Raw genomic sequence first — 71,134 nt, 5'->3', positions numbered from 1 at the left:
GTTTATACCGCGTGCGGGTCTAATAAATTAACGACATAAGTCTAACGAAATAAATTTAACTTTTGTATTCAATACTTTATAATTGTAACCAGTAGTGTAAAATAAAATTTAAGATTATATTTTAATTGTTTTAATTCTCGTGGTAACTTCAATGACATCTTAAATCTTTTGCTTTATTCCAATTGCAATTGTTTCACAATTTTAATTATTAACAATATCTCAAAGACCCTGTGTGATTGACAATTAATTTCGGTGCAGCCGCACTGCACGTTTTTAAAAATCAATTTAACAGACATTTTAGTGTTGGAAGTGGTGCAGTTACACTGCACGCTTTTATCCTAAGATTTTTATTAATTTTATTTAATATTATAATATTTTTGTAAAACTTTATGACAAATTCTAAAATCCGCTGCGGCGGTCGAAAATATCAGATTTAAAAGATAACCGCGTATAATCACGCTTTAAACCGACATTCGAACGACGTACGCCCGCACTACCACTTGACGCCAATCACCTTTATCGTGAGGAAGCCAAGCCCAGCAGACATTCCAAAAGACGTTTCACACAGGAGGGTTTACGAGAATCCACCCCAGGAGAAGAACGTGCATTGCGACGCCGAGTTTACGAAACGCAGCGAAGACAATCAAAAGCAACGCAGTTTAAATATCTGGAATGAAGTACAAATAACTCTCGCTCTTAATTCTGATAAACGCGTTTACGCTATCCCAAATTTATTTGTATTCACTTAAACCTAACAAATACTTCACTTTACTTTTTTACCTTACTTTCTGCTGTGAGGGTCGTGCTTGATCTTTTATTTACCGCATTACTTGCACTTAAACCCAAAATACCAAAATCTATCTTTTTACCCTAACTTCTGCTGTGAAAATTGCGTGTTTGATTCTTTTAGCGAGCACTTAACTTAAAAACTTACTTTTACCTTTTTATCCTGACTCTTGCTGTGAATGTCGTGATGTCAACTCTACCTTTACCGCATTGCATGCATTTTTATAAATAGCGTCTAGACTCTTATTTTGAATACGTGTGTTTATTTTATACTATCCTAAGATGTATAATGTGCTCTTTCAGTCAACGTACCCCACAACGCGTTAATAATATTTGTGACACTGCTTTATTAAATCTAACGCAAATCGAGTGATTGGAAACCGGTCTTTGCGTACATGAATTGTACAGGCGTTACCGCGAAACTCGTAATATTTATTGCCTATTTTGTGCAGTTAACGTCAATAGACTCAAAAATAGTTTTACTCTTGTTACTAATTATTACCTTTGTCTTGGAACGTTCCGCGTTTTACAAAAATGTTACGGTTGCAGATTAACTTTAAAGTGTTTTGAACCTTATTTAAATTGCGATCATTGCCGGTTAGTCCATCGTAATTTTTCTTGGTATTTAAATCTCAGCAATAATCAAGTCTCTCTACAGAATAATCCCGTCAAAAAATTTATAGAAAGTTTGACTACCATTCAATTCATTTCAATAAATGTGTTCACGACATTTTCGTGTACGGATATCTGCTCGCGTTTATTCCAAAGATTCAATTAAATTAATTCTTAATTGGTTAGCTTACGCTTGATGTAAGACCAGATATTGTTACTTCGAGCAAAAAATTACACGTCTCCTTTTTTGTGAACGGTGTATGCGTAGAACCGGACACTCTATTACTGACTTCGTCCGCGGACGCTCGCGTATTACCTCAAGCAAAATCCAATTAAACAGCCGTACTTAGATAACGAACCTACCATAATCGTTATAGATTATCAAAAAATTCCCACGGAACAAATTCAGTTTTTACTCGGTCAAAATATCGCGATCTTATTATTGCCTAGGCCCGTGGTCCGAAATCGTTATAAACGCCCGCGACCACCGGGACGTAACAACTGTTAGTTTTTAATTATTTCCATAAATTCAAAAATTTTTTTAGTTTTTGGTGTCAAAGATCTTGGGGTGTTTAAGATAGTAAAAGTTTTTGCAGTGTCTGGAATAGAAGATGCGTCTAAAGTTAAATATGTTGTGTCTATTACTGGCGGAGTCGGTGGTCTCAAAGATCGTTAAAATTGTCGTATTTGCAAAGGTGTTAGAAATGTTTCGCTTTCAATAAATAATATTTTTGGTTTTGCCTTTTCTGCCGCTGCTTTTCTTTTCAAGAATTCTATCCGGGCGCGTTTACGTTTGCCGGCTCTGTGTTTTAAATTTCAGATTATCTAAGGTAAAAAATAAAAAAATATGATAAGCGATTTTAGCAATTAAAATGCTCACGCTTGAGAATAATGTTGTGGAGTGTTGTGAAGGCGGCGGTGTAGCAGACGAATGCTAACGATTTAGTCTAAGAGCGGAATAGCTATTGCTAGCTTTTGCTGGTGTAAGTGTAGTGTAAAGTTAATAAAATTTGTGTTTATGTAACGCGGTATGGCCGCTTGTGTCAGTGTAATAAAATAAAAAAGAATAATAGAAATTATAGAAAAGACTTGGTCATCGGAGCAATCGCTTGTGGCGCAGTCCTTGATTCTAGCGCTATCGTGTTACGGCACGAAGCGGAGTAGCTCTTCAGAAATAGATGAATTCGTAAAATAAAGATTTGAATTATTCGCCGAGCTAGAGAGACGCTCGTCGATGCTATTGCTTGTCTTGCTGATAGTACATGGACGCTTTTGCCTCTCAAGCAATGTAGCAATTCAAACGTTAACGCTTATGGGGCGGTCCAGCGCTTCAATATCGTCGCTAATAAAGCGGAGTAGCACTTTGGAACACTCTTTCGTTTGGCGGGTCTCACACGTTTGCTTTACTTTACAAACCCGGATTAAAAAAAGAAAATAGAAATAAAATAAATCAGCAGAGTAGCAATTATATGAATGCGCCTATAAAGCAAATAGAATCAAAATGTATTTATCTTTTAAAATGAGATCACATCCACGCTGTCGCCTGTTAACAAAATTTATAGACGTTGAGTCATATGGAGCGAATTTGCATACACTCAAACTGACTAGTAGCGCATCAACGTTAAGTGTCAATGGGGCAAGTGTTAGCGCATCAATGTCACAAATTTGAAAAGAATAAATTACTCAGAGTTTGTGCTAATGGAGCTAAGTCACACCGACATGCTAACGCTAAATTTAGGATTAAAATTAAACGACGTAAAGACCAAAAAGTGTAACCGTTGACTCGATCATTGATTATAATATTTAATGCAATAAAAAACAATACAATATAATTGGTAATCGATTCGCGTTTAAAGTAAGTTGTCATAGATTTATACTATTAGTTTCAATTAAATTATTAATTTAAATTGCAATAGCTTACAAAAATAAATTAAATTTAAAATAGAATTGACCACGGTAGCTAATTTAAGTGTAATTTCTTAGGTTTAAAAAGTGAATAAAACTTACGTTGTTAATGTTAAAAAAAATTAATATTTTGAGGCGTTAATTGCTCTTAAATGTAACCACCGGCCTGTGAATGTAGTTTCAGGCGTTGGATGTTTTACAAAAATAATCCTTGAAGTAAAACAATAGAACTAAGCGGAGTTGCAAGTGTATTGCTAACGCTCTCACAAAACTAAGTTTTAATGACAAATATAGAAAATAGACTGGCACAAACGATGTGCACTGTATGACTGATTAAATCCGACTGGCACCGGAGCGGGGCACCGCTTGAGCTTATTACGATTGTCTCGAGGTTTGCGCATGGTGTCGGCATTGTTCATTTTCAAAACGAAAAATGTTGAGAGTTGGTCGATAAAATATTTTTTCTATCGGCAACCTAAAATGTATTTTGCAAAATTCTTGCGGATGTTGGGATTTAGCTTTTAGACAACGAGATAAACACAAATTCCAAATTCGCAAAATTACGGCTTATTACCACGCGTTGAATCGACGATCGCGCGGCAACCCCAAAATCATTAATCACCTACAATACCGCCTGACACCAATCAGTGTGGTCCTGAAAAAGCCGAACTTAGACAACATCCTAAAAACGATTCTTGCAGGCAGGCGTACGGAAACCATTTACAAAAGAACGCCATATCCTGCAACTTCATCAAGGAACAAAAAAAAAACACCGCAAAGTACAGTCAAAATGCCAGCAGTGGGTGAACCAAACTAATAGTTACATTTAATTCTATGTGCATCTGCTCCGCAAGTCACATCCGACTAGACTAGCTTATTCTTGTTCAGACTTGCTCAACTTTTTTTAACTTTCACTTTACCCTATTGTTCTGTGATATTTCCTAACTTTCATTTTTTTATTTTTTGGTCCTATTGTCATTCGGCACTCTGCAGTGAGGGTTGTTTTTACTTTTTTTCTTGGCTTGTAGAAGTTTGGTAAAATTTTGTGCATGATTATTTTAAATTTTATTTGCATCAATAAAACTTGATTTTTGTCATTATGTATAATGTGCCTGTCCTGTCGATCCGTGCCACAGCTCACTAGTAATACTCGCGACACGGCTCTATTAAACTCGACTCATACGCTAACTGAATAGTTAGACACAGGCCGCTGTGTCCATAAAGTATATAGACGGCATCGCAAAACTCGCGATAATTATTGTTTGGGACTTTCCTATAATTCTTCAAGGTGCCATCACTGTAAAATAATTTTAAAAATTTTTGAGTCGTATTAAGATTGTGATTATTGCCGATTAGTACGTCGCGATTTTTCCCGTTGTTTAACCCTGAGTGGAGATAGAATATTTTTTTAAAACAATTCCGTTGAGATTTTTATAAAAACTTTACCTACGGTTTAGTTTACATTAATAAATGTGTCCAAGGCAACCTTGCGCGCGTGCACTCACCTGTAAAATCTCGTTGGATTTAACTAGAGTAATTATAACTGGCTAGCTCATGCCACTTGCGAAACCAGGTATTGATTGTATGAGCAAAAGGTAACGCGTCTTTTTTTTTGCCGAAAGTGTATGCTTAGATCTGGGCAACTTTCTTCGGACTTTTATTACGTACCATTACATAAAATCAACATCGGCTTAAGTCAAAGGAAATACGAATGCAGTAACTGCGGTGTGCTTGTCGCGATTCGCGAAATATCAGACATTGCCCACTGTGTTAAAAAGCAATATTGTTATTTTTAAATTACTTTAAGCAAAACCCGCAGGATCAACCTTACTTAAATAGCAAAGCGACTATTATTTGTATTAAATATCAAAGAGTTGCCTTAACGTAAATTAATTTTATTTCGTTAAATTATTGTTACTTCCGTAATTGCTTAAACCCGTAGTTTAATTCCGCCTTAGGCGTCCGCGACTGCCGAGACGTAACATTTGCGATACAGTGAATAATTTTTTAGGTAAAATTAATAATTATTATATTTATTTATATACGGTACTAGACGCGCTTGTCCAATAGTAGGCTCATTAATTTTTGGTAAAATTAAGTTTTGTTTTAACATTTTAGCCTTTAGCATTAATCGCATGGTTGTCCGGTTTTCTAGATAAATATTACCAATGTTACGTCCCGGTGGTCGCGGGCGTTTTATAACGGTTTTGGACCACGGGCCTAGGCAATAATGAGATCGCGATATTTTGACCGAGTAAAACTAAATTTATTCTGCAGGAATTCTTTGATAATCTATAACGATTATCGTAGGTTCGTTATCCAAATACGGTTGTTCGATTGAATTTCGCTCGAGGTAATGCAAAAATAACTGAATGGTCTCTCGACGCTTTAAGCACTGCCGTATATTGCGAGAGTCAACAATCAAAACACCACAATTACTGCACTCGCGTTCGCCACAATTTAATCCAATAAGTAGTTGATGCGAGTGTACGCGGACAAAATCAGAAATAGGATGTCCGGTCCTACGCATGCACCGTTCACAGAATGGGAGACGCGTAATCTTCTGCTCGAAATAACGATATCTATACTCACATCGAGCGTGAGACAACCAATTAAGCACTAATCTAATTAGATCTCCGGAGTAGACGCGAGCAGGTATCCGTACACGAAGGTGTCGTGGACACATTTATTAAATGGTAGTCAGGGTCTCTATGAATATCTCGACGGGATTATTTTGTAGGAAGACTTGATTGCCACTGAGATCTAAATACCGAGAAAAATCACGATGTACTAGCCGGCAATAATCGCAATTTAAATAAGGTTCGGGAATTTCTAAAATTAATCTGCAATCGTGACACCTTAGTAAAACGCGAAACGTTCCAAGACAGAGGTAATGACCAGTAACAAAAGTAAAATTACCTCTGAGTCTATCGACGTTAACTGCACAAGGTAGGCAGTAAATATTACGAGTTTCGCGGTGACGTCTGTACAATCTGTGTACACAAAGACCGGTTTCTAACCACTCGGTTCGCGCTAAATTTATTAAAGCAATGTCACGAATGTTATTAGCGCGTCGTGGGGTACGTTGATTGGGAGGACACATTATACATCTTAGGATAATATAAAATAAACATGCGCATTCAAAATAAAAGTCTAGACGCTATTTAGGAAAGTGCATGCAATGCGGTAGGTGTAGGGTCGACAGCACGACCCTCACAGCAGGGGTCGGGGTAAAAAGGTAAAAGTAGGCTTTTAAGTTAAGTGCTCGCTAAAAGGGTCGAACACGCAACCCTCACAGCAGGGGTTAGAGTGAAAAGGTAGATTTTGGATTTTTGGGTTAAGTGCTAGCGATGCGGTAGGTAAAAGGGTCGGGACGCGACTCTCACAGCAGGGGTTAGGGTAAAAAGGTAAAGTGAAGTATTTGTTAAGTTTAAGTAGATACCAATAAATTTGGAATAGCGTAGACGCGTGTAACAGATTTAAAAGCAAAAGTTATTCGTACTTATCCATTCTAGACATCTAAACTGCTTGGCTTTTGATTGTCTTCGCTGCGTCTCGATAAACTCGGCGTCGCAGTGCACGTTCTTTTCCTGGGGTGAACTCTCGTAGGCCCTCCTGCGTAGATCGTCCTTCGGAATGTCTGCTAGGCTTGGCTTCCTCACGACGAAGGTGATCGGCGTCAAGTGGTATTGCAGGCGTACGTTGTTCAAATGTCGATTCAAAGCGTGATAATGCGCGGTTATCTTTCGAATCTGATATTTCCGACCGCCGCGTCGTGATTTAGAATTTGTTATGGGTAGTTTCACAAAATTCAAATAAATTAAGTAAAGATTCCAGGCAGAAAGCGTGCAGTGCGTCTGCACCACTTCCAACACAGGAATACCTGCTAGACTGAATCTCAAAGACGTGCAGTGCGGCTGCACCGAAATCAATCTTCAATCACACAGGTTAACAAATATAGCAAATAGTGAAACTGTTGAATTATGATAAGGTAAAATATCACTGAATCTAGGCACACGATATAGAATTAACAATAAGTATATATTCTAAAGTTACGTTACAATAATGTTAGTTATACAAGAATAAAGTTTAAGATATAAGTACAAACTAAGTTTCGATAGAGACAAGTTAAGAAAATAGTAAAGGACCCGCACGCGGGATGGACTTTCTTGAGGAGAGAGATGCTTAAGGTTTTAAGTTGGGAATAGAACTGACGCTTTGGTGAGACTGAGCTCCGGGCTTCACCGGCGCTGCCTCCCACCTAGCGCTTAGGCAATAGTAGGTAGTGGGAGTAGCGGCGTTCGGCGCTGCCGGCCGCATGAAAGTGGAAGCCTCTGTAGGCGGGAATAAAGTTAGACTACTGGTTTCTAGCGTCGGCGTGAATAATGCTAAGCTACTGAATATAATGTCACCGCAACTAATGCTATACTACGCATGAGTAAAGTGATATAAATCTATATATGTCTTACTTTCTACGCATTACGTACATGATTATTAAATTATACTTAAATGTATTCGCAAAAATATTCCTATGAAATACATGTTATTTGGCGGGACGTAACACCAAACTATTTTTTCGATATAAAATATTGTTTTGCGTGTTTCTTATTATGGTCATGTAATGATTTGGAAACTGGTACGGTATATTAACATTATTAAATATTTTGTTGTTGGACTGTTCGCTTGAAATAGAGTTGCTATCTGATTATCTGATACGCCGCTATCCGCATATTTGTTATTATAATCGTCACTCAAGAGAGCATCTAAATCTAAGCGAGCATCGTTTTAATTTATGTTACTTGATTCGGGTAGGATATTTATGTCTGATGTATTGCGCGCTTGAATGTCGGTTATCGTTTCACATATTTTTTTATCACCTTTTTTACTTATATTACCGGTGTTGGAAAAGATGTTTATGTCTGGCGCGTAACGTGTTCGCATTTTCTTATTACCTCTTTGGTTTACGTTACCGGAATCGGAAAGGATTGATATTGTTACGTCCCGGTAGTCGCGGGCGCCCAAAGCGGATTCGGACTACGGGCCTAGGCAATTGTGGGAGTTACGATAACTTAACAAAATAGGATTGATCTACGTTAAAGCAATTCTCTGATATTTGATGCAGATGATAGTTGCTTCGCTATTTAAGTAGGGTTGATCTTGCGGGTTTCGTTCGAGGTAGATTAGAAATAACCGTATAGCTTCTTGGCACTGTAGGCAATGTCTGATATTTCGCGAGTCGGCGACTAATACTCCGCAGTTACTACATTCATATTCTCCTTGACTCAAGCCGATATTAATTCTATGTGACGGCACGTAGTAAAAGTCCGAAGAGGGTTGCCCAGATCTAAGCATACACCTCCGGCAAAAAGGGAGACGCGTCACTTTTTGCTCGTATAGCCAATATCTGGTCTTGCAAGTCGCGTGAGCTAGCCAATTAATAATTATTCTAGTTATATCCAACGGGATTCTACAAGTGGGTACACGCGCGCGAGGTCGCCTTAGACACATTTATTAATTCAAACTAAACCGTTGTTAACGTTTCTATGAAAATCTCAAGGGGGTTGTTCTGTAAATATACTCTATCTCCGCTCAGAGTTAAGTAGCGAGAAAAGTCGCGACGTACTAACCGACAATAATCGCAGTCTCGGTACGACTCAAAAATCTCTAAAACAATTCTACAGCTATGGCACTTGGGAGGATCGTGAAAAAGTCCCAAACAAAGGTAACGCCGGGTGACAAGAACAAAATTGATTTTAAATCTATCGGCGTCGAGTGCGCAGGTTAAACAATAATTTGTTACGTCCCGGCGATTGCGGATGTTTCAAAACAATTTCGAACCGCGGGTCTTAGGCATTTATGGGATCAAGAAAGTTCAGCGTGTTACGGCTTCCGATCAAGGGATTCTTTTACTCGCTCGGACCACGAAATATTTATTTTACAATTTATGAGGCATCTGGCACTGGTAATCTCCGGTATACAATAGTAATTATAGTCGGTTCACTATCTAAATATGGTTGATCTTCCGGATTTTCGTCAAGGTAATCTAGAAAACGATCTATCGTTTCTATACACAAGGGGCAATGTCGGATATTATGTGAATCTGCTATTAAAACACCACAATTGCTACATTCGTATTCTCCACTACGTATTCCGATAAGGATGCGATGAGACGGTACGTAGTCAAATTCTGAAGTCGGGTATCCGGAATTAAGCATGCATCTACGGCAAAAGGGAAGACGCGTAACCTTTTGTTCGAAGTGACGGTATCTGATCTCGCACCTAGCTTGGAGCAACCAATTGATAACTGCTCTGGTTAATCCCAAAGGAGCTGTGCTAACGGGCATTCGAGGACGGGGTCGATTTGGGCACATTTACGTTCTTTTACTGAGATTCACTCCCTATATGATCGATGAATATTTCTACTGGTTCTCCTAGCAAATATACTGTATCTCCGCTTAATTCAAGATAACGTATAAAATCGCGATGAACTAAGGGGCAAACGCCACAATTCCTGTAAGCTTCCGACAGCTCTAATTTTATTCTACACTCGCGACACTTTAATGTATTAGGAGCGTTCCCGAAATACAGGTAATGATCGACGACGTGTACAAAGTTGGATTTGAAAGAGTCTATTAAGGGTGCACAACCGAGACAATATAGCTCACGAGTTTCGCGATGTCGTCGGTATATTTTATGGACACAGCAAGCGTTTGCTATCCACTCTGATCTAGTAGCAGTTAGATTTAATAACGCGTAGTTTCTTTCGTTGACTCTACAGTAATTAGCCTGACTCGGCGGGCACATTTCCGTTTAAAACGAACATTACAAATGAGGTTGGCAGGTACTTACCCAATCTCGGCATCTCATCTGCGCTGCTTTGGATTGCTTCCTCTGCGTTTCTATGAATTCAGCGTCGCAGTCTTTGACTTCCTTCTGAGGTGGATTTTCGTAGGCTCTCCTGCGTGGGTCGTCCTTCGGGATGTCGTTCAAGGAAGGCCTCTTTATGACGTAGGTAATCGGCTTCAGATGATAGATCGAAGTTCCACAAGAGTGTCGATTTAGCGCGTGATAATACGCGGTGATTTTACGTATTTGATATTTACGGCCGCCGCGTCGTGATTTAGAGTTTGTCATGGGTAGTTTCACAGAATATGAATAAGTTAACTAAAGATTCCAGGCAGAAAGCGTGCAGTGCGGCTGCACCACTTCCAACGCAGGAATACCTGTTAGACTGAATCTCAAAGACGTGCAGTGCGGCTGCACCGAAATCAATCTTCAATCACACAGGTTAATAAATATAGCAAATAGTGAAACTGTTGGATTATGGTAAGGTAAGGTATCACTGAATCTAGCACACGATGTAGAATTAACAATAAGTATATATTCTAAAGTTACGTTACAATAATGTTGGTTATACAAGAATAAAGTTTAAGATATAAGTACGAACTAGAAGAAAATAGTAAAGGACCCGCACGCGGGATGGACTCTCCTTAGAGAGATGTGACTCGACTTAGAACTGGGTACGAAGTGAGCTCTCTAGCTCGGGCATGGACCTCCTTCGGTTTGATCCCCTCCATCGTCGTTGGCTGACGGTGGGGGTGATGCGCGCGCCGCCGCTGGCCGTTGATGGGGCGATGACGCAGGTGAGGATAATGCGCGCGCCGCCGCTGACTGTTGGTGGGGCGATGACGCGTCTGCTCTGCTGGCTGTTGCGTGGGGGTGATGACGTAGGCGATGACGCAGGTCCATGTGGTACGCAATACGATTACGCAATACTATCTTATGCTTAATGCTATTCTTATATAATGTGTTTACGAAGTGGTATATTGACGCACATGCGTCTAAGTAGATTAATTCTTATAGGTCTAAAATAGATTAAAAGTGTCATACAAGTAAAAAGGCGAAAAATTTCTTAGGCGTAGTGTTTCTTATTAACTATGTGTTGTGGGGTCGTAACATTTCTTAGGCGTAGTGTTTCTTATTAACTATGTGTTGTGGGGTCGTAACAAATTATCGCGAGTTTCGCGATGCCGTCTATACACTTTATGAACACAGCGGCCTGTATCTAACCATTTGGTCAACGTATGGGTCGAGTTCAATAAAGCAATGTCGCGAGAATTATTAGTAGGTTGCGGCACAAATCGACAGGGCACGCACATTATACATAATGATGCCAAGTAAAATATAGAATATTCATGCACAAGATTTTAACTAAATTCCTTCAAACCAAAAGAGAAAGTTAGAGACGACCCTCGCTGCAAGGTGCCGTATCCGAGTATAGACAATGGGACGAAAGAGTGGAAAAGTGAAAGTTAGGAAATTCCACAGGACAATAGGGTAAAGAGAAAGTTAGAAAATTCCACAGGACAATAGGGTAAAGTGAAAGTTGCACAAGTCTGGACAGGAATGCGCTGGTCTAGTCGGATGTGGCTTGTAAAATGAATGCAAAAGAAATATGACTGTTAATTTGACTCACCCACTGCTGGCATCTCGATTGTACCTCGCGGTGTTGCCTCTTTTGCTCCTTGATGAAATCGGCGTCGCAGGATACGGCGTTCTCTCGTGGACGGTTTCCGTACGCTTGTCTGCGGGAATCGTTTTTAGAGATGTCGTCTAAACTCGGCTTTCTCAGGACCACGGTGATCGGTGTCAGGCGGTATCGTCGGTGGCTGGTGATTCTGGGGTTGCCGCGCGATCGTCGATTTAGCGCGTGGTAATAGGCCGTAATTTTGCGAATCTGATATTTCCGACCGCCACGACGTGATTTGGAATTCGTCATGTAGGAATTTCACAAAAGTATTATACTATTAAATAAAGTCAATAAAAATTTTAGGGTAAAAGTGTGCAGTGCGTCTGCACCACTTCCAACATTAGAATGCCTGTTAGATCGATTCTTAAAAACGTGCAGTGCGGCTGCACCGGAATTAATCGTCGATCACACAGGGTTTTGGGATATTGTTAATAAATTGAAATTGTGAAACAATTGAAATTGGAATAAAATAGGAGATTTAGGATGTCACTGAATTTAACACGAGAAATTATTTTTCACAATTAAAATAAATTTTTAAATTTACGTTACACTACTGGTTACAATTATAGAGTATAAAAGTTAAACTTATTTCGTTAGGCTTATGTCGTAAAACCCGCACGCGGGATAAACTCTCTAGGAAGAGAGATGCTTAAAGATTGAAGTTGGAAATAGAATTGACGCTTCGGTGCAACCGAGCTTCGGGCTCTACCGGCGCTGCCTCCCACCTAGCGCTTAGGTGGTAGTGGGGTGGGAGTAGGTAGTGGAAATAGCGGCGTTCGGCGCTGCCGGCCGACTGGAGGTAAAACGGTGATGGTGGGAATAGCGGCGTTTGGCGCTGCGGGCCGCATGGAAGTGGAAGCCTTTGTAGGCGGGAATAAAGTTAAATTACTGATTTCTAGCGTCGGCGTGAATAATGCAAAACTACTTAATATAACGTTGGCGCAACTAATGCTATACTACGCATGAGTAAAGTGATAAAAATTTATATATGTCTTACTTTTTACGCATTACATACATAATTATTAAATTGTACTTAAATGTATTCGCAAAAATATTCCTATTAAATACATGTTTTTTAGCGGGACGTAACAGGATCACAAAAGTTCAGCGTGTTGCGGCTTCCGATCAAAGGATTCTTTCATTCGCTCGGACCACGAAATATTAACTTTACAATTTATAAGGCATCTGGCACTGGCATTCTCCGGTATAAAATAGTGATTATAGTCGGTTCACTATTTAAATATGGTTGATCTTCCGGATTTTTTTCGAGATAAGTTAGAAAACAATTTATCGTTTCTGTACACAAGGGGCAGTGTCGGATACTACTCGAATTTGCTATCAAAACACTACAATTGCTACATTCATATTTTCCGCTACGTATTCCGATAAGAATGCGATGAGATAGTACGTAGTTAAATTCTGAAATCGGATATCCAGAATTAAGCATGCATTTACGGCAAAAAAAAAGGCGCGTAATTTTTTGTTCAAAGTGACGGTACCTAATTTCGCACGTAGCTTGGAGCAACCAATTGATAATTGCTCTGGTTAATTTCAAGGGAGCTGTGTTATGGGCGATTGAGGACGGTGTCGATTTGGACACATTTATGTTTTTTTACTAAGATTCGCTTCCCATATAATTGATAAATATTTCTACTCGTTCTCCTAACAAATATACTGTATCTCCGCTCAATTTAAAATAACGTACAAAATCGCGATGAACTAAGGAGCAAATGCCACAATTTCTGTAAGCTTCCGACAGCTCTAATTTTAATCCGCACTCGCGACACTTTAATGTACTAAGAGCGTTCCCGAAATATAGGTAAAGATCAACAACGTGCACAAAGTTGGATTTAAAAGTCTATTAATGGTGCACAACCGAGACAATATAATTCACGAGATTTGCGATGTTGATAGTATATTTTATAGACACAGCAAGCGTTTGCTATTTACTTCAATCTAGTAGCAGTTAGATTTAATAACGCGTAGTTTTTTTCGTTGATTCTACAGTAATTATTCTGACTCGGCGGGCACATTTCCGTTTAAGATACACATTACAAATGAGATTGGCAGGTACTTACCCGATCTCGGCATTTTATTTGCGCTGCTTTTGATTGCTTCCTCTGCGTTTCTATGAATTCAGCATTACAGTTTTTGACTTTTTTCTATGATAGATTTTTGTAAGCTCTTCTGCGTGGGTCGTCCTTCGGGATGTCGTTCAAGGAAGGCCTCTTTACGACGTAGGTAATTAACTTCAGATTATAGTGCAAAGTTCCGCGAGAGTATCGATTTAACGCGTGATAATATGCGGTGATTTTACGTATTTATATATAGTTATATTTGTATTAAGAGTAAATAAATATTTAAATAAACTTTTATAAAAATTATTATTTATTAATTAATTATTAAATTTGTTATAAACATATTAAACAAGTACAATATTTTTAAATTCTGTTCCGTACATCCTTTGGCATTTGCAAAATTACCCCAAATCCATATATTATACTTTCTTTTACTTCTCATAGATTCCGAGATATAGGAATTTTACAAACTCCGATAGTTTGAAGAACCGAAATATCTTTTACTGAAAAACAAAAGATACAAAAGTTAATAAAAAACTTTTTAAATTATAAAATATTAATAAACTTTTAATTTATTTATATATTGAATAAAAGAATTAAAATGGTTCTATAAATAAACTTTCTTAATTAGTTAATTATCCAAATTGTTATAAACAAATAAAGCATTATCCAATTATTCAAAATTCTGTTACGTGTATTTTGTCACATTTGAGCTCTCATTTAAAAAACTATTAAACATTTTTTTTCTAACTCTGTTAGTTCTCGATTTATGAGCACTGTTTAAAATCAGAGACCGACACAAATGACACAAAATAGTAACACCAACATTTTTTAACTAATGCTCCTAATAACCAATTACGAACAGAACAAAGACTTGTCGCTATAACGCACAACTGTGTAATTAAAAATCTTATATTAATAAACAAATTAAAAAATTGTTTTAAACAATTTCAAGTTAATAATTGTCTCTCTTTAAATTTTATAGTAAAAATTAGACTATAATGAATCATTAATCCTTGCAAAATAACTTTTCTTAATTTATATTAATTTACTTTTTATGAATTTTTAAAACTTTTATTCTATATATATACAAATATACTAAAGCATGCAATTCTTACCATCCTATTATTAGTTGATAAATAGCAACTCTGGTCTTATCCCTGCTATCCTGTAATAGAAACAACAACAATAGAGAACAATTAACAAACTTAACAACTTCTAACAATTATAATAATTACTATTATTATATAAAATCTATGTTATATATATATAATAAGAAATGCTCTAATTAAATACTTGAAAAATATGTAGAATGTAAGGAAACAACTCTTTTATATATAAAAATTAATATATAAATATTTTTTAATTAATTAATTATTAAAATAGAAGAATTGTTTCTATCTAAACCAAGTATTAAAACTTAGTGCGGTAAAAAGTAAATTTTAACCAGCACTCTCACTGTCTTTAATACAGAAATAGACTCAAGGATATATTTTTGAGTCCCATAAAGAAAATAATTTTTACATTCAATAATTTAAACTATAAAATATATATATATATACATATTATTATGTTAGTATTAGGAAAAAAAAAAGAGATTTAAGACTGAATTTATTAATACTTTAAACATACTCTAAGACATTTCTTAGACAATTTATGTAAAGTTTGTTTAAAGGCCATCAGATAAAATAATAAAAAAACAAAGCTTACTTGTGAGTCATAGTTCTGAGTTATGACAAAACACTTTCTTGAACCAAAGCCAGCCTTTCAAGCCAATAGCGAAATTCGTTATTATATAAAAAACCAAAATTGAACCTACGTGGACCAATCTGAAACTCTGTAACCAAATAAGGATTGTAAAGGTCAGAACTACTCCTTTCCTTTGTTTTAAAATAGTATACAGGGTGTCCCAGTTGATGTAAAAAAGTTCTTAGTTGTAGGTTGGGCTTCCGAAAATAAGTAGAAAAGTTCTATACGGTTTTGTAAGTTAGGCGTTAATAACCGAGAAAATAACATTTAAAGATTTGACGCCCCCCGTGCGAGTAAGAACGCGCCGCTGAAAGCTACCGAGATGTTAGTGGACCTAGAGGTGTGGCTTATCTTACTCTATTCACAAAGAAATGAGTAATCTATGAATCTCTGTAAATAGAGTGGTGGTGTGGCCCATCCCTCTATTTACAAAGATTCATAGATTACTCATTTCTTTGTGAGCGTAAGCCACACCTCTCCATTATCTGATAACTCAAACGGCGCGTTTTTGCTGCGCGAGCTCAAATCTTTAATGTTTTCTCGTTATCGCCTAACTACAAACCGTATAGGACGCTTATTTTCAGCCTCAAACTAAGAACTTTTTTACATCAACTGGGACACCCTGTATAAGCAGTTCAGAAAACCACAAGCCAACCTTTTATCGCGCTCATTACTTTAGATACTTCTACTACTATTTCTACGATTTTTTCGCGCCCAGAAGATATAAATAAAATACGCATATTATAAATTCGTTAAACTATAAGACCAACTTTACTAATTATATTAAAACGTAAAAATTTGTGTTCAACAATATATCTACTCTGGGAACAAATTATCAACTCTTCAACAGTGAATCATTAAGTGACTTTTATCTTAGAGTTTTAGCCTCCTTAATTGCAGAAAAACCCTTTAATTATTATTATTCATCATTACATGGTTGAACCAAGTCTCGAGACCATTTCGGACTTCAAGACGTCACAGCGGTGACGTCAACAGATGTCCACGTGACCATTTTTACCGGCCAACTTTCTCCAGGGGCAAAAATATTGACAAAAAACAAAAAAAAATTTTGTTCCGTAAAATAAAAAATTTAAAAATCTGTTTTACCGACCAATCATAAATTAAAAAATTTGCTTTTTTGACCGATATTAAATCGGTAAAACAGAAATCTGCAATACAAACAGTCAATAAAAAAATTTTGCGCCAGATTTTGGCCGGCGGCAAAAACGAAAATTTTTAGCCTTTTGGCGCAAAAAATTTTGATCCGCCAAAAAAAAAAAAAAAAATTTTTTTTTAAATCTGTTTTACCGACCGATATAAAATTGAAAAATTTGTTTTACCGACCAATACTATGTCGGTAAAAAAGAAATCTACATTACCGACAGTCAGTAAAAAATTTTTGCGCCGGCCTTTGGCCGGCGGCAAAAACGAAAATTTTTGAGCTTTTGGCGCAAAAAATTTTGATTTGTCAAAAAAAAAAAAAAAAAAAAAAATTAACCTAACCTAACCTAACCTAACCTAACCTAACCTAACCTTACCTAACCTAACCTAATCTAACCTAACCTGTACAGGTTAAATTAGGTTAGGTTGGAAAGAATAGAATAGAACAGAACAAGACAAATTAAAGAAGTTAAATTAGAACCAGGTTAGGTTAGGTTAGGTTAGGTTAGGTTAGGTTAGGTTAGGTTAGGTTGGGTTAGGTTAGGTTGGGTTAGGTTAGGTTAGGTTAGGTTAGGTTAGGTTAGGTTAGGTTAGGTTAGGTTAGGTTAGGTTAGGTTAGGTTAGGTTAGGTTAGGTTAGGTTAGGTTAGGTTAGGTTAGGTTAGGTTAGGTTAGGTTAGGTTAGGTTAGGTTAGGTTAGGTTAGGTTAGGTTAGGTTAGGTTAGGTTAGGTTAGGTTGGGTTAGGTTAGGTTAGGTTAGGTTAGGTTAGGTTAGGTTAGGTTAGGTTAGGTTAGGTTAGGTTAGGTTAGGTTAGGTTAGGTTAGGTTAGGTTAGGTTAGGTTAGGTTAGGTTAGGTTAGGTTAGGTTAGGTTAGGTTAGGTTAGGTTAGGTTAGGTTAGGTTAGGTTAGGTTAGGTTAGGTTAGGTTAGGTTAGGTTAGGTTAGGTTAGGTTGGGTTGGGTTAGGTTAGGTTAGGTTAGGTTAGGTTAGGTTAGGTTAGGTTAGGTTAGGTTAGGTTAGGTTTGGTTAGGTTAGGTTAGGTTAGGTTAGGTTAGGTTAGGTTAGGTTAGGTTAGGTTAGGTTAGGTTAGGTTAGGTTAGGTTAGGTTGGGTTAGGTTAGGTTAGGTTAGGTTAGGTTAGGTTAGGTTAGGTTAGGTTAGGTTAGGTTAGGTTAGGTTAGGTTAGGTTAGGTTAGGTTAGGTTAGGTTAGGTTAGGTTGGGTTAGGTTAGGTTAGGTTAGGTTAGGTTAGGTTAGGTTAGGTTAGGTTAGGTTAGGTTAGGTTAGGTTAGGTTAGGTTAGGTTAGGTTAGGTTAGGTTAGGTTAGGTTAGGTTAGGTTAGGTTGGGTTAGGTTAGGTTAGGTTAGGTTAGGTTAGGTTAGGTTAGGTTAGGTTAGGTTAGGTTAGGTTAGGTTAGGTTAGGTTAGGTTAGGTTAGGTTAGGTTAGGTTGGGTTAGGTTAGGTTAGGTTAGGTTAGGTTAGGTTAGGTTAGGTTAGGTTGGTTAGGTTAGGTTAGGTTAGGTTAGGTTAGGTTAGGTTAGGTTAGGTTAGGTTAGGTTAGGTTAGGTTAGGTTAGGTTAGGTTGGGTTAGGTTAGGTTAGGTTAGGTTAGGTTAGGTTAGGTTAGGTTAGGTTAGGTTAGGTTAGGTTAGGTTAGGTTAGGTTAGGTTAGGTTAGGTTAGGTTAGGTTAGGTTAGGTTAGGTTAGGTTAGGTTAGGTTAGGTTAGGTTAGGTTAGGTTAGGTTAGGTTAGGTTAGGTTAGGTTAGGTTAGGTTAGGTTAGGTTAGGTTAGGTTAGGTTAGGTTAGGTTAGGTTAGGTTAGGTTAGGTTAGGTTAGGTTAGGTTAGGTTAGGTTAGGTTAGGTTAGGTTAGGTTAGGTTCCCCCTCGAGGTGCGCCACCTTGTCGTGGTGAGGGGGCACAGAAAGCATGTTGCTTTCTGCTAAGAGCGCACAGAAGAGGACCCCGCAAGGAAGGACAGGATAACATCGCTGGACACAGGAGGACATCACCTGAAGAAATTAAGAAGAGGCCACTGGAAAATATTTGCAGCTCGGGCTCTTCTTCTGCAGGCTACAGGTAGACTGGACTCGAAAGGATTGGGCTCCAACCAGTCTAGGGAAGGACACCTTACACAAACCAATTCAACAACTATGAATATGGACAATGAGAAAGAAGAAAACTTACAGCTACAGGGTGTTCGGACACCCAGTAGTCGGCAGGAGGAGGTAGCGTCCCGGCTCCCCCTTGTCGTTATCCAACGACGGGCAATCTACCTCCTGCAGCGCAGGGGGGGTAGATGATAATGTGTCTGCGAAGACCAGTTCGTCAAAGAAGACAGCTAAGAGCAAAGATACGGGCAGGAGCCTGTTATCTCGTAGCATGGGAGAGAACTTATCAGAGAGGGGAACACCCTCACAAAGAACAACCTCGCCAGCTTCCAGCTATCTCTCAGGAGGTACTGGAGACCTCGGCTCGGATTACGGAGGGTCCATCGAAGGAGATGACGAACGCATGAATATGCCACTCGGCAAAAGGAAGAGAGTTATCATCGGCAGAAAGAGAACTGCGGAACAAAGAAATGATGCAACCTCAGCACTTGAAAGAGCAGCTGCTATGGAAGAGGAGGAGAGTCGCATACTCAATGCAAATCACCCCATCTCAGCACGTTCGCAACAAAGAGCAGATAAGCTCGAAGAAGATTTCCTGGACGATAATCGGAATGCACCATCTCGGGACCTTGCCAGCACAGTCCTACGGGACATGGCAGTGGTACTTCGAGTTTCCGGGGTTTCCAAAGGTCTTAAGGGCGAATACTCTAAGGCCCTGAGAGAAATCGCATGCAGAACACGAGCAAATGTCACCACTATGCTGACAAGACTTAACACGGACGGTTCGACAGGACAAGAGACCATGAGTCTCCTTAATGAATTGCACAAGGCACAAGAAGAAATAAAAAACCTTAAACAAGAAGTAAATACTTTGCGGGAGACAATCGCACAGATCTCACCTACGCAGCCTCCTCAATCCAAAAAGAGGCGGGAAGACCCTATACCATATAAGACTACCACAGGTCCAATTTCCGGTACCTCTAAAGTGGTAACCAGCGAGGTAGTTTCTACTAAAACAACTTTTAAAAAACCAACGAACAAAGCAGGTGGCACTTTACGATACAATGAAGACAGGGAAGCTAGTGAGATTTCCACCAACGCAATCTCATCTGTTCATTTTAAATATTTAGATGAACTCTTCCATTCGTGGTGCACAGGAAAATCCAGCGGGGAGCCACGAACCAGGAATCAGCCTAGATCAAGCCAGGCAACTACAGGTACGGACAAAGAAAGCTCTAAGAGCAAACCGGTGACAGCATCAGAACACCCTAGATCGGCAACTGCTATAGCAGGCACAAGCAAGGAAAGCCCTGGCGTGGAGACATGGGCAACAGTAGCTGGAAGAAAAACAAAAAACAGTAATAAGACAGTCGGACAAGGAAGTAGGACAACGAGTGGCAAGAAAGCACCGGAGCAGCCTAAACCCAAGACGACCAAGCGCAAAACACCTAATTCGGCGGCCGTATCGATCACTTGCGAAAATGGTCAATACCAGGAGATCCTGAAAATGGCCAAAGACAGGATAGACTTAAAGAAACTTGGAATCGATAGCCTGCGACCCAAGAGAGGTATTACAGGCTCCATCATTTATGAGATCAAGGGAGACAATCATAACGAGAAGGCAAAAGTTCTTGCAAAAGAACTTTCTACGGCACTTGCAAGTGTGCAACAGGTTAGGATAGCGTGTCCACAGAAAACCGCGGATATACGAATCAGGGATCTGGATGATTATACACGTAAGGATGATGTCATTAATGCAGTACTTACAAGTTTTGAAACTTGCAGGCAGGAGGACCTTAAATTAGGTGAAATTAGGAGATCATACAACGGACTTTACACGACAGTACTTAAGTGCCCGGTAGCCGTTGCTAACCAACTAATCGAGAAGAAGAGAATACAAATAGGATGGGTCTCCGCAAGAATAGAAGCTCTACCTGCAAGACCATTACAATGTTTCCGGTGTCTACAAAAGGGACATGTCCGTGAAAACTGTAACAGTCCTATAGACCGTTCAAACAGTTGCTTCAGATGTGGGGAAACTAACCACACTGCAGTAACCTGTAAGAACCTACCTAAATGTCTGATTTGTGAAGAACTGAAGAAACCATTCAGGCACAAAATGGGAGGACCAGCATGTAATGCCAAGACAAATAGAAGACAACCTCGAACACAACCAGCTTCGAATACTAATAGACAAGACGATGGAAATCCACCACAGCTCTCCAAGGAAGTGATGGAAGTAGAAACACAGGAGGTACCGGAAGCACCAAAACTTGCACCAGAGATTAGTGGCCAGGAGGAGGCCATGCACACGGAATAGGAACTTAATGGCTAGTACAACTTTAATTCAAATTAACACTAACCATGCGAGGAGAGCGCAAGACCTACTGCTCCACACACTCGCTGAGTGTGGCGGGGGATTGCGCTCATTTCAGAACCTTTCAATATACCGGATAAGCATCCAAACTGGATGAGTGACCCAGCGGGGAGCGTGGCTATTTTCTGGCTGGGCAATGATAATGCATGTAACCCTATCACAAGCGGAACAGGATGGACTGCAGCTAAATGGAGAAATATAATCGTGATGGCCACATATTTGCCACCATCAATAAACCTTGAGGACATGGAGACATCTCTGGAAGAAATAAGCGACTTTATTAAGCGTACACCGGCTACCCCCATTCTCCTTGGAGGGGACTTTAACGCCAAGTCCCCGGAATGGGGATGTAAGTTTTGGGACCAAAAGGGTCGTCTCCTCGCGGACTGGGCCTCTGGCTTAGGACTCCTTCTGGTAAACCGGGGAGATGTTAACACCTGTGTGGCCTGGAGAGGAGAATCCACTGTGGACATCACATGGGCCAATTACAGTGCTGTCAAGCATGTTTGTAACTGGAGAGTCTGGGAGGAATTAGAAACCCTGTCGGACCACAGATATGTGGGAATGATCATCTCGACAAGCGGAAATCGTACTACGGACGCAAGGAAAAACAGTGACCAAAAGAAGTGGGCACTACGGAAATTAAATATGGATTTACTCATGACGGCCCTGGAGTCTGCAACATGGCCCGAAGATATCCCTGCGGATGAACCTGAGGACGAAGCTAAAAAACTAACTCGTATATTAACGGATGCGTGTAATATGGCAATGCCATTATGTTCAAACACAAGGGTGAAAGGAGCATATTGGTGGAACGAGAGCATTGCCTCGCTTAGGAAACAGGCAGTGATCAAGCAACGTGCCTTTACAAGGTGCCGTAGAAGGCGCAGAAGTACACAAGAGGAAGTGGACCAAGCATATGAAGACTATCGGGAGGCCAGAAGAAACCTTAGAATTGCAATCACAGCAGCTAAGACAGCAGCGTGGGCTGAGTTAATGGAAACCATTGACTCAGACCCGTGGGGCCGTCCCTATAAAATAATTAGCGGACAATATAGAAGAAGAGGACCACCGGCTACGGAAATGCTGGAATCACAGCAGATCACGGAAATTGTAACCACACTTTTCCCAAGGGACACCTCGCAAGCAGTAATACCTACACCCCTGGAGGATATTGACTCGGGAGAGGAAGAAGAACAAGAGGACCCTACTGTCACGGAAGAGGAAATCACGAGGGCAATCAAAGGAATCAAGGCCAACAAGGCCCCAGGTCCGGACAATGTTCCAGGGAAAATAATTACCCTGGCGGCAGACATACTCCTCCCTAGGCTTTGTCGGGTATTCACCAGGTTACTAAGGGAAGGAGTGTTTCCCAGAGAGTGGAAAAGAGCCTCACTGGTGCTAATACCAAAACCAGGGAAGCCACTGGACAACGCCTCGTCTTTTAGACCTATCTGTCTTATTGATGAATTGGGAAAACTCATGGAGAGAATTATCAACTGTAGACTCACGGAGTGGGTCGAATCAACTGGAAGAGGACTGAGTGTTAACCAATTCGGATTTAGAAAAGGACACTCAACGATAGATGCAATTCAGGCGGTCAAGAAATACGTGCATAAAAGCAATGAGAAGGGAGAAACTGTATTGGCCACATCTCTGGACATTGCCAATGCGTTCAACACCATTCCCTGGCCGGTGATTATGGGTGCTTTGCGAAAATTACGATTACCAAGATACCTAGTTAATATCTTACAGGACTACTTACAGCTAAGAACACTTACTTACAATAACAGAGACGGATTTCTCGTCACGGAAACGGTCGAGCGCGGTGTTCCCCAGGGATCGGTACTTGGACCAACCCTGTGGATTCTGACATACGACGCGGTATTACAGGCACCTATACCTAGTGGCTGTAACACTATATGCTATGCGGACGACACGCTGGTGCTCTCCACGGGACTCTCCTGGAGAGAGGCAGTAGTCAAATCTGAACTAGCAGTACATATTGTCGTTGAGACAATTAAAAGCCTCGGTTTAACCGTTGCAACGTCTAAAACGGAGGCTGTCTTCTTCCACAATTACACGTGCAAGGCTCCTCAACACATGTTACTAGTCGGCAACACACCTGTGCAAACTTCCCCCTATATAAAATATTTGGGGTTGACTTTAGATGAAAACTGGACCTTTGGCACGCACTTCCAGTCAGTTGTGCCAAAGGCGGTTAAAGCTGCAATTTCTCTCGGACATCTCATGCCAAACATAGGTGGTCCGGTGTGGAAGGCAAGAAAGTTGTACGCCACTGCAGTTCGCAGTATAATTCTATACGGGGCTCCTGTGTGGGCTGACGAGCTTCAACACAATCGGCTGGCATTAGCAGAAATACGACGCTTCGAACGAAGACTGGCGGTTAGAGTAGCACGACTTTATCGAACTACAGCAACAGATGCGGCGTGTATACTTGCTGGTTTACCTCCCCTACACTTAGAGGCGGTGTCCCTGGCACGTAGATATAACTTCAAGAAGCGGATTGAAAATCAACATCGAGTTCTCACTAACGAAATTAGTGTACAACTTCGAAAAGAAGAGAATCAAAGGATACTGGCGGACTGGAAAAAGGAATTATACAAATTAACTAACATAAGTTCAGGACATAGAGTAATTATGGCATTACGAGACCTACTACCAGAATGGCAAGCAGAACTGGAGGAACACGGTGCATTGGATTACCGCACGGCACAAATTATTACCGGCCATGGTGTATTTGGGGACTTCCTACACCGAATAGGAAAGGAAGGAAGTGCTAAGTGCTGGGAGTGCGGTGCATCAAAGGATGGTGCTGACCACACTCTTTACGAATGCTCTGCGTTTACAACACAGCGAGACTTATTAATACAACTTATAGGTCCACATGTAAACTTGCACTCTATCATGTCTGCAATACTAACAGACCCCTCGGTCAAAAGTACCTTTTGCACGTTCTGTCAAGAAGTTATCTCTATCAAAGAGAAAAACGAGACAGAACGAAGACGAGAAATCCTCACAAGACGGACAAGGCGTAGAAGACGACCACCAGCGCATCTACGACGGGATTAGATTTCTAATCACAAGCAGAAATCATCATTATGATACTATGACAAACAGTTCTTTTAAGAACTTAGAGGACTTTGTTTCCTGATGAGGGTCTCACGGGGATCTCCAATAGCTCCCCTTGTGGGTGAGGAGATCTCTGCCGGGCTTTTCATTGGGATTCATTTACCTCACGGTGTTCTATTACGCCTGACGAGCTTGGGCAGAACAATGAAACGTGAGAAATGCGGAATAATAACTCTTGTTACCAAGAAGGGAGACAATAAACCCAGAGGTGAAAATGATATGCGAAAGTCACGGCGCGGCACTGTAATGATATGTCGCCTCCCGTGCCGTGACTTATCTCTCGCAGAGAAGAATAGCGTGTGGTTTTTTTTTTTTAGTCGGTATTAGGCAGCTCAATTACATCTGTAGCATAAGACCGGAGTCCGACATATCCCCCAACTCAAGGGGGAATCCGTAAAAGGATTTTTCCACACGTAAATCAAAAAAAAAAAAAAAAAAAAAAAAGGTTAGGTTAGGTTAGGTTAGGTTAGGTTAGGTTAGGTTAGGTTAGGTTAGGTTAGGTTAGGTTAGGTTAGGTTAGGTTAGGTTAGGTTAGGTTGGCCCAAATGTCCCGGCGACCACTTCGCCGAGAGGGTGGGTATTATTCCCCCCAAGGTGGTAAGGGATGGCGACCCGGAATACAAACGCCCGGCTTGTCAGGGTCGTGAGGGGAGGTCTTCTGACTTCCTCCTGGCAACCTCAGGGGCCACAGAGGCCGTCCCTTTATTAGGACGGTGTAGATCTGTGGTACGGGACTTGGCGGTCCCGAGGTGCCTGAGCCCGGCGACCACTTCGCCGAGAGGGTGGGTTTTATTCCCCCCAAGGTGGTAAGGGAAGGTAACCCGGAATGCAAATCCCGGCCGGCTGGGGCCGCAGGGGAATGGTTTCCCCGCCATGCCACCCGGGGGTTGGGTAGGGCCTCCCGTTCAAGGGAGAAGATCCCTTTCTGAGGCATTGCACGCGGGTGCTCCCGCAGCCGAGGTTAGGGATTACCTCTACCCGTTTCCGGGGCGTACGTGGTGCGTTCCTGGGGCGGGTACGAGTATACGCACCGGAGCTGCACACCGGGGGTGTGACCCCACGGTCTCCGGGGGCGTAGGGTGTTCCGGCCTTCAGGCTGGGCACCCCAGGGAAGACGTAGGGGGTGTTCCGGGCCGCTCGGACGTATTCCGAGGCGGGGCCGGTCACCCCGAGGAGGTTCGACCGCCACAGGGCTCGTGGCGCGTCGCTGGAAAGAAGAAGGAGGCGGCTAGGTCGGAGTCGACAGGGCGGGCACCCAATCGGCCTAAGGGAGAAAACCCCAACCAAATCAACACAAGGAAATTCATGGGTTATGACGACAAAAGAGCAGCAAGGTCTACCGTCTCAGAGGATTCGGACCCTCAGAGACCGGCGTGGTGGGAGTGCCGTCCCGGCTCCTGCCATGTCGTCATCGTACTACGGGCAATCCAGTGTCTGCTCCGCAGGGGCGCTGGTGGATAATGCGTCTGCGAAGACAAAGAAGAAGGCGCACGGAGGAAAAGGATCTGAAGCAGAAGACCACGGAAGCAGATCCGGTTTTGAAGATGGCGGCGAAATTTCTCCTTCCTCCGAAGGGGACACAAGAAGACCCGCTGCACTCACTGATACGGACGGTGAATTTTTGACACTTCCGCGTCTAGTGAGCATGAAGGTGGTGAAACAGGCCAACGCTAAGAAAGCGGGGCCCAGAAGCAGGACCAAGAGCGGGCCCGTGGTGGAATTAGATAGGCTTTCCGGTGTGACGGATTCTTTCCACACTGTTAGACCAATTGCGGGCTCACCTCCACCAAGGCCAGCTAACACAGGATTGACCACCGCCACAGAAGAAGATGAAGGCCGACTTACTGCAAACACCGCAGACCCAGATGAAGATGCTGTAACAGACGTTATCAGCATTAACTCCGACGACGCCTCAGACGCCTCTGTGCGTACAACAGCTTCGGGCGCGTCTAAAAGATCCAGAAAGAGACGAAGTAATCAGAGGGACATCAAAATACGCCGTGTCATAGCACGTGCAGATCATTCATCCTCTGACGACGACCCGTTTAAGAAGAAAGAAGAGAAGCGTGGGCGCCCGATCGTAACAGGCAAAGGGGTCCACATCCTTGCAATAAAGGAAAAGGAGAGAGAGTTGGAATCTCTTAAAGAAGAGATTCGAACGATGAGACAAATTGCGGAAGGAGGCTATGACCCCTCCGATTTCAAGGGAAAGCGCCGTTCGCAGATGGCAGAAAGACTCGAGCAGGAGTCAATTGGCTTGCCAATTCAAGCCATCGCAGCGGAGATACTCCAGACTACGAAGAAGATAGAGGAGGTTGCGGTAAAATCAAACAACCTGAAAGGCGGGTTTGTTCGAATTTTAAGAGAAGCCGCGCTTAAAATAGAGGTGAATGCGGATGCCCTGACAAAGAAGACGCTGCCGCAACGGGACGAAGAAAATCAGGAGGTGGAGCAACTTAGACTGGAGGTTCGTCAACTTCGTGAAGAACTACAGCGAGTGCGCGAATCATCTAAGATGTCTTCTCCCCACTTCCCACATCAGCCGGGGAGAAACCAGCGGATGAAGAAGTAATGGAGGTGGAAATGTCAAATCCATCCGACATTCTGCCGCCTAGAGAAGAATGGCCGCCGGCAATTAGGCCGGCAATCCAGGGTAAACGCCTTACCCTTCCTGAAGACGAACCGAGAGCCGTAACCAAATCTGTTGGCTCTGCTCCCGGCAAAAAAGCAATTCCGAGGACAATAGAGAGTCTCATAGACACGAAACTCTCTGCTTTTGCTACAACAGTACAAAAGCAGATGGAGGAAATGGGGGCTGCGCTAATAAAGCAGCTCGCCCCTCGGGTCTCCTCTTCCGGGGCCCAGGAAAACACTTCAAGAACACCGACCCAAGTGGATGGCACCAAGAAGCGCCCGGTTCCCGGAGAGGGGACTCGGGGAGAAAGTCTAACGCGGAGGGGTAAGACCAAAAGCCAGAAGCCTGTGGCTTCTACCTCGTCCGCACCACCGACTGTCGTTAAACAGTCAATAACTGCGGAGAAAAGGCCGACGCGTAATGAAGCCTCTTCTTCTCGGAAGGAAAACATTCCTTCTGAGACGACCACCGCGCGCCCCCCTGAGAAATGGACTCAGGTGGTGGGGCGCAAAGCAGCTAAGAAGAAGACCGCAGAAGCGCCGAGACTTATGGCCCCATCTTCTTCTGCGTCCACTGACGCGAAGAAAAAAGGAGAAAAGGAGAAACGCGCAAGTGCTCTCAACACGCGCGCAACGAGATCCAGATCCAAGGGACAGAACAAGAAGAAAACAAGAAGGAGAGTCCCGCGTACTTCGGCAATCGTTCTTTCGTGTCCCAATGAAGGCTACGACAAGTTAATGGCCGAAGTGAGATCCAAAGTCAAACTCTCTGAGGTGGGGATCAAAGACAAAGTGACCATGCGCACCACGGCAACGGGCGCCTTACTTATTCAGATTCCCGGGTCTGAAAGTAGCAGTAAAGCCGACGCTTTAGCCGGCCTCATGAAAGAGGCTTTAATCAACAAGGAAGGCGTCAAGGTATCGCGCCCTGTTACAACAGCGGAGATAAGAGTATGGCCCCTCGAGCCTTCAATTACAAAGGACGAGGTTATCGAGGCCGTTATTAGTAAGGGCAATTGTCAGCCCAAAGAAATACAGGTTGGAGAAATTAAAAAACTGTCCAACAACATGGGCAGTTTATGGTTTAAACTACCATTAGCTGCAGCCAAGCTGGTAGTTAGGGAAGGTTCCCTGTGCGTCGGATGGATCAAGGCTAAGGTGGCCTTACTTGACGCCCGCCCGCTCAGATGCTTCAGATGTCTTGAGCAAGGACATACGAGAGAGAAGTGTCCAAGCGCGAAAGACAGATCCGGGCTATGCTACCGCTGTGGCAGTCCGGAACATATCGCGCGAGTATGTTCGGCTGCGCCCAAGTGTCCGATCTGTGCGGACATAGGTCGAAAAGCTGACCACGTTCTGGGAAGTAAATCTTGTACTACCCGGAAGAAAAGAGGTATCCCAGTGAATCAAAGGAATCGACCTTCAAACACTGAAGAATCACCAATGGAGATAGAGATACAGTCCACCTCCAACAGTAAGACTCAGAGTAGGAATCTCCCGGAGGAAGGGGATAAGAAGAAGACGACTTAATGGCCTTGAAGTGCATACAGGCCAATTTATGCCACTCCCGCGCAGCTCAGGATCTTTTCCTACACACGCTTGCGGAGAGTGGCAGTACTTTAGGGGTGATTTCCGAACCCTACCGTGTTCCCGCCAACCACCCGCTGTGGGCGGGGTGTCGCCTAGGATCGGTAGCCATCACGTGGAGATGGTGGAAAGGCGCGCCACCTTGTGCGCCAACAGAATATGGCGACCGATTTGTCGCCGTGAGATGGGGACCTGTGGCGGTGATTGGAGTGTACTTACCGCCACCAGGCTCTATAGAGGAGTATGAAGAGTGGTTAGAAGACATTACTGCTTGTATTGGCAGACTTCGGCCACTTCCCATTTTGGTGGCCGGGGACTTCAATGCGTGGTCTGTCGCATGGGGTTCCCGGCAAACTAACAGCAGAGGCAGACTCCTCGAATTATGGGCCGCCGCACAAAATTTGGTGCTTGTAAATAGAGGAAGTGTAGCAACATGTGTACGACCACAGGGCGAGTCAGTCATAGATCTGACTTGGGCTACCCCTGCGGCCGCCGGTATGGTAGTGCGATGGGAGGTGGCTTCGGACTTGGAACACCTGTCTGACCACAGGTACATCATGATGGAGCTTGGGCCTCGGGCCGTTTTATCTTCGCGAGTTAGGAAGCGCCCCGTAGAAAAAAGATGGGCTATTCGAAAATTAAAAGAAGACGCTTTTAAAGCCTCTTTAGAAGTCTCCTGCTGGAGCAGAGATAGCTGGACTCAGGCAGCTGCATTGGACGTTCAGGGAGAGTCTGACTGGCTGGAAGAAACAGTGGAAATGGCATGTAATGCATCTATGCCGAAGGTACAACGCAACCCACGCCGATCTGCATATTGGTGGAGTGAAAACATTGCGGAGCTGCGTCGGGAAGCCAATCGACACCGGAGAAGAGTCACGCGAAGCCGAAACAACACGGCAAGAAGAACCTCTGCATTAGAGGACTACAAAGCGGCGAGAACTGCTCTTCGTGTGGCCATTAGAAAGGCCAAAGCGGAGGCATGGGAGGGCCTCGTAAACGATTTGAACGAGGACCCGTGGGGCCTGGCGTATAAAATCGTCACTAAGAAGTTAAGACCGCCAGCCCCATCGGTCACAGAAACGCTTGACCCGGGCCTTATCCGAGAAATAGTTGGAGTATTGTTTCCTGAGGCTCCCTCGGAAAGAAGAATTGAAGACTTGTGGTTTACACAAATGCTGGACTTAGACGATCCGGAAATTCCAGCAATAGACGAGGATGAATTTCTTCTCGCAGTTAAGAGAGGCCTGAAAGGCAATACTGCGCCAGGACCAGATGGGCTGCATAAAAAAGTATGGGCCCTGGCTATTCAAACAGTTGGAGAGAGGCTAAGAAGCCTATTTAATAAATGTTTGCAGGAAGGCGTTTTCCCAAGACAGTGGAAAAACGCTAACCTGGTTCTACTGCGGAAGAAAGGTAAGGAGGGCGATTCCCCCTCGTCGTTTCGCCCAATATGTTTGCTGGATGAGGCGGGGAAACTCTTAGAGAGAATCATCGCTAATCGCCTCATCCAGCATCTGTCAAGCGTGGGCCCGAATTTAAGTCCAGTGCAATTTGGTTTCCGAGAGGGGCTTTCAACCATTGACGCGATCTTACGCTTAAGATCCCTCTCGGAGGAGGTGATCTCTCAGGGAGGGGTGGCTCTGGCTGTATTTATAGACATATCTAATGCCTTTAACACCCTTCCCTGGGAGACTATTAAAGAGTCACTCCGACGACACAAAGTGCCAAGTTATCTACAGGCAATGACGGATGACTATTTTAAAGAGAGATATATTACATATATAGATCGAGATGGACGGTCATGTAAAAGACCACTTTATCGTGGAGTACCTCAAGGGTCCGTTCTAGGACCTTTGTTTTGGAACCTGGGGTACAACGCAGTATTAAATACGGCACTACCCCCCGGCTGCCATTTGATTTGTTACGCGGATGATACCCTGGTGTTAGCCGGGGGAAGTAACTGGAGTGAGGCACGCATTAGGGCTGAGATTGCCGTACAAGCAATCTTTGCAGCCATTAAGAAGGCTGGCTTACAAGCGGCACCTCAAAAAACTGAGGCCCTGTGGATGTATGGCAAGGGCAAAGATCCGCCAAAAGACGGTATATATATAAACACCGTCATGATTACTCCTAAGCCCACCGTCAAGTACCTTGGGCTATTTCTAGATGGACGATGGGCTTTCCGCGAGCACTTCGCGGCAACGGCAGGAAGAGTGGCAACGTGCGCAACATCACTTCGAGGCATCCTTCCAAACTTGGGAGGACCCAACGCAGCAGCAAGACGACTGTACGCCAACACAGTGCGCGCCGTAGCCATGTACGGCGCGCCTGTGTGGGCGAGTAACCTTGCGACTAATAGAGGAAGTCGTACTCTACTTGAAAGGGCTTTCCACTCTGTCATGGTGAGGACAGCGCGGGTATACCGCACAGTATCACGTGCGGCGGCGGCGGTGCTTGCAAGTATTCCACCCTTGGATCTCACCGCAGCGGAGCATCTTCGAGTCTTTGAAGGGCTCCGAAAGTTCGAGCGGGAGCACAATGTGCGACCAACACTTGCGGTTAAAAACCGCATGAGGCGCTATTCACACGCCCATACAGTTAGAGAGTGGAGGACGCGTCTACGTCAACAATGGGTCAAAGAGGGCGGACGAGTCCTCGAAGCATTTGAGCCAATTCTAGAAGATTGGCTTGCCAGTAGGAGAGCGCCTTCATTCCATGCGGCGCAAGTGTTGTCGGGACACGGCTGTTTTTCTGTATACCTGCGCCGTATCGGTAGAGAGGAAACAGAAGTTTGTTTCCACTGTGGGGTGTCACGAGATGACGCTCAACACACTCTGGAGCGATGCTCGGCATGGGAGCAAGAGCGTGAAGTACTCGTCGGAAAGGTAGGCCAAGATCTATCTCTTCCGGCATTAGTCCAAGTCCTTGTGGACAACGAGGAAGCCTGGAAGACCTTCCTTACGTTTTGCAGTCAGGTGATGCAGCAGAAAGAAGACGCGGAGAGACAGAGAAGAGGACAGCCAACAGTAACAAGGCCGACTGTGTCTCCAATTGTAAATAGTAGCAGAATGGCCTCTGCATCAAGCAACGCTGCTACCAGCAGAGTGCCAGTAGTACTTCAGGGCAATCAGCCCACCACAGGCGCTCGCCGTGCGCGCCGGGTTGGAGGTAGGGGACGGGCGCAAGCCTCCCCCCTCCTTCCTGGCCCAAGCGGTGACGCCAATCAATCAGTGCGTCGGAGTTCACGTCTGAACTCCGACACACAGAGATGACAGTAGGGCGGGGGATGAGTCTACCCCCCCGCCGAGTCAAAGTACTTAACGGGAGGAAGTCTCACCCTCGCCTTAAGAAGTGCGAGCTGGGAAACATTAAGAGGCTGGGGAGCCTCTCCCTGTCTCGCCCTCCAGAGTAGTGATAGTCGCGAGCCAGAAGCGACTACTCAGAGAAGCCGGCCCGCCACACAAATGCGGGCCCTGCCGCTCTAAGTCCAAAAGAGCGGCAGCGCGGGGGACCCACCCAAGCCATCGGGTGGGTCGGTGCCGGGGAGGTTGAGAAGTATACGCACGTGATTCCTCAATCTCCCCATCAGTCAACGGCACCATATGCGGGCAAAAGTGGGGGTTTAGTCGGTAGTGGGCAGCCTCGCGGCATAAGACCTGAGCCCGACATACCCCTCTCCCTTCCCCAGGGGAGAGGGTATGTGTAAAGAGTGCATTCCCCACTATAAAAAAAAAAAAAAAAAAGGTTGGCCCAAATGTAAGACGTCAGCTGGACAGACGAGTAGAACGCGAAAGAAAATGGATCTATCCGCTCCTTTCAGCAATGTCAGACCGCACGAGTTTTCCCCTCCGCCAGCTGAGACTGGCTTAACTACAGCGACAGAGGACGAAACTCGACTAACATCCAGACAGGTCTCTGCAAATTCGGCTGATCCACAAGAAGAAGATGCCGACACAGACATCATCTGCGTGAACTCATCTGATGCTTCTGATGCTTCCGTGAGAACCACGGCGTCAGGGGCATTCAAGAGAACTAGGAAGAGAAAAGACGACGACACGATTAAGAAGACTCGTCGTACGGCGGATCGCTCTTCCTCTTCCTCCGAGAGATCATTCTTCGGAAATGACGGGAAAAAACGAGGCCGACCACTCGTGACTGGAAAAGGTGCGCAGATTCTCAACATCAGAGCGAAGAATCAAGAGTTGCAATCCTTGAAGGATGAAATAAAGACAATGAGGGAAATAGCCGAAGGAGGATACGATCCCTCAGATTTCAAAGGGAAACGCCGTACAGTAATGGCCGAAAGATTAGAACAGGAAGCCATTGGCTTGCCTGTGAACGCCATGGCGGCCGAAATACTTCAGACGGCGAAGAAAATTGAAGAGGTTGCGGTGAAGTCCAACAACCTGAAAGGCGGCTTTGTTCGGATTCTCAGAGAGGCCGCTTTAAAAATAGAAGTTAACACGGATGCTATGTTTAAGAAGATAGCTCCGCAAGAGAGTGCGACTTCTCAAGAAGTTGAGCAGTTGAAGGAGGAAGTCAACCGGCTGCGGGAAGAGCTACGACAAGCCCGTAGCACTTTAACGCAACCTTCTTCTGTTTCCCAGGCTCCCGGAAATACATCAGAAGACATCGCAATGGAGGTGGAAACAGGAGTTGAGCTGAACAACATCTCCCAGCCCGTCGTGTTGCCTCCCCGAGAAGAGTGGCCTCCAATTATAAGGCCGGCCATCCAGGGGAAGAGCAAAGTTCTTACCGATGACGAGGAGAGGACGATAAAGAGTGTCGTTCTCCCCCCTCGTCGGAAATCAACTAACAGGGACGTAGAGAGCTTGATAGACGGTAAACTGGCAACATTTGCCAAAATATTTCAAGCTCAAATAAAAGACACAATGACCACCTTGATGGAACAGCTCATTCCCCGAGCTTCCGTCGATGGGGCCCGGAAAAACGCCCCCGTGGCACCAACCCCGAAGGATGACACCAAGGGACGCCCGGTTCCCAGGGAGGGAATCAAGGGAAAAGAGCCCGTAAAGACGGGAAAAGTCGAGGGCCAAAGGCTTAAAGCCTCTACCTCCACTACCCAGCCGTCTATATCCAAACAGACAGTTGAAGATAAGAGGCCGGCAAAAGATGGCCTTCAACCCAAAGAGAACAAGGCTCTTGGGAAATCTGCCCCGCGTGACGCTGAGGCTGAGACATGGTCTCAAGTCGCTAAACGCGGAACAAATAAGAAGACCAAGCAGTTGCCGAAACCCACGGCTTCTGCTGCACCTACCAAACAAGGAAAGCAGAAGACACAGAAAGGCGGAAGGCTTGCCGCCAATACTGCTACAGCTGGCACTTCCATAGCCCAGCCCAAAGGACCAAGAAAAAGAAGAACGAAGAGAAGAAGAGTTCCCAGGACGTCAGCCGTCGTTCTTTCGGCCCCAGGAGAAGAGTACAACAAGCTGATGGCCGAAGTACGTTCCAAGATCAAGCTGGCAGATCTTGGGATCCAGGAAAAGGTTACAATGAGAACAACAGCCACAGGAGCACTTCTCATTCAGATCCCAGGATCTGAAAATGAGTGTAAGGCCGATGCTTTAGCCAGTGAAATGAAACAGGTACTGGCGCATAAGGAGAACGTTAAAGTCTCCCGCCCCGTCATCACTGCGGACATCCGCGTCTGGCCTCTCGAGCCTTCCATTTCAACAGAGGAAGTAATTGAGGCCATCGTCGACAAAGGAGCCTGCCAGCCCAGGGAAATTCATCCCGGAAACAAGAGAGAGTTAACCAATGGCATGAGTAGCCTTTGGCTAAAACTCCCGCTCGCTGCAGCGAAGAAAGCAGCAGCGGGAAATACGCTCGGAGTTGGGTGGACAAAGGTTAAAATAGCTTTGCTCGAACCTCGTCCACTCCGATGTTTTAGGTGCCTCGAGCGGGGCCATACGAAGGAAACTTGCCCGAACCCGATCGACAGGTCGGGCAAATGCTACAGATGTGCTGAACCAGGGCACACTGCCAGAGAGTGCACATCCGCACCCCGATGTCCAATATGTATGGACATTGGCAGGAAAGCGGACCATGTCTTGGGTAGCAAATCGTGCACTACCCAAAAAGAAATCCGGTGAGCAGAAAGGATAAGTCTGCTCCCACCGGACAGGCAGCAATGGAGATTGACGTACAACCTCCATCAGACGCGCTGCCTCAAAGAATTCGCTCTCAGGAGGAGGGAGCCCGGCCTTCAGTCTCTTAATGGCCCTCTCTCTACTCCAAGCAAACGTGTGCCACTCCCGCGCAGCACAGGACTTATTCCTACAAGTGCTTGCGGAGAGTGGCTGTACTCTAGGTGTTGTCTCGGAGCCTCATCGCATCCCGGAAAACCACCCATCGTGGATGCAAGACGACACAGGAACCGTGGCGCTTACGTGGCGATGGTGGCGAGGTGCACCTCCTTGTGCACCAATTGGACGAGGCCGTCGGTTCGCGGCGGTACACTGGGGCCCTGTGGCAGTGGTGGGTACATATTTACCACCATCGGGCTCTATCCAAGATTACGAAGGATGGCTGGAGGAAATTGGTGTCTTTATTGATGGACTTCAACCACTCCCTGTGGTGCTCGCGGGAGACTTTAACGCCTGGTCCACAACATGGGGTTCCCGACAAACCAACAGAAGAGGAAGAACATTAGAAGAATGGGCAGCTACGAGGAACCTGGTACTGCTAAACCAGGGGAATGTGCCCACGTGTGTGCGGCCGCAGGGTGAGTCTATTATAGACTTAACATGGGCCACCCCTGCGGCCGCCAACATGGTCCGAAAATGGAAAGTGGCCGACGATCTCGAACACCTGTCAGACCACAGGTACATCCTGTTAGAGCTCGGGGTCCGGGCCACACCCTCCCTGACAAAGAAATACTTCTCTTCAGAGAAAAGATGGGCTCTCAAAAAGTTAAGAGAGGACACGTTTGGAGCCTCTCTTGAGGTATCGTGCTGGAGTAGAGAGAGCCAGTTTCAAGACTCTAGACCCAGCATTGCGAAAGAAGTTGACTGGATGGAGGAGGCTGTTACAAGTGCCTGCGACGTCTCTATGCCGAGGGTCCGACGAACGCCACGTCGTTCTACCTACTGGTGGAATGACGACATCGCGGAGTTGCGTCAAAAGGCCAATATACAACGACGGATTCTTACGCGCTGCCGAAGAAACTCCGAAAGAAGAGCTGCTGCGTTAGAAGACTATAAGACGGCAAGGATGGCTCTACGTGTGGCAATCAGAGAGTCCAAAGCAAGATCTTGGGAAGAACTTATTTCTGATCTAGACGAAGACCCGTGGGGACTGGCATATAAGGTGGTAACAAAAAAGTTAAGACCACCAGCTCCGTCGGTCACGGAGACATTGAGTCCGGTCTTTGTCAAAGAAGTGGTGGATACTTTGTTCCCCAAGGCATGTGTAAGGAATAGAGTCGGCGGCCTGTTTTCAGTCCAAGCTCTCGAGACAGAAGACCCAGAGTTCCCGGAAATAGAAGAGGAAGAGTTTTCTATAGCAGCAAAAAGGAGTTTTAGCGGCAACACCGCACCTGGTCCAGATGGACTACACAAGAAGGTGTGGGCTCTCGCTCTTCCAAAAATCGGGGAGAGCCTTCGAAATCTGCTAAGCAGATGTCTTCAGGAGGGCGTTTTTCCAAGTCAATGGAAAAGCGCGAAACTTGTTCTCCTGAAAAAGAAAGGGAAGGAAGAAGGCTTGCCGTCATCTTTTCGACCAATATGTTTATTGGACGAGGCCGGAAAGCTTCTGGAAAGGATCATTGTAAATCGCCTCGTCCAGCATTTGAATAAAGTAGGCCCAAATCTGAGTAAGGCCCAATACGGTTTTCGGGAGGGACACTCAACGATAGACGCAATTCTGCATTTGAGGTCTCTTACAGAAGAGATAGTATCCCAGGGGGGAGTAGCATTGGCTGTGTTAATAGACATATCAAATGCCTTCAACTCCATCCCCTGGGAAGTTATTAAGGCATCGCTGCGGCGTCATAATGTGCCAATATATTTACAGGCGGCGATAGATAATTACTTCAGAGATAGGAATATTACTTATTTTAATAGAGATAAGCGGTTATGTAAAAGACCGCTGTACCGCGGGGTACCCCAAGGGTCCGTCCTAGGGCCTTTGCTGTGGAATTTGGGGTATAACGCGGTACTTTGTACGGCGCTACCCCCCCGCTGTCACACCATCTGCTACGCAGACGATACCTTGGTGCTGGCCGGGGGAGACAACTACCAAGAAGCACTTTGGAGAGCTGAAATCGCCGCAAAAATCATCTTTGCGGCAATTGAGAGACTGGGACTTAAAGCGGCCCCTGATAAAACCGAAGCCTTATGGTTTTTCGACAAGGCTCAAAGTCCGCCGCCAACGAATTGCGCCATACACATTGACGCTGCTCGCATTGTTCCCAAGCCTACTGTGAAATACTTGGGACTGTACTTGGACGGAAGATGGGCATTCCGCGAGCACTTCACAAGAATTGCGGAGAGGGTAACAACCTGTGCCACCGCCCTCAGGGGCATCTTACCTAATCTAGGAGGACCTAACGGGGCGGCAAGAAGATTGTACGCCAATACAGTGCGCGCCATAGCGATGTATGGTGCGCCTGTATGGGCAGAAGACTTAACAGCTGGCAGGGGAAGCCGTACTCTTTTAGAAAAAGCCTTCCACCCTGTCGCTGTTAGAACAATACGCGCATACCGCACGGTCTCACGTGCGGCGGCTGGAGTCTTGGCAGGCATTCCACCGCCTGATCTTACTGCGACAGAGTACTCCCGCATATTCAGTGCATCACGGAAGTTTGAGCGACGATACGGCGTGCGTCCTAGCACTAGCATCAAAGCGCGTATAAGGCGCTACTACCGCGAGAAGACAATAAAAGAGTGGAAAACACGCTTACGAGCCACTCTAGCATCAGAAGGTGGACGCGTACTTGAGGCCTTTGAGCCGGTACTTGAAGACTGGATCCAACGACACAAGAGGATGGGACTCTCTTTCCATGCGACGCAGCTCTTAACCGGACACGGTTGTTTTGCAAAATACCTACGTCGAATTGGCAAAGAAGAATCGGAGAAGTGCCATCACTGTGAGGCATTCCGGGACGACGCGCAGCACACATTAGAAGAGTGCCCTGCGTGGCGAGACGAAAGGATGGATCTTATCCGGAAGACGGGGCGCGACTTGTCCCTTCCGGCGCTTACAAAGAAGATGGTGGACAACGAGGAGGCACACAACGCCTTCATCATATTCACAGGGCGTGTCATGAGCGCCAAAGAAAACGCCGAACGCCAAAGAAGAGGACAACCGGTAAATATCACCTCCGGCGTAGGACTTACATCGACTTCGGGCAATCAGCCCGCCACAGGCGCCCATCGTGCGCGCCGGGTTGGAGGTAGGGGACGGGCGCAAGCCTCCCCCCTCCTTCCTGGCCCAAACGGTGGCGCCTCTCAACTCGTGCGTCGGAGTTCACGACTGAATTCTAACGCACAAAGATGACAGCAAGATAAGGGACGAGTCTTCCTTCCCGCCAAGTTATAAAAACTCAGCGGGAGGGCGTCTCTCCCTCACTTCAAGAAGAGCGAGGCCAGGAAATATTAAGAGGCTGGGGAGCCTCTCCCAGTCTCGCCCTCCAAAGAAGTAAGTCGCAAGCCAAACGCGACTGTTTTAGAGAAGCCGGCCCGCCACACAATTGCGGGCCCTGCCGCTCTAAGTCCAAAGAGCGGCAGCGCGGGGACCCACCCAAGCCATCGGGTGGGTCGGTGCCGGGGAGGTTTGAGATGTATACGCAAGTGTTTCCTCAACCTCCCCATCAGTCAACGGCACCACATGCGGGTAAAAGTGGGGGTTTAGTCGGTAGTGGGCAGCCTCGCGGCATAAGACCTGAGCCCGACATACCCCTCTCCCTCCCAAAGGGAGAGGGTATGCGTAAAGGCATTCCCCCACTATAAAAAAAAAAAAAAAAAAAAAAAGGTTAGGTTAGGTTCCCTCTCGTGCCCTCAGGGGCCACAGATGCCGACCCTTTATTAGGTCGGTGTAGGTCTGTGGTACGGGACTTGGCGGTCCCGAGGTACCCGAGCCCGGCAACCACTTTGCCGAGAGGGAGGTTCATTCCTCCCAAGGTGGTAGGGATGGCGACCCGGAATACAAACGCCCGGCTTGTCGAGGTCGTTAGGGGAAGTCTTCTGACTTCCTTTCGGCAACCTCAGGGGCCACAGATGCCGACCCTTTATTAGGTCGGTGTAGGTCTGTGGTACGGGAATCGGCGGTCCCGAACCTGCCCGGCAACCACTTTGCCGGGGGTCGATAGGGAGGATTAGTTCCTCTTCCGGCGGTTGGTTGGGGGGTTGGGGGGTTTGGGGGTTGGGGGTGTTTTCCTTTTTCCTTTCCTTTCCCTTCCCTTCCCTGTCCCGCTCAGTCAGAGCGGTGAGTACGGGCGTGGGGCCGCTCGGACATATTCCGAGGCGGGGCTCACGCGCCGTGAGGTCGAGGAGTCGGCCAGGCCGGGGTCGTTAGGGTTGGTACCCCACCGGCCTAGGGGAGTAAACCCTACACAAATCAACAACACTGATTTTTTCATGATGAGCCAGTCGTCCAAGAAAAATACGGGTGTATCGCCTCAGGGGATCGGATCCCCAGGGGCCGGCGTGAGGAGTACTGTCCCAGCTCCTCTCGTCGTCATCGCACGATGGGCCATCTGCCGCTCGCTCCGCAGGGGCGGCCGAGGAAAATGCATCTGCGAAGAATGATGCTGCGTTTATAAAGCCTGCAATCATTAGCATGGCTCGCATAGATCGACCGGGTCCATTATCATCCAAGGTCACCGTGTCTAAGAAAGGAGGAGAGGCTTCTCCTGGTCAATCGCCTCTTTCGTCTAGGAAGAGTGCGTCTACATCCAGGGCTGTATCGCCTGCGCCTTCCGTCACTTCCACTGCTTCAGCCATGGATTTGTCGGATGTTGTAATGGAGAGCGATTACGATTCGACAACGTCGCTTGGCCGAAAAAGGAAACGCGAACGTGGACGTCCCCCTACGACCGGGGAGTACATTGGGCTGTTGCAAGTCAAGCAGCGGCTACGTGAAGAGGAGGATTTGGAGGAGCAGAGAAGGCAGGAAAAAGATATACTTAATCCTGCTGTTCCTTTAACTGGTGGCTTACAAGCTAAGGCCACCGATTTGACGGCGCGCTTTATGGAAGAGCTTCGTTATGATCCGGCGGCTAGCCTAGCAGCCGTGGCTCTCGAAGAAATGCAACGTGTGTTGAAGGTTGCATCAACATCAAAAGGTCTCAAGGGCACTTTTATTAAGACCCTTAAGGAATCTGCCTGTAAGACAAGCGCATGCCTTACAAACTTGATGACCCGTGTGGACACAGCTATTATGGACTCTCCAGCGGCTGAAACAGAAGTCCTTCGTCGCAAATTAGAAGCGGCTGAAAAGGAAATCGCACTACTCCGGGACGACATTGCTACGTTAAAAAATAAAACAGCAAAAACAGGCTCTCCCAAGAATGACTCACCAAAAGGGCAAGGTCAAAATAAAACTAAAAACTTGGAAAATGCCCGACGACATGTAGAACCTGAAGAAGTTCCAGCGGCCTATAGGCCAGTACTTAGAGGTAGGAGGAAGATGCTCAGTCCTCCTAGATTGCAGTATAGGTCAGAAGAAGAAGAGGACCCTCTTCTCTCGAGACTCGACCATCTCTTTGAGAGATGGTGTGAAAGAAAATGGGGTAGAGGCGGAATTCCTCCTCCAACTCGTCTGTCTCCTAAAAGTCAACAGGTAGACAAACCTAAAAAAGATAAAAAGGTGAATGAAGGACAAAAGGTCTCTTCTAAACAAACATCCAAGCCCACTCCCTTGAAATTAGCTCCTTTAGCAACATCAAGGCCAATGTCGGCCACTAAGGCTCAGGCAACAAGTAGTTGGGCCACTGTTGTAGGAAGAAAGGCAAGTAAAAAGCCTGGTACTGCGCGTAACATGCAAGAAAAACCTCCTGGCAAACAAAATATTGGTGGCAACAAACCAAACCAGGATGGCAAAATAAAACAATCTTCTAAGAGAAAGATTAAGCTGCCTAAAACAGCAGCAGTTACGGTTTCTTGTCCTTCAGGACAATACAACAGAATACTGGGGAAGGCCAAAGACCTGATTGACCTTACCAGCCTTGGCATTGACTCAGTCCGACCAAGGCGTGCGCTTACTGGCGCTATCATATACGAGGTGGCAGGAACTGATAATGCCGTTAAAGCAAAGGCTCTTGCGGATAAACTAGGTGAAGTCCTTGCGGACGAAGAGAACGTGCGAATAGCGCACCCTATAAAGATGGCGGAAATGCGGGTCCGAAATTTAGACGACACCGCAACTTCTAATGAAATTGCCGACGCCATAGTCGCTGCAACCTCCTGCGATCCTCTTAGCATAAAAATAGGTACTCCCAGACAAGGCATTAATGGCCTATTTACGGTTTGGTGCCGCTGTCCTTTAGTCGCGGCTAAAAAACTTGCCCTTATTGGCAAGATAAAAATCGGGTGGACTTTAGCCCGTATTGAGTTACTTCCTAGTCGTCCCCTGCAATGCTATAAATGCTTGCAGGGGGACATGTTAGGAACGCTGTCCTAACAGCGAGGATAGGAGCAGATGTTGCTTTCGTTGCGGCGCTCCTGACCACCTGGCGGCTGATTGTGGTGAGGCCCCTTTTTGTCCTGCCTGCAACAAAGCAGGCAAACCGGCTGCCCATAAGATGGGTGGTTCATCTTGTTCCGCCCGATCTAGACAAACTAGGGCGGGTGGCATTGTTAAGCCCAAAAGCCGTATGAAAACGGCTGCCACTCAACCTGTTCTCGAGAAGACACCTATTCCCTCCAATCCACCTCAGGAGGTAGAAACTATGGAAGTCGAGGTCATAAATCCTCCACCTTTAGAGCAAAGGCCTCCTAAGGTCTTTACGGCTAAATCAGCCAGTGTTGGTAGCGGTCTGGAGGAGACCGATACGGCCGAGCCTTCGCCGCCCTAAATCTTCTCCAGACCAATTTAAACCACGCTTCCCAGGCACAGGATCTTTTCCTTCATTCCCTGGTGGAGCGTGGTTGTGGAGTTGGTATTGCGGCGGAGCCTTACCGCGTTCCCCCCGACAATCCTTGTTGGGCGAGCGATGAGCGGGACTCCGTTGCAATTACCTGGAATCAGCTTACCCGGCCCTGTATCCCTGTGGAGCGAGGAACTGGGTGGGTCTGTGTCAAGTGGGGCCCATTATTTATCTTGGGAGTTTACGCGTCTCCTGCGCTGAGCCTTCTCGAATTTGAGGAGCGACTCGATACAATGAGCGCCTTTATTCGTGCCAGATATCCTCAACCTTTCCTTATAGCCGGCGATTTTAATGCCAAGTCGTCGGATTGGGGCTGCCTCAGAGCCGATAGACGAGGTGGAGTGTTGGCGGCATGGGCTGCCGAGTTGGATCTTCTCATAGTCAACGAGGGGTCCACCAGTACTTGCTCTGCGTGGAGAGGAGACTCCATTGTCGATCTCACATGGATCTCCTCTTCTGCGCGAGCTTTTGTTAGGAGTTGGCGGGTGGCGGAAGAGTTGGAAACCCTATCCGACCATAGGTACATCCTTATGTCCCTCTCCGCCTCCCGAGGCACGTATAATTCCGTTCCTCCTAATAGGAATGTGAGATGGTCCTATCGATTGTTCGATAAGGACAAATTCCTTGCCGCTCTAGGCATATACACGTGGCTGGATGAGCCTATTTGGGACAGTGCCTTGGATGGAGCAGCTTGGCTCTGTGAGGTAATTAGTGGAGCATGTGAGGTGGCTATGCCTCGTTCTGGTCCCCGTATTAACACACGGGCTTATTGGTGGTCGGAAGAAATCGCCACACTTCGGCGGTTCTCCGTCCAAACTCAGAGGCGGTACACGCGCGCCAAAAGGCGTCGCCATGGGACTGTGGAGGATACAACGGCGGCCTACGAGGCCTACCGTGACGCGCGACGGGCCCTACGCTTGGCTATCAAGCAGGCCAAGACCCAAGCCTGGGATGAGTTGCTTCAATCCATCGATGAGGACCCTTGGGGGCGTCCCTACCGGATAGTTACCGGTCGCCTGCGTCCCAGAGCTCCTCCTGCAACCGAGAGTTTGGAGCCGCATACGGCTGCGTTTGTAGTAGATAGATTATTCCCACCCGATACTGGTGGCGCGACATACTTACCTCCTCTCCCTTCCGGACCTTCTCCTGATTGGATTCATGGGGTGTGTGACGTGACTGAGGAAGAGTTAACCGCCGTGGTTAGAAGAATACGCCCAAATAAGGCCCCTGGGCCTGATGGGGTACCAGGAGGAGCCCTTGCACTAGCTCTCGTTAGTTTGGCGCCGCGGGCAGGCAGGATCTTTACTTCCCTGCTGCGCGACGGAGTATTTCCACCTGAATGGCGCCGTGCCAACCTGGTTCTAATTCCTAAACCAGGTAGGGCAGCCGGAGAACCCTCCGCGTATAGGCCTATCTGTCTGCTGGATGAGGTTGGCAAGGTTTACGAGAGGATTATCTCGTGCCGCCTCATCCAGCATATCAACAAAGGTGACCCGCCGCTCCAGTCGGAGCAGTTCGGCTTCCGAGAGGGCAAGTCAACCATCGACGCTATTGCGTCGGTTAGGGCCCTCGCGGAAAGTACAGTAGAGGAGGGGAGCGTGTTACTGGCCGTCTCGTTGGATATATCCAACGCCTTCAACACGCTCCCCTGGAAAGTCATCAGGGACTCCCTCGAATACTTCAGGGTCCCTGATTATCTTCGACGGGTCATAGGTCAGTACCTTGACAACAGGGTACTTTCCTATAATAATAGGGATGGTCGCCGCGTCAACAAGAGAATAGAGCGAGGGGTTCCACAGGGCTCTGTTCTTGGGCCACTCCTGTGGAACCTCGCCTTTGACAGGGTGCTACGATTGCCCCTTCCCCCGGGTTGCAGCCTGCGTTGCTACGCAGATGATACGTTAGTTCTGGCCCGGGGGCAGAACTGGGAAGAAGCGCGCGCGCTGGCCGAGGTTGCCACTAGTATGGTGTGCAACACTCTGGCCGAGATGGGCCTGGAAGTGGCCGCTAATAAGACGGAGGCCTTATGGTTTATGGGTCATTCTGTCGGTCCTCCTCCACCTTCCTCCATCCTCATCGGGGGGGTTCCTATCCAGGTGGGTCACACTCTCAAGTATCTCGGACTCCACCTGGACAGTCATTGGCGTTTTTCCGAGCATTTTGCTCGCGTTATACCTAAAGTGGGACGAGTCGCAGCCTCGTTAGGGCGCATTATGCCAAATCTTGGTGGGCCGGGGGTGAAGGCCCGTCGTTTATATGCGGCAGTAGTGAGATCGGTGGCCCTTTATGGCGCCCCGATATGGGCAAAAGATCTCGCCAACAACAGGCGGGCGCTCAGCGGCCTGCGGCAAGTTGATCGCAGGCTTGCCGTTCGAGTGGCCCGTCTGTATAGGACGACTGCGGCGGATGCCGCGTTTGTGATGGCGGGCCTTCCCCCCGTCGATATAGTTGCGAGGGCTTACGCCGAAAGATATCGGCGTAAGTCCCTCATGTTAAGACGCGGGGTTCCCTTAACCCCGGCTGTTCTGGCGAGACTCCGTGTTATTGGGGATCGCCAGATTATGGAAGAATGGGGTTCCAAGTTGGCACAGTTGCCGTTAGACGCACCAGGTCATCGGGTGGTTCACGCCGTTCGCCCATTTCTGTCAGAATGGACGAACGGTGTTAGGGAGAGGAAAATTCCCTTTAGGGCGGCACAGGTGATCACCGGACATGGTGTCTTCGGTGATTACCTGTGCCGCATAGGACGAGAGCCAACTCCTAAGTGTTGGGAGTGTGGCGGGGGTCGGGACTCGGCGGATCACACACTTGCCGAGTGCCCGGCCTTCGCGAATGAGAGAAGGACGCTAATTGGCGCCTTAGGTCCGGACCTCTCCCTCCCGGCGGTCATATCAGCCGTGGTGGGGGGAGAGGCCGAGAAAGATATGTTTATCTCCTTCTGTGAAAACGTTATTTCACAGAAGGAGGATAATGAGAGAATCCGTCGGGGGGAGATAGCCCCATCGGTCTCTCAAGGGGCGCCAATCAGGCGCAGACATAGAGCACCCCGGCGCATTTGCGCCGCTGGTGAGAAACGGGGGCGGGTTCGGTCTAAGGATCAACCCTACCCCCTAGTAGGTGTTGGAAAATGGCCCTTTTAGGGCCAAGTAGTCAGGTGTTGGTAAATGGCCCTTTTTAGGGTCAATTAGTCAGGCGGAGAAAAAATGGTCCTTTTCAGGGCCACTCGGAGTTAGCCCCCCTGTAGGGGGCCCTCCACTTAACAGCCCTTTTCAGGGCTGAGGAAGGAGAAAGTATGTGCTGGTGCCCCGGGGGACGGACGACCCAATAGCTCCCGCAAGGGTGAGGGTCGTCCCGTCTTTCTGGTGGTCAGCCGTGCTTCTTGGTGCGGAGGGCGGTATCATAGGTGGTTGGGAACCACCTACCCCCCTGCCCACTGGGCGTTGGCGAGAGGGTAGTGGTCCCCTCTCGTCAAGTTATTAGGATGGTGGCCCGGTCAAGCTCAATGACCGGGCGCCGGTGGGCCCTCCTTAGTCTTCAAGGAGGTGCCCCCGGCCAGGCAGAGACCCCCTAACACCTGGGGGTCCCGGTAGTGGGCGAGCGGCGCGGTGCTTGGAATGTGTTTACGATTCCCGTGCCGCTCGCCAATGACTGCCTGCGCTAGGCCACTCGTGAGGTTTTAGTGGGTATTAGGCAGCACGTTTGCATAAGACCTGAGTCCCACATAACCCCCGGATTTCCCAAACCGGGGTATCCGTAAAAGGATTTCCTCACGTTAAAAAAAAAAAAAAAAAAAAAAAAAAAGGTTCCCTCTCGTCCCCCTCGTAGTGCGCCACCTTGTCGTGGTGAGGGGGCTTAAGGGATCGAATCAACGATCCGCTGGGGCAGTACCTGGGACTTAGTCCCGGGGAGGGCCCGGCGGGGAGGTTCGATCCTACTAAGAGCGCACAGTACCTTCCTGGCATTGCACTCCGAGTACATCACGTACTCGAGCCGGGGGAGGTACACCCTCAGGGGCCACAGAGGCCGTCCCTTTATTAGGACGGTGTAGATCTGTGGTTCGGGACTTGGCGTTCCCGAGGGTTCCTGAGCCCGGCGACCACTTCGCCGAGAGGGTGGGTATTATTCCCCCCAAGGTGGTAAGGGATGGCGACCCGGAATACAAACGCCCGGCTTGTCAGGGTCGTGAGGGGAGGTCTTCTGACTTCCTCCTGGCAACCTCAGGGGCCACAGAGGCCGTCCCTTTATTAGGACGGTGTAGATCTGTGGTACGGGACTTGGCGGTCCCGAGGTGCCTGAGCCCGGCGACCACTTCGCCGAGAGGGTGGGTTTTATTCCCCCCAAGGTGGTAAGGGAAGGTAACCCGGAATGCAAATCCCGGCCGGCTGGGGCCGCAGGGGAATTGGTTTCCCGCCATGCCACCCGGGGGTTGGGTAGGGGGCCTCCCGTTCAAGGGGAGAAGATCCCTTTCTGAGGCATTGCACGCGGGTGCTCCCGCAGCCGAGGTTAGGGATTACCTCTACCCGTTTCCGGGGCGTACGTGGTGCGTTCCTGGGGCGGGTACGAGTATACGCACCGGAGTTGCACACCGGGGGTGTGACCCCACGGTCTCCGGGGGCGTAGGGTGTTCCGGCCTGCGGGCTGGGCACCCCAGGATGACGTAGGGGTGTTTCGGGCCGCTCGGAAGTCTCCGAGGTGGGCCTGGTCACCCCGGGGAGGAGGTTGCGACCGCCACGAGGCCGCTCGGACGTATTCCGAGGCGGGGCTCGTGGCGCGTCTCTGGAAAGAAGAAGGAAGCGGCTAGGTCGGAGTCGGCAGGGCGGGCACCCAATCGGCCTAAGGGAGAAAACCCCAACCAAATCATCATGATACAACATGGGAATGACGTCCAATCAGAAGCAGGTTTTACCGTCTCAGGGGGGTCGGATCCTCAGAGACCGGCGTGGTGGGAGTACCGTCCCGGCTCCCGCCATGTCGTCATCCAACGACGGGCAATCCAGCGCTTGCTCCGCAGGGGCGCTGGTGGCTACAGCGTCTGCGATGTTTTCGCATGAAGATCGGTCCGACGGAGAGGATCATCAATCCAGGCTATCTTCAGGAGAAGATACGCGAAGAGTGGCCGCCCCTTTTACGGATACAGACGGGGAATATATGAAACTTCCCCGGATAGTCGACATGAAGGTGGTAAAGAAGGCCAGAGCTAATAAACTTGGCCCGAAGAGTAAGGCGCGCGCCAAAGTTAATCGCAAGACGAACCAACCGTCTGACGAAGAGGTGTTGTTCAGCGCTGTGAGACCAAATGCTGGCTCGCCTCCGCCGGCGACAGCGCTTACGGAAACCGGCGCAACCACGGCCACGGAAGAGGACGACAAACGGCTATCCCGCCCAATGGAAGCAGATGACATAGAGGAGAACGCGGACACCGACGTGATAAACATCGAGTCGTCGGACGCATCAGATGCTTCCATACGAACTACCGCATCAGGAGCAGCCAAGAGAACTCGGAGAAGAAACAACCGCGACATCAAGACGAAGACTCGTCGTATGGCATCGAATTCTTCTTCATCGGAAGATAATCCCTTCGAGGAGGACCAGAGAGAGAAACGAGGAAGACCCGTCGTTACCGGCAAAGGCGTCCGCATCTTGGCAATTCAAGAGAAGACCAAGGAGTTGCAATCTCTCAAAGACGAAATAAGAACCATGAGAGAAATTGCCGAAGGTGGATATGACCCTTCCGACTTTAAGGGCAAACGCCGCACTCAAATGGCTGAGAAGATAGAGCAGGAGTCTACCGGCCTGCCCATTCAGGCACTTGCGGCTGACATTTTACAAACAGCCAAAAAGATAGAGGGAGTTGCGGTCAAGTCCGGCAATCTGAAAGGCGGATTTGTTCGCATACTTAGAGAGGCAGCACTCAGGATTGAGATAAGTGCAGATGCCATGTCCCGCAAGGTACTTCCTGCGGAGACCACGGACGTCGGAACAATCGATCAGCTGAGGGCTGAAGTACTTCAGTTGCGAGAAGAACTGAAGCAAGCTCGCGAGGCCGCGATAATTCGTCCCCCAACTTCATCACCGACAACAAGAGAGGAAAACGCGGACGACATCGCAATGGAGGTAGAAGCTGGTGAGGTGGCTGAGTCGTCTACCGCTCCGCCTCCTCCATCTGTAGTTTTGCCATCTAAGAAGGAGTGGCCACCAGCAATGAGGCCGCCATTAAAAGGACACAGTAAAGTCCTTTCTGACAGCGAAGACGCTGGACCTTCAGTTTTGCTCCCTCGGCGTAAAACGCCCAGCAAGGACATAGAGGGCATCATAGACAACAAGTTAGCTGCCTTCTTCAAGGTCGTCCAAACCCAGATGCGGGACATGGCGACCACACTAATGGAGCGACTGGATCCTCGAGTCTCTTCCAGCGGAGCCCGAGAAAACACCTCTACGGTATCCGTCCCCAAGGACAATACCAAGAAGCGCCCGGTTCCCGAGGAAGATCCCAAGAAGATCAAGTCCAAGAAGGAAGATCCCAAGAAGATAGGAAAAGACGAGGGCCAGAGATCTAAGATCTCTACCTCCTCCAAGCAACCGTCTGTCTCTAAACAGACGGCCACGAGCAGAAGGCCGACGAGTGCCGGTCCCACCTCTCGGAAGGAGAATGTTCCCGAGAAGCCTGTCCCACGCTCCACAGACAAAGAGACATGGTCTCAAGTCGTGGGACGCAAGGCCAGAAAAGGGACCAAACAACCGCCGAGACCCACAGCTTCCTCTTCTTCGGCGCCCGCTAATGCGCGACAGAAGGGAGGAAAGAAGAAAGGTGATAAACCTGCCACCAATTCTTCTAACAAAATTCCTGCGGCGAAGCCCAAGGGAAAGAAGAAGACGAGAAGAAGAGCTCCAAGAACTTCTGCAGTCGTCCTGTCAGCTCCCGGCGCGGAGTATGACAAACTTATGGCAGAGGTCAGAGCAAAGATAAAGTTATCCGAGGTGGGCATCAGCGAAAAAGTCTCAATGCGCACAACGGCGACTGGCGCTCTGCTGATCCAAATACCCGGATCAGAGAGCGATTGCAAGGCTGATGCTTTAGCCGGCCTAATGAAGGAGGTGTTGGCAAACAGAGAGGACGTCAAGATCTCTCGCCCAACTATAACTGCGGAGCTGCGTGTCTGGCCGCTGGAGCCTTCCATAACTAAGGAGGAGGTCATCGAGGCTGTGACAAGTAAAGGTCTATGTCAGCCAAAAGACGTACAGGCTGGAGACATGCGACAGATTGCCGGCAGCATGAATAGTCTGTGGCTCAGGCTGCCACTCACTGCCGCAAAGAAGGCCTCGGAAGGAGGCAAACTCGCCATAGGCTGGACAAGGGTCAAGGTGGCCCTTCTGGATCCCCGCCCAATGAGATGCTTCAAGTGTTTGGAGCGGGGCCATACAAGAGAGAGATGCCCGAACAAGGTGGATAGGTCGGGCAAATGCTACCGTTGCGGAAACACGGGACATGTGGCGAGAGTATGCACGGCCACTCCCAGATGCCCAATCTGCGCTGACATCGGAAGAAGAGCCGACCACATCTTGGGTGGTAAACAATGTACCACCCGAAACAGAAGAGGAAGCCCACCGAGCGGAGGAAACAAACTTCGCACCAGTGAAGAGACAGCGATGGAAGTGGACATCCCGCCTCCTGCCGACGCACTGCCTCAACGAAGAAGGCCCCTGGAGGAGACAACCTGCCGTTATCTAATGGCCCTTTCGCTTCTTCAGGCAAACATTGGCCACTCTCGCCCTGCGCAAGATCTGTTCTTGCATACGATGGCCGAGACTGGCAGCACACTAGGAGTGATCTCGGAGCCACACCGCATCCCCGAGAACCACCCATCCTGGATAGAGGACGAGACGAAGACGGTGGCGCTGACGTGGAGGTGGTGGCAAGGAGCACCCCCCTGCGCTCCCATCGGCCGTGGTCGGCATTTCGCCGCGGTACATTGGGGCCCGTTTGCTGTAGTTGGCACATACTTGCCACCATCGGGCTCTTCTACGGAGTACGAAGAATGGTTGGAGGAGATCGGCGTGTGCATCGGCGGACTTCGGCCACTTCCCGTGGTGTTGGCCGGGGACTTCAATGCCTGGTCTACGGCTTGGGGTTCCCGGCTAACAAACAAACGAGGGAAAATCCTCGAGGAATGGGCGGCTTCGTGGGATCTTGTCCTGCTAAATAAAGGCAAGGTCTCGACGTGTATTCGGGCACAGGGGGAGTCTGTGATAGATCTCACATGGGCTTCCCCTGCGGCCGCGAACTTAGTGCGGCAATGGAGGGTGGCTACAGAGCTTGAACATTTGTCAGATCATAGATACATATCTGTAAAGTTCGGGCTTCAAGCCACACCTGCAAGAAATAGAAGACGTCCTTCCGAGTCAAGATGGGCGTCCAAGAAAATCAGAGAGGATGTCTTCAGAGCCTCTCTCGAGGTTTCATGCTGGAGTAGAGAGAGCCAGAACACCCGCTCCGTTACATCAGTCCAGAGCGAGGCTGATTGGTTCATGGAAGAGATCACCAATGCTTGCAACGCTTCCATGCCGAAAGTCCGACGTAACCCTCGGCGCTCCGCCTACTGGTGGAATGAAAACATCGCGGAGTTGCGTCGAGAAGCTACACAGAAGAGGAGAGAAGTCACGCGCTGCCGCGACAAACCTGGCAGACTTGCGGCTTTAGACATTTATAAGGCGGCAAGGAAAGACTTGCGTACGGCAATCCGGAAGGCCAAAACTGAGGCCTGGGAAAGCCTTCTTCAAGACTTAGACGACGACCCGTGGGGGTTGGCGTATAAGATAGTGACGAAGAAGCTAAGAACGCCGGCCCCCTCGGTTACTGAAACTTTGGACCCGACTCTCATCCGTGAAGTGGTGAACTCTTTGTTCCCGGACGCTCCCCGGGGACCAAGGCCCGAAGACTTTACTACTGGCCGGTTTATCAGTCAACGCGAGGAAATTCCGTCACTGGAAGAAGAGGAGTTTGGTGTAGCGGTAAGAAGAAGTCTCAAGGGCAATACTGCGCCAGGCCCTGATGGCATACAAAAGAAGATTCTGTCCCTTGCTCTACCATTAATAGGAGACAAACTCAAGCATCTTCTGGATAGATGCTTAAAAGAACAAGCCTTTCCACAACAGTGGAAGTGCGCTAGACTGGTTCTTCTTAAGAAGAAGGGCAAAGAAGACAACGCACCGTCTTCCTTTCGCCCTATTTGTTTGCTGGACGAGGCAGGGAAACTCTTGGAAAGAGTAATAGCAAACCGCCTCGTTCAGCACTTAAAAGAGGTAGGCCCAAATCTGAGCGCCTCTCAATATGGCTTTCGAGAGGGACTGTCGACAGTAGACGCAATCCTGCGGCTGAGATCTCTCTCAGAGGAAATAACTTCCCAGGGGGGAGTCGCCATGGGCATCTTGATAGACATTTCAAATGCTTTTAACTCCCTCCCCTGGGAGGCAATAATGGAGGCCCTCCGGCGGCACAGGATTCCAACATATTTACAAGCCGCCGTGAGAGAGTATTTCGTAAACAGGTCCATCACGTACAAGGACCGTGATGGCAACACACGAGAGAAGTTACTGCGCCGCGGGGTACCCCAAGGGTCTGTTCTAGGACCTTTACTATGGAACCTGGGGTACAACGCGGTACTTCACGTCGCTCTACCTCCCGGCTGTCACACTTTATGTTACGCCGATGACACCATAGTGTTAGCCGGAGGAGATAATTGGCAGGAGGCCCGTGCTAGGGCTCAGGTAGCAACTCAAGCTGTTCTAACGGCCATCAGGAAACTTGGCCTAGAGGTGGCGATGAATAAAACGGAGGCCCTGTGGTTCTACAACAAAGCTCAGGGCCCTCCGCCATACAATAAAGTATTCCTGGACTCGGCGGAAGTCATCGTAACACCCACCGTCAAGTATCTAGGACTCCTCATCGATGGACAGTGGGCGTTTCGTGAGCACATCACCACAATTGCTGCAAAGGCCGCATCCAGCGCAACGGCCTTGAGAGGCATTCTCCCTAACTTAGGGGGGCCCAGTGGAGCAGCAAGACAACTATATGCGAACACGGTGCGGTCTATTGTAATGTATGGAGCGCCGGTGTGGGCGAATGACCTGGCATTGTCCAGAAGTGGTCGTACGGCTTTAGAGAAAGCCTTCCATCTGGTCAATGTCAGGTCGGCGCGAGTATACCGCACCGTGTCGCGAGCAGCGGCTGCGGTATTAGCAGGAGTTCCACCATTGGACCTGACAGCGACGGAGCACTCCCGAGTATACGAGGGACTTAGGAAGTTCGAGAGAAAGCACGGTGTACGGCCGACCCCGATCATCAAAAATCGGGTTAGGTTGTATTACCGTGCTAAGACACTTAAGGCGTGGAAAGCGCGTTTACGCGCCCAAGTAAGGGTAGAAGGAGGCCGAGTAGTTGGCGCAGTAGAGCCAATTTTGGAAGAGTGGCTTGCCGTAAAGCGAAGACTCTCCTTCCATGCAGCGCAGGTGGTGTCGGGGCACGGCTGCTTCGCCTCCTACCTGCGTCGTATTGGTAAGGAGGAATCTGTAAGGTGTCATCACTGTGAGGCACCCCGAGACGACGCGCAGCACACCCTAGAAGGATGTCTTGCGTGGCAAGAAGAGAGAGCTGACCTTATCCGGAAGACAGGATGCAACTTATCCCTTCCGGCTATAATGAAGAAGATGGTGGACGACGAGGAGGCATACAAGGCCTTCCATACATTCGCGGGGCGTGTCATGAGTGCCAAGGAGGACGCTGAACGCCAAAGAAGAGGACAGCCGGTGAACTCCACTCCAGGCGTAGGACAGACATCGTCGCAGGGCAATCATGCCCCAACAGGCGTCCATCGTGCGCGCCGGGTTGGAGGTAGGGGACGGGCGCAAGCCTCCCCCCTCCTTCCTGGCCCAAACGGTGGCGCCACTCAACTTGTGCGTCGGAGTTCGCGTCTGAACTCCAACAGCACACAGAGATGACAGTAAGGCGGGGGACGAGTCTTCCCCCCGCCAAGTTATAACTCAGCGGGAGGGCGTCTCTCCCTCGCCTCAAGAAGAGCGAGGCCAGGAAATATTAAGAGGCTGGGGAGCCTCTCCCAGTCTCGCCTTCAAAGAAGATAGTTAGTCGCAAGCCAGACGCGACTATTTTAGAGAAGCCGGCCCGCCACACAAATGCGGGCCCTGCCGCTCTAAGTCCAATGAGCGGCAGCGCGGGGGACCCACCCAAGTCATCGGGTGGGTCGGTGCCGGGGAGGTTGAGAAGTATACGCACGTGATTCCTCAACCTCCCCATCAGTCACGGCACCATATGCGGGCAAAAGTGGGGGTTTAGTCGGTAGTGGGCAGCCTCGCGGCATAAGACCTGAGCCCGACATACCCCTCTCCCTTCCCCAGGGAGAGGGTATGTGTAAAGTGCATTCCCCACTATAAAAAAAAAAAAAAAAAAAAAAAAAAAAGGTTCCCTCTCGTTGTGCGCCACCTTGTCGTGGTGAGAGGGCTTAAGGGATCGAATCAACGATCCGCTGGGGCAGTACCTGGGACTTGGTCGAGGGCCCGGCGGGGAGGTTCGATCCTACTAAGAGCGCACAGTACCTCCCTGGCATTGCACTTCGAGTACAGCATGTACTCAGCCGTGGGAGTACAAACCTTCAGGGGCCGCGGTGAACAGTCCTTCTCAGGGCTGGGATCCGCGGTACGGGACTTGCGTTCCCGGAGGTGTTCCTGAGCCCGGCGACCACTTCGCCGAGAGGGTGGGTATTATTCCCCCCAAGGTGGTAAGGGATGGCGACCCGGAATTCAAACGCCCGGCCCGCCGGGGTCGTTAGGGGATGGTCTAAGACCTCCCTCCGGCAAGGTGTGGGAACGGGGGTTATGGGGGAGGGTTTTGGGGGTTTAGGGGTTTTTTGTTTTGTGTTATTATGTTTGTTTTGTTTTTGTATTTTTGTTTATCTCTTATTCCTTCCTTTCCTTCCTTCCTTCCTTCCTGTTCCTGTGCTCTTCGGAGCTGTGTGGGCGGGCGTGGGGCCGCTCGGACTTATTCCGAGGCGGGGCCCACGCGCCGCGAGTTTAAGGAGTCGGCCAGGCCGGGGTCGTTAGGGATGGCACCCAACCGGCCTAGGGGAGCAAACCTTATACAAACCACCTTATTTTGAACTATGAAAATGTCGGCCCAAAATAAGAAAGACTTACCACTCCAGGGGGACCGGACCCTCAGGAGTCGGCGCGAGGGGAGTGCTGTCCCAGCTCCCCTCCCGTCGTCATCACATGATGGGCCATCTGTTGCTTGCTCCGCAGGGGCAACAGAGGAAATAGCGTCTGCGATGATAGATGGTGCGATGATAGGTGGTTCGAGCCTTGGAAAGGCCAAGAGGCCTGGTCCAGCGAGCAAAAAGAGGGATGCGATGAGGACGTCACCTTATTTAGCTCCCTTAGTCGAGAGGTTGAGAACGTCAAGGGCAAGTTCACCCACGCCCTCTATAATGTCCAATGCCACGACGGACATACAATCCGACACGATATGTGTTACGGATGTTGAAGACGACTCCTCGGTGGACTTTGATTTGTCCACCATGAGTACTCGTAAAGGGGACGTCCTCCCACACGGGAGAATACGTAGGATTGGCGTCCGCCAAGCTACGTCTAGTGGAGGCTGAGAAGAAGATGTCTGACCTCGAGGAAACCAAGAGGATACTTGACCCTTCTAGCTCGTTGCCGGAAAAAATCCGTGTATCCACGGATAACATGATCGAGCGGTATATGGAGGACCTTAGAGAAGCTCCTCTTGAAGATTTAACTGCGAGGGCCTTTGAGGCCATGAATCAAGTGATAAAGGTGGCATGTGTCTCCAAAGGCCTTAAGGGCACTCTTATAAAAGAGTTGAAGACTGCAGCCTGCAAGACAAGTGCTAGTCTTGCCATTATGGCTTCTAAATCGGCCAGGAGGCCTGCACAAAGAAGTTGTTTCGGAAGAGATTCGAAGCCTTAGGTCAAGAGCAGCGGAGCTTCCAGCCCAGGACTTGCGTGATGTGCCGAGTACATCACGAACTCTCAGATCGAGAGCAACGAGGAATTCTTCTCCAACAATGGAGGAGGCTGAAGAAGCGTTACTTAAGCGCTTTGACGGCCTATTTAATAAATGGTGCGAGAAGAAATTTGGCTCATTAGTTCCAAACTTTGGTACTTCGAATCCAGACTTTGACGGTATGGAAGCCGAGACAGAGATCTCTGCTGTTCCCCTCTCCTCTGGAAGGCAAAAGCCTTCTAAAGGCGGTACTAAGAAGAGTTCCGTATCAGCTCCGCAACCTGCGGCGGAGAAGTCAGGAAAGAAGAGTGGCTCTACAGCTGCCACAAGTGGGAAGGTAGACCGAGATAAAGATAGGTCCCGGATGCCTCCGCCAGTACCTCTTTCTAGGAAGAAGACATCAGGCGTAAGCGCGGAAACCAGCGCTGTTACTCGATCAACCGAGTCATGGACTGCGGTGGTCGGTAGGAAGGCGAGGAAGAAGACGACCATCTCTTCTTCCGTGGAAGATAAAAAGAAGACTTTGAAGGCCAGGAAATCTTCAAGGACACCTGTGGGACGGAAACAGGGGAATTCCAACGCCCCTGTTAAATCTGCCGGAAAGAAGAAGGCAGCGAACAAGCGGAAACCTCCGCGGGCAGCGGCGGTTGTAATAAACTGCCCTCCAGACAAAAGCGGCGATGTCCTTAGATTGGCCAAGAGCAAAATTGATCTGGCCAGTCTGGGAATTAGTCAGGTAAGGCCTAGAAGGGCTGCAACTGGGGCCCAAATGTATGAGGTCTCTGGCCCCGAAGGTTCGCAGAAGGCGGATGTATTGGCTCAAGAATTATCTAAGGCCCTGGAAGGATTAGAGGGGGTCACAATCCAGCGACCCGTTAAGATGGCGGAGATTAGAATACGCGGGTTAGATGACTCCGCTACTGTACAGGAGGTGATGGATGCGTTGGCTGGTGCTACGTCTTGCCAGCCTACGCAATTTAAGTTAGGCGTACTTCGCCTCTCAGGTGACGGTCTTAGAACCGTCTGGGTTCAGTGCCCGCTTCACGCTGCCAACAAATTGGCTTCTGAAGGTCGGGTACAGGTTGGCTGGACTAAGGCCAGAGTTGAGTTGTTAGCGGCGCGCCCGCTGCAATGCTTTAGGTGTTTGCAGTCGGGCCACGTACGCCAGAGATGCCCTTGTAAAGAAGATCGCAGTGGAAATTGTTTCCGCTGTGGTTCTTCCGGGCATAAGGTAGCTGATTGCACGTCCCCCGCAGTCTGCCCTGTTTGTAAGAAGGTGGGGAGACCTTCAAACCACAGATTGGGCGGACGTGCATGTCCTGCGAAGTCCAAAGCAGGCAAGATAGTGTTTCCGGACAAAAGTCCGAATATAAGGACTTCCTCTGTTACCACTGCCATGGAGGTAGACGGACAAGTTCCAATGGAACAGAGTAGCAAAGAGCCAATGGTTATTACATTGGCCGAAGGAAGTAACAGCCTGGAGGAGGCTGCAACGGCCCCGCCTTCACCGCCATAATCCTCCAGGCCAATCTGAACCATGCCCGCCGTGCTCAGGACTTGTTTGTCCATAGCGTGGCGGCCCGTGGCTCATGTATTGGTGTAGCTGCGGAGCCACACTCCGTTCCGCCCGGTCACTCCCGCTGGGTGGGTGATAATTGCGGCTTGGTTGCCATTACATGGCATAACATCTCTCCTCTCTGTACTTTATGGGGAAAAGGAGATGGATACGTAGGGGTTAAGTGGGGAAAGTTTACCATCGTTGGTGTCTACATCTCCCCCTCACTGTCCTTTTCTGATTTTGAGGATCGATTAGAGATCTTAGGCTCGGTCCTGAGGCCCTGTTTATCTGGGCAAGTGTTAATAGCGGGGGACTTTAATGCGAAACACGTCGCATGGGGTTCCCCGAGGTCTGATCGTCGGGGTGAAGCCCTGGTTAATTGGGCGGCAGCATTGGGGCTCCTTCTTGCCAATGAGGGAGCTGCTAGTACTTGCGTTGCGTGGAGGGGTGAATCGATAGTTGATCTGACTTGGATATCTCCCTCCGCGCGCGCATTGGTGTCAGGTTGGCAGGTGGTGGACGAGGAGACGCTTTCGGATCACTTATACATCCAAATGTCTCTCGGCACCACTCTGCGGAATGTAAGAGCCCGACGGTTCGTCAACAGGGGACGACCAAGATGGGCTCTCAAGAAATTGGAGTGTGGCCACTTGGAGGCCGCACTGGAAGTTGCGACTTGGTCGCAAAATCCGGCGGGGTTATCGGCGCAGGAAGGAGTTGAGTGGCTTAGACGTACACTTACTGACGCTTGTGAGGCGTCTATGCCTAGGGCCACTCCCTCTAAACCCCATCGTGCTGCATATTGGTGGACGGAGGAAATCGCCGAACTTAGACGTGCCTCCGTCCACAATAGACGTGGCTTTACACGCGCGCGTTCTCGAGGACGGTCTCCCGAGATCATAGCCAGCAGGTATGCTGACTACAGGGAGGCTTGCGGCAGACTTAAGGCTGCCATTGCGGCTGCCAAGGCCAAGGCTTGGGACGAACTCCTTCAAACATTGGAAGAGGATCCATGGGGGCGCCCATACAAAATAGTTTTGGGCAAGCTTCGATCCTGGGCGCCTCCCGTGACAGAGCAGTTAGCCCCCTCAGTTTTAAAGGGGGTGGTGGATACTTTATTTCCACCAAATGAGGGACCTGTTATTCCCCAAGCCGAAGGGGACTTTCAATGGCAGGAAGAGTGGGAGATTTCAGAGGAGGAGTTGATCGGCGCCGTCAGGAGACTTAAGGCTAATAAAGCACCGGGTCCTGACGGCGTCCCTGGTAAAGTTGTGGCCTTGGCGGCCGGAAAAGTACTGCCCAAACAGGTTGGGCAAGTATTTAATGCATGTTTGCGGGAGGGAGTCTTTCCCCGGGCTTGGAAAAAAGCTCTTCTCACCTTGATTCCTAAACCCGGCAAGCCCGGGGGTACTCCCTCCTCGTACCGACCAATCTGCTTGTTGGACGAGGTCGGGAAGTTATTGGAGCGAATTATCGCTGCCCGCCTCGTCCAGCATCTGGCAGGTCGGGAGAATGGACTCCACGAGGAGCAATACGGCTTCCGTCCGGGGCGTTCAACGATTGACGCGATTTCACGCGTTAGAGCCCTGGCGGAAGCTGCTACGAGCGGGGTGTTGTTAGCGGTGTCATTGGATGTGACAAATGCTTTCAACACCCTGCCGTGGAGGGTGATCGGGGAAGCGTTAGATTACTTCCAGGTCCCCGATCACCTCCAACGAGTTATGCGTTCTTACCTTGATGGTAGGACGCTGGAGTACAGGGACCGCCAGGGTAGGCGGGTCTCCAGAATGGTAGATCGCGGGGTCCCACAGGGGTCTGTGCTTGGCCCCCTGCTTTGGGACCTCGCGTACGACAGAGTCCTTAGGACTGCGCTTCCCCCGGGTTGCAGCGCAGTGTGTTACGCCGATGACACACTTGTGCTGGCCCGGGGTGACAACTGGTGGGAGGCCCGGGCTATGGGCGAAGTGGCTGTGGCGGCAGTAGTCGGGGCGGTTCAGAGAATGGGACTAAGGGTGGCCCCGGAAAAAACGGAGGCACTAGTGTTTTGCGGTGCCTCTGAAACTCCCTTCCCCTCCTCATTCCTCCATCTTGGTGAGTGGTTCGGCTGTTCAGGTGAGTCCCCATATTAAATATCTGGGGCTCATTCTGGACAGCAAATGGAAATTCGGCGAGCACTTCGCTCAACTTGCCCCCAGATTGGGCAAGATTTCAGCGGCACTTGGCCGTCTAATGCCCAATCTTGGGGGCCCATCAGGAAGGGTGCGGCGTCTTTATGCGACGACCGTACAGTCGGTGGCTATGTACGGCGCACCGATCTTTGCGGGCGACTTAGCGCACTGTCATCGCGCCACAACTGCCACTCTGCGCCGCACCATGCGCGGAGTGGCCATACGAGTCGCCCGCTGCTACCGTACGGTGTCGCATGACGCCGCTACGGTGCTTGCGGGACTCCCACCGCTGGAGTTGCTCGCTCGGGAGCGCGCTCAGATATATGAGCGTGTCTCCCGTGAAGAGGGGACTCTGCCCCACAGCCGCCATTATGGCGCGCCTAAGGAAGCAGGCGAGAAATGATATGCTGGGCTGGTGGCGCGCAAGTCTTAGCGCGTCAGGTGCACCAGCCCGCCGCACATTAGGGGCATTAGCCCCGGTGTTAGGGGAGTGGATAAGTGGGGCGTGTTATCGCCTCACCTTCAGGTCGGCACAGATGGTCTCCGGACATGGGTGTTTCGGGGATTATCTGTGCCGAATTGGTCGTGAGCCCACGTCGTGCTGCCACCAGTGCGGGGCTAGTCAAGACTCGGCGCAACATACTCTGGCGGAGTGTCCAACCTTCGCCGAAGAGCGCCGAGCCTTGACCACTAAGTTTGGGAACGATCTTTCCCTTGAGGCCTTAATCCCTAAGGTTCTCGAGGGAAAGGAAGATTGGGAGATATTTACCTCCTTTTGCGACATAGTTTTGTCGCAAAAGGAGGAAGAAGAGAGAGTCCGGAGAGGCGAAGTTGCCCCTCTGGATTCACTAGGAGACGGAGGAGGTGTCCCTCCTCGTTTGAGGAGAAGGACAAAACCTTTGGCCCATTTAAGGCCTAGATAGGACTAAGGGGGAGAAGTGAAAACATTCTCTTCTCCCCCTTCTGTACTTGGAGAGTAGGAGGGCCCATAAGGGCCGTGCGGCAAATGCCGCGGGTTTTTTCTAGCCCTTTTCAGGGCTATAAACTAACCAGTTCTTTTCAGAACTTGAGTGGGAATCTCCTTGGGGAGGGAGAAGAGTTCGGGGCCCCAATAGCTCGCTTCGGCGTGAGGGGTCTTCGTCTTCTCTTCTTCCCTTTAGGACTTAGTGAGGGGCAGCGGTTGGTGTTCAATCCAGCCGCTGACATCCTCTTACGTAAGAGGTACGGCTGCAGAGGTGGTAGCCCCTCTGTAGCCGAGTAGATAGGAGGGCAGCCCAGCCATGTCATCGGCTGGGCGCCGTGTCTTTCCCGCTAAATAGGGAAGGGCGCGGCCAGGACTGGGACCTTGGGTCAAGGCGGGGGACGGCTAAGGAAGTTATGTTAGCGTACCCGAGCCGTTCCCAAACGCCGAGTAGTCCCAGCCTGTGCAAACAGGCTCCCGACGGGTTTTAGTGGGTAGTGGGCAGGCTCGAGTTAGCGAGCCGTAAGACCTGAGCCCCACATACCCCCCCTAGTCAAACAGGGGGATGCGTAAAGGCATTTCCCGTCGTAAAAAAAAAAAAAAAAAAAAAAGGTTAGGTTAGGTTCCCTCTCGTTAGTTCTTATCCCGAAACAGGGTAGGCCTCCAGGAGAATCGTCCTCCTACAGGCCTATTTGTTTGCTGGATGAGACAGGGAAGTATTTGAGCGTATCATTGCTGGCCGTCTCATCCAGCATCTTTCGCAGGGTGATACAGCTCCATGAAGAGCAATATGGCTTCCGGGGAAGGTCGCTCGACATGACGCCATCGCCAGAGTCAGAGCCCTTGCGGAGGCAGCAGTAGAGCAGGGCGAAGTGTTATTGGCAGTATCTATCGACATTAAAAACGCTTTTAACACTCTGCCTTGGAAAGTTATAGGAGAAGCGCTCGAGCGTCTTCGTGTTCCCTTATATCTTCGCCGGATAGTGCATGCTTACCTTAGTGATAGAAGGTTGTCATACGTGGACTGCAATGGACTTCACGTTAAGAAGTTAGTTGAGCGTGGCGTTCCGCAAGGATCGGTTCTTGGTCCGCTTCTGTGGAACGTCGCGTTCGATATAGTGTTAAGAGTTGCTCTGCCCCCGGGGAGCACAGTTATCTGCTACGCAGACGACACGCTAGTGCTCTCCCGGGGGGATGATTGGAAAGAAGCTTTGGGGGTTGCGGAGGTCTCTGTTGCCTCTGTGGTTCGAGCTATCCGCGGTCTTGGTCTAGAAGTGGCAGCAAGTAAATCAGAGGCCATATTCTTTCGCGATCCCTCTGTAGTGGGCAATCCGCCTCCCACGGTTATTACAATGGATGGAGTTCCCGTTCAAGGTGGGCCAGGTAATTAAATACTTAGGCCTCACTCTGGACGGGAACTGAGATGGAAGCAAACATTTTCTGGTCTTGCTCCACGTTTAGAGAAAGTGGCCACCGGTTTAGGCCGAATTATGCCCAACATTGGGGGCGGAAGCAAAGGTTCGTCGGCTGTATGCTTCAGTCGTACAGTCTGTTACGCCCAAAGCTCGCCCATTTGGGCGAAGATCTAGACAAAGGCTGTTACAAAAAAGCCTTGGCGCCGTTAACGCATTTGGCGATGGATTGCCACAAGGGTTACACGTGCTTATCGCACTACAGCATATGACGCAGCGACCTTGATGGCGGGTATACCTCCTTTGGAGATATCGGCGCGTGCTCGCGCCTATACATACCAGAAGATGGTGGAAATTCGGCGGAGAAATGTCGCAATTACCCCGCTGATTAAAAATAAACTTAGGCTGAGGACCCAAAAATGGGTCATAGAATTGGGCAGAGTTGGCGCGTAGACTTACGCCAAACTCTCCTGGTTGTCGGGTGGTGGAGGCGATACTTCCATGCCTGGATGATTGGTTGGTGTATAGGCGTGGATATGTCACATTCCATTCTGCGCAGGTGATCTGGGCACGGCTGCTTTGGAGATTACCTGTGCAGAATTAACAGAAAGGACAACAAAATGTCATGAATGCGGAGCTGGGAGAGATAGTGCACAGCACACAATCTCAGTATGTGCCGCATGGAGTGATGAGAGAGTTGTGCTTGCTGCGGAGTTAGGAAATAATCTTGACCTTCCGGCAATAATAGATGCAGTCGTCGCAGATGACGATAAATGGGAGATTTTCTCCTCCTTTGCGATCACGTTATGACGCTAAAGGAGGAAAATGAAAAAGTTAGGCGTGAGGAAGTCTCTCAGCCTATCTTAAGGATTGGAACTCCTGTTCCTCTCAGGGAGAAAGAGTGTTGGCGCATCTACGCCCACCATAAAATGTCATGGAGTGTTAATCTCCCATGTGTGATAGGCAGGAGAAATAGCCCTTTTAAGGGCTATTTGTTGTGTTGCTATTTTTGGAAGTCCTTTCAGGACTTCCAAACATAGAAGGCTCTTTGGCCTCACGGTCTTTCAAGACCCTGAGTACTTGTGCAGTCGGAGTGGGGGTGGCCCAATAGCTCCCTTTATGGGTGAGGGTCTTCCTCCTTCGACTGTACAACTGGTGTGGAAGGCGGCATCACAGGCGGCTGGGAACCGCCTGCTGCCTTCTCGCCTGGGAGGGCGTTGGTGGAAGGGCATTGGCCCCTTCTACCAAGTAACAGGATGGTGGCCCGGTCAAGTCTAAGGACCGGGCGCTGGGAGGCCTTCTTAGCATACAAGGTACCCCCGGCCAGGCAGTGACCCCTCTGACAAGGGAGTCTCGGCGGTGGATGGGCGGTGCGGCATTGTAATGTGTTCGCGCGCCTCGTGCCGCCCATCTATCACTGTGCGCTAAGGCCAATCGTGAGGTTTTAGTGGGTAGTAGGCAGCACGTTTGCATAAGTCCTGAGCCCCACATAACAGGCTTCAAGCCGGGGGTATAAGTAAAGGCATTTCCTCGTTAAAAAAAAAAAAAAAAAAGGTTAGGTTAGGTTCCCCCCTCGTGGTGCGCCACCTTGTCGTGGTGAGGGCCCAAGGATCGAATCAACGATCCGCTGGGGCAGTACCTGGGACTTGAGTCCCGGGAGGCCCGGCGGGGAGAGGCCTCAGATCTCCTACTAAGAGCCACAGTACCTCCCTGGCATTGCAGGACACCAGCATGTATCAAGCCGTAGGAGAGTACAAACCTTCAGGGGCCGCGGTGAACAGTCCTTCTCAGGGCTGGGATCCGCGGTACGGGACTTGGCGTTCCCAGGTGTTCCTGAGCCCGGCGACCACTTCGCCGGAGGGTGGGTATTATTCCCCCAAGGTGGTAAGGGATGGCGACCCGGAATTCAAACGCCCGGCCCGCCGGGGTCGTTAGAGGATGGTCTAAGACCTCCCTCCGGCAAGGTGTGGGGAATGGGGGTTATGGGGGAGGGTTTTGGGGGAGGGATTTTTGTTTTTGTGTTTTTATATTTATTTTGTTTTATATTTTTGTTTTTCTCTTATTCCTTCCTTTCCTTCCTTCCTTCCTATTCCTGTGCTCTTCAGACTGTGTGGGCGGGCGTGGCTCGGATGATATTCCGGGCGGGGCCCACGCGCCGCAGTTTAAGGGGTCATTAGGCCGGGGTCGTCAGGGATGCATAACCAGCCAGGGGAAGGGAAAACCCTACAAACCATTTTATAACTAAACATGGATATAGTGGCAATAAGGAGAGCCACTACCATCCCAGGTCGTTCGGACGGCCAGGGGGTGCGGAGGAGAGTGCCGTCCCGGCTCTCCCTTCGTCGTCATCTACGACGGGCTACCGGCTGCTTGCTCAAGGCGGCGGGGAAAATGCCTCTGCGATGAACAGAGACCGATCCGATTACGAGGATCGAGGCCATTATCTCTTGACGAAGAATTGGCTGAGAATGTTGCTCCATTCACCGATACAGACGGGGTATGAAACTCCCTCAAGTAATCGGAATGGAGATTGTTAAGCGAAGGGTAGAAAGAAAGTAGGCCCTAAATGTGGACCAGACGGCCTGCATTGCAACAAATAGAAATCTGCCAATGACATCGGCGATTTCTTTTAAACAAATAAGGCCACATGCGGTTCTCCACCACCAGCTGCGCAATCAGAAGCTGGTGTGGCGACAACAGGCAACAGAGGATGACCTCGAGGGCGTTGCTGCAAACATCCGAGACAATGCGTTTTGCGACGAAAACGCCAACACCGACGTTATAAGTTTGGATTCCTCCAACGCTTCAGATGCTTCTATTCGCACTACTGCGTCAGGGGCATCAAAAAGAACGAGGAAAATACTCGCGGAAGTCGACTCAAGGCTCGCCGAGTCATGACACGAATGGACTGCTCTTTTTCTTCATCAGAAGATATTTGAGAGCCAAAGAAAAAACGTGGACGCCCCATAGTAACAGGTAAGGGGTTGAGATCCTTGCTATAAAGCAGCAAAAAGAATTAGGAAGGATTCGCGAAGAAATTAAAACTGCGAAGGAAATTGCGAAGGGTAATTATGACCCTTCCGAATTTGAGGGCAAAAAAGGCTCAAAAATGGCGGAAAGACTTGGAGAAGAAATGTCTAACCTTCCTTCTCGAGACATAATTGCCGAGGTTCTGCGAACCGCCCAACAGGTTGAACAAGTGGCTAAAGTCCACCAATTTGAAGGGCGGATTCGTAGAATTTAAGAAGCGGCCCTCAAGATCAAAGTAGGGACAGATGCTCTAGTATGTAAAGCGCTCACAGAGACTAAAGGTCAGTTGACCAATCTGAGGTCGAAAGACTTAAAGTTGAAGCTGCGTCTTTGCGAAAATCGAGGGAACTCAAGGCATCCAGAGATGCAGAATATATGCCTCCTCCACTTAAAACGCAAAAGGCGATAAGTGAGGAAATAGATGATGTAGAAATGGAAGTGATTGAGGCCGGTGAGCCTCTCTTTCCAGGAAGATTATCATCTAAAGAAGATTGGCCGCCGGCAGTTAGACCGCCAATTAAAGGACGCCGCCTGGTTCTTTCTGATAAAACCAGTATTGAGATAGCCAAGACTCACTCCATCTGTGAAATCTCAAAAGATATTGAGAGCCTGATCGAAAAAGGCTTTCATTCTTTGCGGAAGAATACGAAAGGAGATAGGTGGCATGATAGCAACCTTCGCCAAACAGGTTCCCCCCAAGCACTTCCACTGGGGCCCGGAATAACACCCAAATGTGGACGCTATAAAAGCGTTTCACGGAGCGCCGGTTCCCGGTGGAGGTGCGAGCTCAGAAGGCAAATAGAGAACTAATCTCCTGCGCTTCCCTCGTCTGCTGGCAAGAGTAAAGTCAGTGAAAAGAAGGAAATGTTCCTTCTACAAGACAGTCAGCGGTTAAACATATCTCCCTGAAAAATCTTCTGCTGTATCGTCGACAAAGGGTCTGAATGGTCTCAGGTCGTTGGACGGCGGCAGCAAAGAAAACTGCCAAGAAAGGTGGTTCATCTTCTTCCATCCCAGAACAAAAATCTGGAGGTGGAAGAAAGAAAAATAATACCAATCTAAGAAGAGGAAGATATTCTTCCTTCTCTTCCTTCTGCGGCTAAAATGGCAAAAGGAGGGAAGAGGGAAAAGAAGAAAGAAGAAGAAAAGCCAAGAAGAAGAGTGCCCAGGTCCTCTGCGGTTGTGTTGAACTGCCCTGAAGGCCAATACTCAGAAATTATGAAGGAAGTGAGACAGAAGATTCAGCTCAATGAAGTTGGAATTGCCGAAAAGTTAAGACAAGATTTACTGCGTCTGGGGCCTTCTTCCTAGAAGTTTCAGGGACTTCAAATGATTCTAAGGCCGATGCTTTAGCATCAAGAATCAAAGAAGTCCTTGATGGCAAAAATGTTCGTGTTAGCCGCCCATGTTTAATGGCGGAAATAAGAATTAAAGGCCTCGAACCTTCCTTGAGTAAGGAAGAAATAGTGACAGCTGTTGCAGAAAAAGGAGGCTGCCACACCAGAGAAATAACCACAGGAGACATACGAAGACCTCCCGGTGGTTTGGGGACTTTGTGGATCAAACTCCCCATTGCAGCGGCTAAAGGGCAACGGAGGTCGTCTGGATGTTGGGTGGACTCGCATCAGATTGAACTCTTAGACGCGCGCCCCTCCGTTGTTACAAATGTTGAAAAAAGGGCACGTGGCTGGAAAATGTCCCGATTCTCAAGATAGATCCGGTTGTTGTTACCGTTGTGGAGAATCGGGGCATATAGCAAGGAACTGTTCTTCTTCGCCTAAATGTCCGGTCTGTCGGGACTTGAATAGAAAGGCAGATCATATCTTGGGCAGTGCCAAGTGCACTTCTAGAAAGAGGAAAGGAAGAGTGGACAAACCGATCACTCAAAGGCCTGTACAACAACTCCCGACAAGGGGAGAACAGGAGGCCATGGAGGTGGAACCTACGGAGGAAGGTCATGGAGATGCTAAATAATGTCTCCACGCCTTCTCCAAGCTAATTTAGGCCACGGCCGTGGGGCACAGGATCTTTTCCTACAAACCCTCGCGGAACGTGGCTACAGTTTGGGAATTGCCGCTGAGCCATATAGAATCCCCTAATAACCCTTGTTGGGCTGGAGATACCCTTGCCGTGGCAGTGGCTTGGAAGTGGTGGGAGAGCGCGCTGCCCTGCAGTCGCTTAGAAAGTGGCGAACATTACGTCGCCGTCCGCTGGGGGCCTGTAGTGGTGATAGGAATATATTTACCTCCCTCGGGTACCCTGGCGGACTTTGAAAATGGTTGCGGACATAGGAGATTGCATAGGGCGTCTCGAGCCTCCCCTATTGTTGCTGGAGATTTCAACTCCTGGTCCCGAACGTGGGGTTCACGTCGAACTGGAACCAGGGGTGAAATATTAGAAGAATGGGCGGCGCTTCATAACCTCATCCTCATTAACAGAGGAAATGAAGCTACATGCGTGCAAGGGAGAGTCAATTATTGACCTAACCTGGGCTTCACCTACGGCCGCACGCTTAATTAGAGAATGGAAAGTAGAAGGGGATCTCGAGCACTTGTCTGATCATCGTTATATTACAATCGAGCTTGGGATTCCCTTCACTTTCACAGAACAAAGTGCCGGTAGATGGGCGCTTCGGCAAATAAATGAGGAGGCTTTTAAGGCCTCGATCATCGCGGCTCTTTGGTTTAGAGACAGTAGTAACGAGGCTGTTACTGAAAATATCTCCCTATGCAGGAGATACAATGGCTTATCGAGGCAATGACGGCGTGTAATGCGTCTATGCCTCAAGTGAGCCCGCGCCTCGTCGGTCCACTTATTGGTGGACTGACGAAATTGAATCTCCGGCGTGAGGCTATCCGCTGTATGCGAATGGTCACGCGAGTAGAGCCAATATGGCTCGAAGAGAAAGAGGCTCTCTGTTTATACAGAGAGCAAGAAGTGCTCTCCGGAAGGCCATAGCCTTATCTAAGGCCAGAGCCTGGGAGAACTCATCCAAAGTCTTGACGAAGATCCATGGGGGCGCTTACCAGATAGTGACGAAGAAACTTCGACCAGCTGCGCCCTGTTCTGCGGACGCTCGAACCGGCGTTTGCCATGATGGCACCCTGTTTCCAGTAAATAATGAGACAGAGAATGCCGACGTTGAGAACACTGAGCCGGTCGAGTGGTCCGCGGATGTAGAGATAACTTTGGATGAGTTTATGAATGCCGTCAAAAGAGGTCTAAAAGGCAATACCGCCCCTGGACCAGACGGCATTCAAAAGAAAGTATGGACTCTGGCCATGGAATTCCTGGGAGAGCACCTCAGGAAGATATTTAACAGTTGCCTGCGTGGCGGCGTCTTTCCCCCGGTGTGGAAAAGAGCCAAATTGGTTCTCCTTCAAAAACCGGGGAAAGAGGCGGACTCCCCATCGGCATACAGGCCAATATGTCTGTTGGACGAGGCTGGCAAGATATACGAAAGGATTATAGTTAACCGCCTCGTCCGACACCTGTCCCGGGTAGGTCCCAATCTGAGCGTGGCCCAGTTTGGATTCAGAGAGGGCCGGTCAACAGTTGATGCAATTCTACGTGTCCGGTCTCTCTCTGAACAGGTAACGTCCCAGGGGGTGATGCTTGGAATATCAATTGATATATCCAATGCATTTAACACCCTCCCTTGAAGCAAATAAGAGTCGCTCCAACGGCATCGGGTTCCGTCTTACCTTGTCGCCGTTGTGAGCGACTATTTAAATGATAGATGGGTCTTCAGGATAGAAACAGGAGAATTAGGGACAGGGAGCTGCACTGGGAGGTACCCCAAGGCTCAGTATTGGGGCCATTGCTCTGGAATATGGGGTACAACACAGTGCTGCATACGGCCTTACCCCCCGGCTGTCATGTTGTTTGCTACGCAGATGACACTATAATATTAGCCGGGGGAAGTGGCTGGGAGGAGTCCGCCATCAGAGGAGAAATAGCCGCGCAGGCGGTTGTTAGTTCTATAAGGCGAATGGGACTTAAAGTGGCGGCGGCTAAAACAGAGGCATTATTTTTCTATAACAGAAGATCTGGGCCGCCGCCACAGGAGATGAAGATTGCCGTAGCCGGCGAAAAAATTAGTATTAGCTCTCGGATTAAATATCTGGGACTAATACTGGATGGTAGGTGGTGTTTTGAGGGCCATTTTGAGGAGATAGCCCGCCGAGTTAGGGAGCGTTCTACCTCATTAAGAGGTATACTTCCGAATCTCGGCGGGCCTCAGCCCGGCGCTTGTATGCAAATACGGTCCGGTCGATTGCCCTCTACGCTGCCCCAGTGTGGGCTGATGCACTGGCGGCCAACAAAAGAAGAAGGGTGACACTTGAAGCCGCATTTCACCCCATGGCCGTCAGAGTAGCAAGGGCATACCGGACCGTTGCTAGAATGGCGGCAAGTGTTTGGCTGGGCTGATCCCTATAGACATTACGGCCCTCGAACATCAAAGTACGTATCGCCGCACGTGCATTAAAGATGCGGGGAGAGAAGTTACTCCCGCATTAAGGCTAAGGTCAGACTCCTTCATAGGAAGGAGTCTGTAAAAGTGGAAGAAAGACTCGCCGGCTCCAATATAATGGGGCGGCGAGTCATTAATAAATACGCCCCGTGCTGCCTCAGTGGTTAGATCGTCGCTGGGGCAAGGACTACCCTTCCATGTGACGCAGATAATTTCTGGTCACGGCTGTTTTGCCGCACCTGCGTCGCATTGGGAGGGACCCTCACGGGGCGTGTTATCACTGTGCAGGTGTGCTTTCCCCTCAGGACACCGCCCAACACACTCTGGCAGAATGTGATGCTTGGGCGGTGGAAAGAGGATTAATCAAAGTTTAGGCCAGGATCACAATGACATCAGTAATCCCGGCCATAATAGATAATGAAGAGGCATGGAAGGCCTTCTCCTTCTTCTGCACGTTGTAATGCGGAAGAAGGAGGAGGCCGAAAGAATTAGGAGGCAGCCCGTCGGAGGGCAAAAATAGTACGCCGTCTGTTCGGCAAAATGCCCTAATATACCGGGTCGACCCGGCCGAGTAGGGGGTGTTAACTAACAAGAGGCGGACACATCAGAAATAACAATGTTTCTGCAACGCCCGCCTCTGTTCAGGTGTCGATGCTTGCATCTTGTCCTCGACCAGCTCGCTCCGGGAAGGGACATACACTAAGTCCTTTCCCCGTCGAGCAGTTTATAGTGGAAGACGGAAGAAATGGGGTATTTCTTCCGTTCTTCTATAATTAGGTTGGAAGTTGGAGCTGGCTCCAAGAGAAGGCCGGTCCGCCATCACATAAAAACTGGCGGGCCCCGTCTCCTTAGCCACAAAGAGGAGACGGTGCGGGGGACCCTCAGTCCGAGGTGGGTCGGCGCCGAAGATGCTAGATGTTATGCACTTGCAATTCCTAGCATCTCTCCAAAGTCAAAGCGCCAAGCAGGCCAACAGTGGGGGTTTAGTCGGTAGTGGGCAGCCTCGCGGCGTAAGACCTGAGCCCGACATAACCCTCTCTTCTTCCCAGGGGAGAGGGTATGGTAAAGGCATTCCCCACTATAAAAAAAAAAAAAAAAAGGTGGTTAGGTTCAAGTTAGTAGTTGCCATTTTTCGTGGTGAGTTAGGCTTAGAGATCGAATCAACGTCGCCACTGGGACAGTACCACGGACCCAGTCCTGGGAGGAAGCCCGAAGGTTCGATCCTACTAAGAGCGCACAGTACCTTCCTGGCATTGCACTCCGAGTACATCACGTACTCGAGCCGGGAGGTACACCTCAGGGGCCACAGAGGCCGTCCCTTTATTAGGACGGTGTAGATCTGTGGTTCGGGACTTGGCGTTCCCGAGGGTTCCTGAGCCCGGCGACCACTTCCCAGAGGGTGGGTATTATTCCCCCAAGGTGGTAAGGGATGGCGACCCGGAACAAACGCCCGGCTTGTCAGGGTCGTGAGGAGAGTCTTCTGACTTCCTCCTGGCCTCAGGAGTTACAAGGCCGTCCCTATTAGGACGGTGTAGATCTGTGGTACGGGACTTGGCGGTCCCGAGGTGCCTGAGCCCGGCGACCACTTCGCCGAGAGGGTGGGTTTATTCCCCCAAGGTGGTAGGGAAGGTAACCCGGAATGCAAATCCCGGCCGGCTGGGGCCGCAGGGAATGGTTTCCCCGCCATGCGGGGGTTGGGTAGGGGGCCTCCCGTTCAAGGGGAGAAGATCCCTTTCGAGGCATTGCACGCGGGTGCTCCGCAGCCGAGGTTAGGGATTACCTCTACCCGTTTCCGGGTACGTGGTGCGTTCCTGGGGCGGGTACGAGTATACGCACCGGGAGTTACCGGGGGTGTGACCCCACGGTCTCCGGGGGCGTAGGGTGTTCCGGCCTGCGGGCTGGGCACCCCAGGGATGACGTAGGGGTGTTTCGGGCCGCTCGGAAGTCTCCGAGGTGGGCCTGGTCACCCCGGGGAGGAGGTGCGACCGCCACGAGGCCGCTCGGACGTATTCCGAGGCGGGGCTCGTGGCGCGTCTCTGAAGAAAAGAAGGAAGCGGCTAGTCGGAGTCGGCAGGGCGGGCACCCAATCGGCCTAAGGGAGAAAACCCCAACCAAATCATCATGATACAACATGGGAATGACGTCCAATCAGAAGCAGGTTTTACCGTCTCAGGGGGTCGGATCCTCAGAGACCGGCGTGGTGGGAGTACCGTCCCGGCTCCGCCGTGTCGTCATCCAACGACGGGCAATCCAGCGCTTGCTCCGCAGGGGCGCTGGTGGCTACAGCGTCTGCGATGTTTTCGCATGAAGATCGGTCCGACGGAGAGGACCATCAATCCAGGCTATCTTCAGGAGAAGATACGCGAAGAGTGGCCGCCCCTTTTACGGATACAGACGGGGAATATATGAAACTTCCCCGGATAGTCGACATGAAGGTGGTAAAGAAGGCCAGAGCTAATAAACTTGGCCCGAAGAGTAAGGCGCGCGCCAAAGTTAATCGCAAGACGAACCAACCGTCTGACGAAGAGGTGTTGTTCAGCGCTGTGAGACCAAATGCTGGCTCGCCTCCGCCGGCGACAGCGCTTACGGAAACCGGCGCAACCACGGCCACAGAAGGGACGACACAACGGCTATCCCGCCCAATGGAAGCAGATGACATAGAGGAGAACGCGGACACCGACGTGATAAACATCGAGTCGTCGGACGCATCA

The 71,134-nt window shown here is 48.9% G+C and overlaps 4 protein-coding genes across 4 annotated transcripts; all 4 read left to right on the top strand.

Moving 5' to 3' along the window:
* The first annotated feature begins 19,197 nt into the window (after nt 1-19,197).
* LOC139112820 (uncharacterized) lies at nt 19,198-21,246 on the top strand. The gene has a single exon (XM_070673848.1). It carries the CDS (start codon nt 19,198-19,200, stop codon nt 21,244-21,246), a length of 2,049 nt encoding a protein of 682 aa, XP_070529949.1.
* An 18,231-nt stretch (nt 21,247-39,477) lies between these two features.
* LOC139112818 (uncharacterized) lies at nt 39,478-41,319 on the top strand. Its single transcript, XM_070673846.1, has one exon. The coding sequence runs from the start codon at nt 39,478-39,480 to the stop codon at nt 41,317-41,319; it is 1,842 nt and encodes a 613-aa protein (XP_070529947.1).
* Nucleotides 41,320-46,657: 5,338 nt separating this feature from the next.
* LOC139112817 (uncharacterized) lies at nt 46,658-54,453 on the top strand. The gene is made up of 2 exons (XM_070673845.1): nt 46,658-52,673; nt 54,095-54,453. The coding sequence occupies exons 1-2, from the start codon at nt 46,658-46,660 to the stop codon at nt 54,451-54,453; spliced, it is 6,375 nt and encodes a 2,124-aa protein (XP_070529946.1).
* Nucleotides 54,454-58,917: 4,464 nt separating this feature from the next.
* On the top strand, nt 58,918-59,469 carry LOC139112816 (uncharacterized). Its single transcript, XM_070673844.1, has one exon. The coding sequence runs from the start codon at nt 58,918-58,920 to the stop codon at nt 59,467-59,469; it is 552 nt and encodes a 183-aa protein (XP_070529945.1).
* The last annotated feature ends 11,665 nt before the right edge of the window (nt 59,470-71,134 follow it).

This window comes from Cardiocondyla obscurior, unplaced genomic scaffold (assembly GCF_019399895.1).
Source record: "Cardiocondyla obscurior isolate alpha-2009 unplaced genomic scaffold, Cobs3.1 scaffold53_0_225703, whole genome shotgun sequence".
Taxonomy (NCBI): Eukaryota; Metazoa; Arthropoda; class Insecta; order Hymenoptera; family Formicidae; genus Cardiocondyla; species Cardiocondyla obscurior.
This window is presented reverse-complemented; position numbering and strand designations above follow the sequence as displayed.

Bases quoted from the DNA above. Each gene is read 5' to 3' on its own strand.
- LOC139112816 (XM_070673844.1), top strand. From the start codon at position 58,918: ATGGCGCGCCTAAGGAAGCAGGCGAGAAATGATATGCTGGGCTGGTGG.
- LOC139112817 (XM_070673845.1), top strand. From the start codon at position 46,658: ATGGGAATGACGTCCAATCAGAAGCAGGTTTTACCGTCTCAGGGGGGT. The intron at 52,674-54,094 runs GTAGGGGACGGG...CTTGCTCCGCAG, and splicing joins TCGTGCGCGCCGGGTTGGAG to GGGCAACAGAGGAAATAGCG.
- LOC139112820 (XM_070673848.1), top strand. From the start codon at position 19,198: ATGGGAGAGAACTTATCAGAGAGGGGAACACCCTCACAAAGAACAACC.
- LOC139112818 (XM_070673846.1), top strand. From the start codon at position 39,478: ATGGCTCGCATAGATCGACCGGGTCCATTATCATCCAAGGTCACCGTG.